Consider the following 71,841-nt stretch of genomic DNA (forward strand, 5'->3'; position numbering starts at 1 on the left):
GCCTGCCCTCGGAGTGAGTTCTCGGGTGGCCGAGATGCGGGCTCTTTATTTTCCGGCTGAAGGCGGGGTGGGGGGCAGGGGCGCGGGCTCGGAGGGAGAATGAGTGGATTAAAGAAAGGAAAACAACCCATCACTCGGGATCGGCCTCGCGCGGCGGCCGGCCTGAGGGACCGGCGGGGAAGGTCAGGGCCGCTTCTCGCGGCTGGCAGCCCCTGGCGGGCCCGGGGCAGAGACGCCACCTCCAGGGCCTGCGGACACGGCCCCGGGCCCACAGTGCCGGGGAGCCGGGAGTGGGTGAGGGATGGGTAGCTGGCAGGGCGAGGCCGGGCGGCCCCGCGGGAGCCGGACTCCGGGCCAGGCCCCATTGTTGTGGAGCCGCGGGAAGGGGAGCCGCACTGCCTTGGCCGCCCGTGCAGCCGCGCCTTGGAGTCCTTCCAGGCGGGTCCCCGGAGAGGCGGTAATGGCCGCGCCTCGGGATCGGGCAACCGGGGCTGCGGAGAGGCGCGCTGCATGGTGTGATGTTGTTTTCTTCCCAGCGCCTTCCATGCCAGCAGAGCCGGCGGAGCATCCCGCGCAGGTGATGAAGAGCCCCCCGCGCCCCGAGTGCAGGCCGCCGAGGCCGCTCGCCGCCTCCATTGTCTGACCACGACAAGGGCCGGAGTCCCCCCAGGTAAACGAGCTGGAACCGGGCCCCTCTCCGCCCCCACACCCAGAGGCGTCCTCTTCTCGCTCAGGACTTGAGTGCAGTGTTCTCACCGTCCCCGGCTTCTGCTTAACTCGCTGTCTGCACCCCCCGGGCATTACCCATCTAGATTCATCTTCCCCCATCGCTCTGCCAAAGCATCGCTCTTCCCGCAAAACTCAGCTCCTTTGTGAAACCTTTCTTGCCCAACTCTAACAACTACATCTCCCTAGGAGCCTGCTTTGCGCACTTCTAGGTGACTGTTCATTGATGTCTTGTTGCAACAAAGGAGACCAGATATTTAAAAAATATTTCCAAGTCTAGTCTTTTTGAAGGAACGCTTGTGATGTTGAGACAGTTTGTTGTTTTCGCAGGATGGCACTGTTTTTGTTTATGTATTTGGTCTCTTTTAGAAGGGTCCCTGCTTCCTTTATAGATGCCTAGCTTTCTAGAGCGCGAAAATGAGCTGCTTGTTCAACCCACAGGTGCATTTAAATTTTTAAAGTTAATTTTAAGTTAGTGAAGTAGCACATTTCCTTTGTAAGAATTAAAACATAAGAGAGATAGCTAAAGTCTTTGCCAGCCCCTCTCACAGTTCCCTCTCTCCTGTCTAGATCTTTTAAAACACTTTTACATACGTATTCACGTGCATATACTTGTATTTTACTGTTTTAACAAGTGTGAGTATACTCTCAATTTTAGCATATGATGCTCTAACTCATGTTTAAGAACTGCTGCATCATGTTCCGTAGTTTGGGTGTATCATAGTTTTATTTAGCCATTTCTGGATAGATGGCAATTTAACTTTAATTTTATGTTTAAAACAGCTTTTTGTTATTGTTCTCTGTCTGGTGAAATGAAATTTTAGTGAAAGGGGCACAAATCTACATTAATTAGAGATAAGGTGGTTATAAGGGAAGTTCTCTTTGCTTAACAAATTTACTTGCACCCCACCCCACCCACCCCCATTGTAGTTGTGACTCTCCCACTTAACAAGTGCTGTGACCTTGGAGAGGACACTTAATCACTCTATGCCTCAGTTTTTTCACTTCTAGAAATGGTTATAATACCTGCTCTGTCTTTACAGTTCAATGATACAGTGCGTGTGAAAGTGCCTTGTAAAATGTAAAGTGGTGCATAAATACTGGTTTTATTACGCCTTGTGATCCAAAAACGTTTGTTTGCTATATAATTTATATGTTTTTTGATCCAATGTGCATGCTACAGAATGCAAGAGATAGTCAGTTTTAAATGCTTTTAAATTCATGATTTTGTTAAAATTTTTGTCAAGTGCTGACAATACGGTAGACTTTTAAAAGAATACCTTACAAAGCATATTTTTCTTAGTGCTTCACATGCCTTAAAAAACAAGGCATATAAATTAGTTGACTGAAAAAACCCTGGCGGCGTAGTGGTTAAGAGCTATGGCTGCTAACCAAAAGGTTGGCAGTTTGAATCCACCAGCTGCTTCTCTGTCCTGTAGGGTCACTATGAGCTGGAATCAATTCCACGGCAGTTTTTGGTTTTATGAATAAATGTATCAGCAAATTGAACACCAGATAAAACTCTCATTGCAATATTTAAAGAAAACTTACGTCCTAGTGATATGAATGTGTATATGTATTTTCCTTGTGGCAGCAGCAGATTCAGGTTAGCTTTTATGTCCTTCAGGTAAAACAAATTCTCACTGAATTTGTAGGCAGTATCAGAAAGAGTTTTAGCAATTTAAATATTGATTGAATGATGTGATGGGTATCATTTCAAGGTTTTAGATACAATTCAGGGCTTTGTAGGTATTTTTCTTTCAGAAATATTTGAGTGTCTCTGGGGTGGCCAGCAAAATCAACAATGTCCCTGGTCTTTTGGAGTTTACAATCTGTGGGGAGAATGAAAAATTAAACAGTCATACAACTACATATATTATCACGAACTGTGATATATACCATGAAAGTTAAGTGTGGTATGCTGTGAGAGAGTACAAAAAGGGAACCAAAGTTTAGATTTTGGAGAGGGAGCCCAGGAAAGATTTCTTTGCGAAAATAAGATTTAGGCTGAGATCTGAAGGCTGAGTACGCGTTAGTATAGAGTGACTGGCGTTAGTATAGAGTGACTCGGAGGTGGTTTTGCAGGCGGAGGAACAGCATGTGGGGAAGCCTCAAAGGGGGAAAGCTTTGCCCACTCCAGGAACTGAAAGAATGACTTGTGGGTAGATTATAGTGAGTGAGGGGGAAGTGGGGCTAGGCAGGGGGCCAGATCATGTAGGGTCTTGTAGGGCATGTTAAGGATGTATTTTATCCTGAGTGAAAGGGGAAACCATTACAGGAGTTGGATTTTAAGGAGGGCAGTGAGATAATCAGATTTGCATTTAAACAACCACTTCAGCTGCTACATGCAGAATGGCAGCAGTGCAGAGTAGCAATGGGGAGACTAGTTAGCAGGTCATTTCAGAGGTGTGTCTAAAAGAGACGTTGTCTTTTCCTTGGGGTTCAGTTGAAGTCACTCTACCAACTAAGGTCAAAATAAGTGATTAAAAATTAAATATTCATTTCTTATTTTTAATAAGTGGGAATATAAAGATTTTTTTTTTAATGCAGAAAGTTCATGTACGTGTTAAACTAGCTGTCCACACTATACTTAAAAATATCAGAGAGTCAAGTTAAAGTTGGGATGTTATTTTACATGGTTTGTATAACTTTTGTCAAAGCAGCGATACATGAAGTACAAGTAAGGGAGGATCTAAAATGAAAAGAAGGGAAATATTTGTAGATGGTGTCACTAGGAAAACAAAAGAATAACCGATGGTCAGACCAGAAAAATGATGAAGTCATGGGGTACCCAGTGTATAGATAAAAGGAATAGTTTTCTGCCTACTGAAAATAACCTGGCAGAAGATATAAAAAGAAAAAAAAAATGCATGCTCTGATCACAGTGGAACAAAAAACGTGAAACACTTAGGCACAACCTTATTGAGACAAGTGTGTTCTACATTTTGAAGACTGTAAACATTTCCTGAAAGATATGAAAGAGTATCCTAAATGGAAAGACAGGCCATATCCCCAGATACGATGTTTGAATGCTATGGCGATGTCTATTTTGGGGTGAACTTGATGATTATTAGGAGTAATTGTGGGTGGGATAAGCCCTACTTCATATTTAAACATATAATAGAGCCATATTCATTAAAACAGTGTCCTACTAGCTTAAGAGTATCTGTACAGGTCACTGGAACCATTTTAGCACCCCAGAGATAAACTATGGTATGTAGGAATGTAATAAGTGATAAAGAAATCATCATGAGTGCACCAAAACTTGTAAAGAAAATGGAAGTAAATGTTTATTAAACGTGGCTGGCAAGAGGAGTTCTGCATGCTGAAATGGACAGCGCAGAGACTTTGTAGTCAGGTGTATGCGAACTGGAACCTTTTCTTTATGGTATTAACAGTATGCCCTTGAACAGACTTCTGAACTCTTCTGAGCCTCAGATTTTTTTTTTTTTTAAGTGAGGAACATAATACCCACTGTGCAGGTGTTGGAGGGGTAAGGGGTAAAGGCTCTGGTACATAAGGGACAGTTAAATGTATTATTAGTTGCTACTTTTAGAAACACTGCAGAAAATAATTACAACACCTTGTGTATTAGACTACGTGAGATTTAACTTCTTTAAGAAGAAAAGGAAAACAAAACCCTAGGATTGAAAGCCAAACCACAGAGTAGGAAAATATTTGTGACAAATGATAAGGAAAGAGTTAACATCTTCCATATGTAAAGAACTCATACAAATCAATGAATAAAATACTGAGAATCCACACACAAATGGTTGCAGGATGTGAATAGATAGTTCACTGGATAGACATAGCTGGATAAACATTTGAAAAGATGTTTAATCTCACTAGTAATAAGAATAATTAATCCTATAGAAAAGTAATGTTCCATTTTCAATGGCAACAAAAGTAGAAAACACTTAGGAATAAGATACAAGAAATGTACAAAAGCTCTATGAAGAACAGTAAAAATCTTTACCTAAAGGATTTAAAAGCCAGCCTAAATAATGGGCAGACATAACATGTTCCTGGATGGGAAGCCATCAATGTAAAGACCCTACTTCACTGTATTCACAATAACTTTTAGATGGATTAAAGAGCTAACAACAACAGAACACACACACACCCCACCTATAAAGGTATTGGAAGAAAATAAGAGAATATACTGCATAGGAAAATATATGGAAAATATGTGTTTTGGGTAGGACATTTAGGTAAGCCCAAGATCCAAAATCATAAAGGATAAAATTGACTATTATCAAAATTGATTTTTCTATATGGCAAAGGACATTAAAAAGTGACAGACGGGGAGAGAAAGTGTTTGCAGTGTGTATAAACAGAAAGGCTGACTAGAATTAACGCAAGTAAAAAATGAATCAAGGATTTGAGTAGTTCTTAGAGAAATGAAAGCGTCAAAGCAATGAAGAGGTTCAACCTCACTTGTGATTAGGGAAATGGAAATTAAAACAAGTAGATTTTGGTGTGAGGGAGAGGGTTATCAGGCAAAATTTTTTTTTTAATTAAAGGATGTAGAGAAAACAGTACATTGTTGGAAACGTACAATTGATTTAACCTTTTTGGGTAGCAGTTTGGCAGAAGCTATCAAAAAAAAAAAAAAAAAACCAGACTTACTGGTTTGACAGAGACTGGAGAAACACTGAGGGTATGGCCCCCAGAAACCTTTTTAGCTCAGTAATGAAGTCACTCCCGAGGTCCACCCTTCAGCCAAAGATTAGACAGGCCCATAAAACAAAACGATGCTAAAGGGGCACACCAGCCCAGGGGCAAGGACGAGAAGGCAGGAGGGGACAGGAAAGCTTGTAATAGGAAACCCAAGGTCGAGAAAGGAGAGTGTGAACATGTCATGGGGTTGTTAACCAATGTCATAAAACAATGTGTACTGTTTGATGAGAAGCTAGTTTGTTCTGTAAACCTTCATCTAAAGTACAATTAAAAAAAAAAAAAATGCACCTATGCTTTGGCCTAGCAGGTGCACTTCAAGGACTCTGTGATATTCTCATAGGTGTACACAAGTTAGTGTGAATGAAGTCTATTGCAGTATCATATATAATGAGGAAAAAGTGAAGATAACGATACATAAAGAAATTTTGGTACTTCTGTGGGATATTATGTAGCTTTTAAAAAGAGATGTAGGTTTGTGTTACTGACATAGACTGGATGCATGTCTGGAATGTATTATTGAGCCAGAAAAAAGTTTAATCCCATTTTTGGAAGTTACAAAACAAAATAGTGTGTGTGTGTGTGTGTGTGTGTTCTGAGTAAAAATAGAAAATTGTCTAGAAGGAGATCCAAGGCAGCCCCATTTAATTGTGGGTGCCTCTAGGGCAGGAGCTTAAGAGAGACTCTTGATTTTTTTATTTCACAGGCTTTTGCATTGTTCCGTTTACTTTTGTGATTAAGATGTTAAAATTTGTTACCTATCAATTTGGTAAAGATCTAAATGTAGACTCTCAAAAAGTATAGCACCTTGTAGTTATGAGGATGTGGTAAAAATGGCACACGCTTGCATTACATTGGTCGTATGTATCAAGAGCTTTACCAATATTCATGTTCCTTTTTTTAATGTAGCTATCTAGAGAACCATCTTAAAGAAATATTTTTCAATACAGAAAAAAAGCTTTGAATTATTTTTAAAGCTGCAGTTACAGAATGGTTAAGTTAGTTATACATTCACTGGATAGGATATTACATGGCCATTAAAAATGAATTGAAATGTATTAAAATGCTTTAGTATAAGAAAATCAGGATACAGAAGAGCATACTTGATGTGATTAAACTGTTAACAAAAATCCTAACCTGCCAATAAAGCCTATGAATGGAGAAATGTCTAAAAGAAATTAAGTGAAAAGAATTGTGGACTTTAGCTGGTGGTGTATTTGATGATTTAAAAAATCTGCTTTTTTATATTTTTCTGGATTATGTGTATTAAATTGATAATGAACATTTAACTCTACGAAGTACATTATATCTAGGACATATGTTAGCTGCGTGGCTAATAGGTGTGCACTTTTTTGAAATAGATTTGCTCTATGAAATATTAAAGCATATTCTGAAATGTATACTAAGATGTAAACATTTTTTGAGTGGTGCTTTTGGAATGCATTTGAATGTTTATTGTATTTGGGAATACAGTAGGAGGAGCTGGTTTTGGTGAGAAGATGGCATATTCTGTTTTGGCTGTGCTGAGTGTGAAGGCATGTAAGCCATGTGGATGCTTCTTGAAGAGGACTTGCAAAGGATAATGCAAATACATGTTGTTGTGTTAATGACCGTGTGCTGTGCACAGATCCATTATTAAAATCAAGGTTTCTACATGGTTCATCTTCCCTGGAATGTGATTGTACATGTCTACATTATTTCAGATTGGCATATCTGTCCAGCTTAGACTGGATTGTTGATGTCTTCCACGTGGAATTATTTAACACTCATTGACCCTGAGTTTGGGTAATATTGTCCTTGTCTTTGGGGCTCCCTGGACTAGGCTCTACCTCTGAGCAGGAGGTGGGGGTTTCGCTGAAGGTGATTGGTGGTCCTCTTGTCAGTCATCTTATTCTCAGAGTACTACTGACTAGTTGGCCATGAACTAGGCAGAGAGATGCGCTGGGCCTGCATCCACGTGACCCTGCCCACCGGCCTTTAGAAGGATAGTTGTAGATTTGAGGTTTTTGCCACATAGCTGGTAGTGGAAGCCTTGGGAGTGGGTGAGAACAAGTAGAGCAAAATGAGAAGAGGCTGAAAGCAGAACCTGGGGCTCATGAACATTGAAGGGAGGATAGGGAGGAACATGCCTGCAGAGGTGACGGAGGATTCATTAGAGAGGAGGGAGAATGTCTTAACCAGAGCACATTTGACTGCAAGAAAACCCATTTGAGATGGCGTACGTGAAGGGGGTTTCTGAGGACTGCACCACGTGCTGGGGCCACTGGCGTCTGGAAAGTGGGCAGGAGCGTGCCCTCTGCCATTGTCTCTCCTGCCTCTCCCTCTCACTGCTTGTCTGCCCTGTGTTTCTGCTCCTCTCTGTCGGCAGGATTTCTCTGCCATATGTAACACACGTGACCCCCAAGTAGCCACTACAACCGACAGCTCGCTTTATAGACCCCAGTCTTCCCAGTTCCCAGGGAAGAGAATCAGAAGACCCAGCTTAGACCCCACATTCTCCACTATTTGATTCACTGTTGCAGGGACCGTGGGAGCAGATCCATTTAAGAGTGTGCAGGAGTCGTGAGGTGGATGCAGAAGAAGGTGATTATGAGAGAGTGGTATCCTGGAAGCTAGAGGAAAGTTTCAAGACTAGGCAGGGACAGTAGTTTCAGATGGTTCAGAGATGTGAAAAAGGGATAAGGAACCAAACGAGATTTGGCAAATTGAAGCCCTTTAGCCTAGGTTTAGAGTATTAACCACACCTACTCCAAGTGGAAGATTCACAAGGTAGATTGTCAGTGGCTGCAGCAGATACTCATTTGTACAGAAAAGGAAGAAGAGAGATTTTAAAAAAAATGAATCTAGCTCAGGAGATCTATCAGAAGCATCCAAAGTTTTATTTTTAAAAAGCAGTAATTTATGTGACTTTCTAACAATAAAGCATTTCCACAACTTTATTCTAATGCTCTGGAATATTCAGTGACTCTTGTGTCACCTGATATGAGAAATTCAGTAAAGCTATTCTAGACCTCATTTATTTTTCATGCCCTTGCAAGTTCATAAAATAATCATAGGTCATTACCACATGTTACTTTGCAGCACATTTTATGGTATCATGACAAGATCTTGTGAGGGAGCCCTTGCTGTAGCCAGAGCAAACCTCTTTCCCAAAGTTTATAAATTTTGCCTCTTAGGTGAATGATACAATGATCCATAAAAATAATTGGAATACTGCTTTTCTTCTGCAGAGTAAATCCCTTATGTCCATCTAGATGTATAGCTCAAATATGTATAGGATGGAGCCTGAAGGATTTAAGACTGTTGCACTGATTTAAAGTATTCACCATCAACTAGAAAACTTGTCAGGTATTTCAGTTAACCAATATTCAGTAACTTATTACTGTTTCTCTGTATTATCATAGGATTAGCTAAGACTTTTTGCTAAGCCCCCAGATTCCAAGTTAGCATCAGGGAACCTGCACAAAGCAAGTTGTATGTTTTCATGATGCTTGGCAGCTAGTTAGAGGTGGTAATCAATCCACTGTGAAAGTCAAGTTCTAATACTTTGGTGTAGTATTCATGAAGGTTTCTGAGCAGGTATGTGAGTGCCTTCTGGAGGCATTGCAAGCAGCGAAAACCCAGATTCCTAGGAAAGACTTTCTTTAACAACCAGAGTTGAGATCCGGTAGACTAGATGGTGAAACTGGTGTGGGTGTAAATTGGGAACAGAGGAGAGCAAAGGAGGAACCCAGGGGAGTACCAGTATTTACAGAGGAACAGGACTTGCTGGGCCAACTGGGAATACAGGGTTCACATCCTGGAAAGTAGGGTCACAGAGGAGCCAGCGGAGTGTGGTCGGTATGACCAAGTCAGGTAGAAATCTTCAGTGGTGTGGTGGTGGGATGAGGAGTGAATGGGAGGTAAAGCAGTGAAGAGGGAAAACTAAGAAACCTGGATGAGGAAAAGGGGATCAGAAGAATATATGGCAGCTAGAGAAGGCATACAATTAAGTAGCGTTTTCCCTTAAGATAGGAGAGACTTGGATTGTGTTTAAATGCTGATGGGAAAAACACGTACAGAGAGAGAACAGAGTTGAAAGATGTGTGAGGGGATGAGGAGGGGGTGGGTGGGTGGAAGGGAAAGTTGGTTTTAAAATTCCTGGTCTGGGAGACTTGTTGAGGGAAGATGTTGCCTTTTACAGGAACTTTGAATAATGGCGAAATAGAAGTTTTCAGTTAACCCTGGAATGAGAGGGAAATACTCCTTTAGGCAGTTGGAAATACAGGCAAGGACACACGACTAGTTATGGGATGATGTGGCGTTATCATCATGGAGGCGACCCTTCAAGCCAAGGAGGTAGTTGAGCTAAACAGTGGAGTGTGGACGTAGCATATCAGAGGATACCTGTATTTAGGAAGTAGGAGCAAAGAAATGATAAGCGCACTCAGAAAGCTGAGAGGAGAACAGGGAAAGTGTGGTCAGCTGGGAGCCTGGGAGACCTGAAGAAACTAGGGTCTAAGAAGGCGTTAGTGGTTTCTGACTTAGGAGTAAGAGATGAGACCTGAAGAAAGGCCTTGGGATTTGACAAGGAGGAGATCCCATTAATGGGAACAGTTTTGTAGAAGTGCTGGGAGAGGGGGTAAGCAGAAAAGGGATGGGTGTGTAGGAGGTAGAACAGAAGGCATAGATGTGCAGAGGGGTTGGCAGTGAAGTGGGAGGAGCAAATTGATCAGAGCTCGGTGGATCAGAGATGGCGCCCGAGAACAAATGGAAGGTTGCTTATGCATGTGAAGTTAGACCTGTAATCAGCAAAGATGATAGAGAATTAATCAAATTCGCTTTTTTTTTTTTAACGTCATCATCTAAGGATGTAAGATTGAAGTTTTGTGTGCCACCTCCTATTTGTCTCACATACTGAGAGTCTGACCAAGTGGAAGTTTGGGTCTGTTCATGACACTCGCGGGGGATCTGGCACAAGGAATGAGATCATAGGTGTGACCAACATTTTATTATTCAGACAGATGCCAAAAACTAAATCCTATAAATGTATGGAACCATTTGTTGTCATGAATAACAATTTATTTTTTCCTTTTGATAAGACCAGTGGGGATGACTAGTAGAAGTTATTTGGCTTCACCTGTTTAAAATATTTCATTGAGAAAAGATACTAGAGTCCTAATGTCAGAAGTGCTAAGATAACGGTATGTTATTTTAGATTGGGGAGGTGGGGATTGATTTCTAACTCCTGATTGCTCATTAAAATGTAAATTGAGGCAAGGGGTGGGCAGGTCCCAGCTTAAGCCCAGACATGCCCACTGCTGCGGGACTGGTGTTAAGATCTTTGAAGGCTTTCAGCACTCCTACCTGTGGAGGCTTTTGCCATGTCCTATCAAACAGGTTAAAAATACACCCATGTCCACTCAGTGAAGTGAGCTTGTACAGAACCATATGAGTTAAGCTTCATTTGACTAGTAGTAGACAATACAACTAGTCAGTCAGCTTTGTAGTTTTCTTTCCATTTATTGCATCCAGTAATTTTTTTTTTTTCCCCCACATCGCAAATGTTTTCATAGGCCCTGGAGATGCTCAGAAGCCTCATGGACCATACCTCTAGTGCTGAAGGGATGAAGCTCCCCTGTCCTGCTGGAGTCGGGCGGTGGCTGAGCCGGGTGGGGCATGCCTGGCGGGGCATGCCTGGCCTGGGTGGACGTGCCAGGGATCTGTTTGTGTGAGGCACTGAGGCCCTCCTGGGAAAGATTGTCCTAAGGGAAGCTGAAGTAACTTTTAGTTAGGAGTGTTTTGTTGCAAGGTTCAGGAATCCATTCAGAGCATTTTGAAGAAAAGGGGTTTGTTACAAGGATGTGCACGGGCTGGGGAACTGTGGCAGGAGCACAGGCAGAGACAAGCCACCCAGTCTCCTCACAGGTAGCGGGGTCTCTCACGCCATCTCTGCTGATCTTTGTGTGCCTTTCTCCTCTTGCTGCCGTCTGGTTTATTCTCTCCTTACTCCTTAGAGCTTCTTTGTGCTTACAGCTTTTATTTCTTATGACCTCTCCAGGCTCCTTGTACATCATAACCTTTCAGCTTCGTCTCTCACGGCTAATCACCTCCTTCTCTCAGTGTTTGTTTAGATTTCTGAGGTGGAATTGAATTTTGTTGTTCTTTTATTATTGTTTCAAGCCACATAGGAGCCCTGGTGGCGTAGTGGTTAAGAGCTCAACTGCTAACCAAAAGGTCGGCAGTTAGAATCCACTAGCTGCTCCTTGGAAACCCTATGGGGCAATTCTTCTCTGTCCTGTAGGGTCGCTATGAGTTGGAATCAACTCAGCAGCAGTGGGTTTTTAAGTACACAGCATCGTAGATCACTGTGAAGCTCTTGGGTCAGATGTCTGCACTTGGCCTAATGTGCTGGTGGGTGGGACCGAGTGGTCATGTGGTCCATGGTGGCCTGGGCCCACCCTTGAAAGCACGCATCTTGATTGGCATGTGTAGTTCAGTAAGGAGGAGAAAACCTGGCCCATTACCAAAACCATTTGAAATTCCTCCAGATGTATTCCTGCCCTCTAAAATCTGTCCTGTGAACAGCCTCCATTCTAAGTCAACCCTTTGTTCCCATGGAGAAAGCATTTTTACTTTTCCATTTTCTTCCTATTGTGTTAAGCCCTTGAAAGTGCAGGGTTACTCAGGGTAATCTGTGGGATTCCACTTCTCATGTGAGTGATTTCTGCTGAAACTGATGTAATCAGCACCATCCCCAGATTCACAAACAACTCAATGTCCCATCCACATGTAAAGCTGGCAGCAGTTTGATAATTTAAGTCCCTTAATGTATCATAACACTTTCCAAGAAAAAGCAGTATTCCCCACACTTAAAATGGACTTTGAAGTCCATACCCAAACTACTATTAGCAATTGTAGGATGTAGCAGAGGGGGGAAGCAGTAGATGAATAATGATAGTTAATCTTTATTGAGCCCTTACCATTTGCCAGGTGCTATTTTGAGTACTTGTTGTACATTAATTCATTTGCTCTTTCAACTACCTTATAAGGTTGCCTTATAAGGTTAGATGCCTTTACTATCTCCATTATCTCATTCTTAACCTCTTAGGTTAAGGTTACACAGCTAGTATGTAGATAACGTGGGTATGAACTCATCCAGTCTGACTCCAGTCTGTGTTCTTCCGTCCCTCTGTCCCTCCTCATTACTGAAAAGTAAGAGAAAAAACATCATTGATTTTAGACTCTGTACTAGCATTCTAGCAAATCCGGCATCCACTACGTATAAACTTGATAAAGTTCCTGTCAAGAGGCCAATTATGATATTAGGGGTCCTCTATCTTGGAGGGAAGTTGTACAAACTGCCTAGGTTTTCCTTTCCAGGGTTTCTCAGATTGTCCCATCCCCTCTTTGTCCCTATATGTCTTGAATCCTAAAAAGGAAAAATGTAAGTGGGTCCACCCTGTCTTCTGAGCTATGACCCCACATTTATAGTAACCAGTTCTTCAGAAAACGTTTGTGATCCTAAAGTCTCCATGATACAAATCTTCTACTTTTCTCTCTGCATTTCTTCACCCCACTAGGATCCTAAGGCTTCTGTAGTCCTTCAGCCAGTGTGGGCCCTGCCTCTGCCTATTCTCCTGGAATGTCTTGGGGTTTTGACTTCTGTCACTGTGGTAAGTTTTCCCCTTGTTTGACCATTTGTCGTGGATGGAGAATCCCCCAACCTAAGCAGTCTCTAGAGGTTTTTCTCAGCATGTGCCCTTTGGGGCTCAGTGAGGAAGAAAAGCTTCCCTACTGTGTGTTCTCCCTTAAAATCTTGCCTTTATCTGGCTCTTGGATTCTGTAGACCTTGGACAACCTTCATCTCTGTTTTCCTATACCACCCTGAGTGCCTTACCTCAGTCCTGATCTCATGCCATTGATCCTGTCCACCCTGAGATAGCAACACTTTTATTTAGTTATTTTTAAAGCTGATTTTGATCATCAAGTTTCTGGTGTTTTTCTGAGGCCTGAACAACAGCTTTCTCCTTTAAATGAGTTCCTGGAAGTCTTCTCACCTGGGGATTATGGCTTCTCTTCAGTCTCTGGGTGGACTTGATTCTCAGAGCCATGGTGTTCCCAGCGCCAGCATTTTCCCCTTCATTTTCTTTTGAGCCTTTGGACCTGGAATCTTTTTTAATAATTTTTTTCTCCTCTTCAGCTCAACTCAAGAAGACAACATATACCTTATTAGGACAGGTATTTACTCATCTTTACTTGGTCGTTGCTGGAATCCAAAATGCTCTAGTTGCACGTGCAGTGTGGGTGCCTGTGATTCACGTACACGGGAAACTTTTACATCGTTTCCATGCATAGCTGGGAAGGCGGAGAAGGAACAGAACAACATTGTCTCATCTCTGTTGGCCTGCAGCGGGGGCACGCAGCTTCTCAGCGTTTCCCCACAGCCCTCGGTGACTTTTCAGGGCCCCCACATGTCGGGGAGAATTGTCTCTGAAGTTAAGGCCGTTTCCGTGGCCTCCATTGCAGTGTGTCTAGTTACTGTGCCCAGTTAAAAGGGTAGCCCCTGTGGGGGCGTGGTATCTTTCCTCTTTCCTGGCTTTAAATGGGCTGAATGGTGAGTCTGGGGCTGCTGAATGGAAAGCACCTGACCAGTTCTCCCCTTTCCGCCTTCCATGTGCTAGATTGGCTCCAGGCCAATGTCCTGTTTGGAGGCCTGGGGCAAGTATACCTTGGCACAGAGGCAAATGTTCTCTCTTCTCTTCCTCTTTCTGGCTCCATTCTCTTCTGTGCTGACTTGGCTGTCCTTGGCTGGCCCTCTTCATTAGACCTAAGACTCAGGTGCAGTGTTTTGTGAATTCCTATTCAAGCCAGTACTTCCTTTGGTCTCAAGCTCAAGGCTGCCACTGAGATGTGGAAGGGAGTTCTCTGTGTGCTGTAGCCTGGCTTCTGGAGTCACAGCCTGCTGTAACAGAGTGTCTGTGTGGTCTGCATTTCTAGTTCCGTCCTGTGCACATTTCCCTCTGGGGTACCTGGAAGACGGGAGTGTTTGCCGAGACCGCTGGCCCATTTTGATATCAGCCATTAATAGCACGTGTTTCCAGAAACAACTGTATCAGCCACTAGTGCCAGTACCACCAAGTCAAAAGCCTGCTCACCGGAGTTCTGCATAGTTTGTTGTAGCCTTTCCCCGGCCCTTTTTGAGAGTGGGTGGGATGAATTTCGAGCTCTGTTAATACTGGACTCTAATTACCAGATCCTATCCAATTTTAAGGTGCCCTAGGGACACAGTGCTTAAGCGCTCAGCTGCTAACCAAAAGGTTGACGTTTCAAACCTACCAGCTGCTGTGCGGGAGAAAGATGTAGCAGTCTGCTTCTGTAAAGATTTACAGCCTTGGAAACCCTATGGGGGGCAGTTTTTCTCTGTCCTGTAGGGTTGCTATGAGTCTGAATCGACTCGACGGCAATGGGTTTGGTTTTGGTTTTTATTCAAGTTTAGGATTCTCGTCATATCCGTATGATTCTTTGGCTGCAAGAAGGCAGTTGCTGTTGGACTTTGAGCTTCCTGTCTCTCCTGTGAAGACTCTCTTTTCCCAAACAGTACAAGTTGTGGGTTGTGACCCAGGTATAAAATAGCCAGCATCCCAAATCCGTAACATTTTGACCTGCCAACTGCTGTGACTCCTCCCATCCCAACATCATTGAGGACAGCTCTGCTAAAACCCACTTTTTTCTTTCTGTGTAGGTCTTCAGACCCAGTCTGCCTTCTTCCTTTAGTTAGCTAGGCTGGGCCACATGGGACTTTAAGTGTTTCTTTTGAGGGTGGTGTGAGCTTTCCAGACTCTGCTCCTTTTTCTCCTAGGCCCAGACCTGGCTTCTGTCCCTTTGGCTCTTCCTGCTGCAGCAGCAGGAGGAAGCAGGTTTAGTAAATGAGAACAAACCTCACTAAGCATCAGAGCTCATCCGACCCAAGGCTCCTGTGCTTGTTGCACGTACCTTCCCCACCCAGTTCCTGCTTGACCACAGGGTGGGAGGAGTCCCCGGCCCAGTGATGAAAGACTGGCCATTTGAGGAAGACAGATCCAGTAGAGTCTGCCAAAGGGAGGAAATAGAAAGGCAGATTATGCAGAAAAGAGTACGTAAATCTTACCTCTTGCATTTATAGTGCCTTTCCCCTCTCTCTAAGAACCTGTGTCCTGAAAAGACTCCACTTTCTTCAGTCACTCATGTCATGCTCTCCTTCCAGAGGATGGAATGAGCATGGAGGCACTGAGCTCCCCCTGATCTGGGGGTGAGAGTGTGCATCTGTGTGACTAAGAGCATGTGTTGCTGTCCCCATTTTATATATGAGTGAATTGAGGCTGATGAGAATGAACTACGTGTGGTCACATCGCTGGTTAGTATCAGAGCAAGAATTTGAACTTGGGCCTTTTGCCTGCAAGTCCAGTGTTGAACCTACCAAACTATCATGATTCTTAATGTGATTGTGCATATATATGTTTACACATTTACTAGGCAGATAAGATAAACTTATGCCTTGTGTGTAGTATTCGTGCAGGAGTCATCACTGAAGCAGATCCTGTTCTGTCCCATAATTACTCGGGTGTTTGCATCTGCTGTCTAAGAGCAGGAAGAATAGTAGGGGAGTCCAAACTGTGAGTACGTCTCACCAAGGTCAGGTTTATTTTAAAACAATCCTGTGGATGAACGGTCAAGAGGGAATCACTGATGGGGTAGGAGCAGGAAGGGGCAGGAGACATATGGAGGTATAAAAGCAGTGCTTGACTTTGAACAGAGGAGGAGTCCTAATTACAGGGAGATTAGATCATCAGGTCTCTGGAAGCATCTGCCTGTGAAATGACATTCTTGGCAAATAATTAATGTGTCATCTACTCATTAAAATAAAGGAAATAAGGAAACTAATATTTATTTAGCCTCAACTATGTTGTGGGCACTCTTGATAGGTACTTTCACATTTATTATGTTCTTTAATTATCACAGCACAATGTTGTAGACATCATTACCCATATTTTTACAGATCAGTCTGAGATCAGCCACAATCCTGTAGCAAGTTGTGGAGCCAAGACATACCGAGCCATGACAGAGTCCGTAGGTGGTTTTTGTGGGAAGACTTGGCCGAAGGAAAGCTGAGGAGTATCTATCTGTGCCATCCTTTATTTCTTTAATAACACATGCAATTACCCTTCTCAGAGTTGGAAGAAAACTTGACGTCATTCCCTTGATAATTTTTGTTGCCCTTCGTGGTCATTGTGGTAATTTCTGGTCAAAGGAAAATCAGACACAGCTTCTTTTGTCTTCTATTTTTTCTCCATTAGAAGTCATTAGGCCAGGTCACACAAAGAGCAGTTTTCCCCAGGACCAAATGAAAACGTCTCTCTTCCCTGTAGCTCATTGAAACCCAAAGCCCAAATCATTAGCCACTGAACCTTTTCTGTTGTGAGAGAAAGTAGGAGGTCTAGGACTTTTGGTGAGGCAGATGTAAGGAAGTAGGGACAGGAAGAGGAGGCGAGAAGGAGGGCAGGAGCCCAAAGACCTGGGGCCCAAGTCCGGAAAGTGGTCCAAAGGTAGGGATGAAGCTGCCCTCCGAGAAGAGACCAGATGAGTGACTGAAAGGACTGTTGTCAGGGGTTCTTTTCCAAGGCTCAGGAGCATCCTGGAAGAGAGCTTTTCTTGCCAACTGGTGCCAGGGATGCAGAGAGGAAGGCTTCAAAAGTGATAAAAATCCATTCCTGTCAGTAAAGCTTTCTTTGAAAAAGTTAGACCTCATTCCAGAAAGGAAAAGTGTAGACCCTGGCTGACATCATAAATGTAGTTGGACAGCCCTGCTCTGAGTTCAGAGCCTCCTTTGATCACCCTGAAAAGTAGATGTCGATACCCTTGGGGAGATTACTGTCATTACTGAGGCAGTGCTGCTTGCTGCTCAAGCACCAGCTGAGGGAGTATCTGAGCACTGGGTAGGGCACATTGCCAAGATGCTGCCAGAATGGCAGCCAGTGGCCAGACGGATGGATGATTTTGGGAGGTCTCCTCTGTGGGCATCCAGTTTCCAGAAGTACATGGTACTCCAGTGGACTGGGCCCATGGAGCTTGAGTATCTAGGTTTTCTATACCTTGTTATGTGTAGTTTAGACCAGAATTTTCTGAAAGTGGAGTGGAGATGAGCGAGGAGGTGGATACTGCCCGTGTTGCAGGCCTGGATCCCTGAGGCACGCAGGGAATCGTGGCCTTGAGCAGAACAGATCACTGCTCAGCCCTGTTCTTAGGTAGCGTGCAGGTACCGGTACCTCAGCAGCCCTTCCAGTTACTTTGTGGACCAAGGCCTGTAGAAAAGATGAAACACTTCCTTGGAGTTGTACTGCTGCTGAGACCTGCCAAATTAAAATCTGATGGCTTAGATTTCTGGGACTTTCTAATTATTTGTAAGGAGGAGTTCCTAGCCGAGGTGGAACATGTTCTTTCCCCATGGCTGGGGACAGCCATTATGTTCAGAGGGGACAATATAAAATAGAATTGCATGGCCTCGGACCCTGAAATCTAGGTCTTGCAAGAACACCTTAGCGAGTTGCTGCCTAGTGGGATAATTTGTACATCCTTTATGTGTCTCTCTGGGTCAAGAGTTACTTCTTGTAGTGTTCAGCTTTTAGTCCTCTTGTGTACAGAGCTTGACTTTGGAATTATTTTGGAGAACTTTGGGGGATATTTTTGTTAAATCTAGAAGAATAGTGGCTCATGATGGAAATGACTAAATACAAGTAAGTGTTCATCTTATAGCTTGTTTGCACACTTTCCAGCTTCAGAAAAGGGGATTTGAGATGGATTCTCAACCTTCTTTGGTCTCTAGACCCTTTTACATTTTAAAAAAAGTTATTGAGGACCTCAAAGAGCTTTCTGTTGATGTGGGTTACAGGTATCAGTATTTACCATAGTAGAAATGAAAACTAAATGTCTATAAAAATATTTATTAGCTAGTTTATTTAAAAGTAATAATAAAGCCATTATATGTTAGCATAAATAATGTATTTTTATGAAAGATAGCTTTTTTCCCAAAACAGAAAACTTTTAGTAAGAAGAGTGACAGTATGTACATTTTGGCAGAGCTCTTTAAATGTGTGGGGCTTAATAAAAGATGTCTGCTTCTGTAGTGTCTCTCTTGCAAGATGCTGTCTGGGTGGAAGTAGATGAAGAAATCTGACCTTGCCCAGAGAGGTGGTCGGAAAGGGATTTTAATAGTGTTTCCAGGTGATTGTGGATTCTTCTTTGCTGCAGCACCCAAACTTGACAAGTGGTGGTTTCTTACAGGCGAGTTGCAATGTGAAGTCTGAAACGACATCAGTGAGCTTTTCATCCTCTGCTCTGTCAGACCATTGGTTGCTCTTGCACTTTGAACTGATCATCTACCATGAATGATTTTATACCCTCACACATTGGTCATTTGGAAAATACTGGTTCACTGAGTTACACAGCTCTTCCAAGTGTTGACATGTCTCATTATATATAATGTTAAAAAAAGAAGTCCCATTTTTTAATATCACCACCAGTCTTATCTGAAAAGTTTTCAAGTGCTGGAGAGCTGTAGAACTCACACTGGAAGACACAAGCTTTCCAGAAATCCTAATTTTCTCTTGAAACCTAGGATTTTATCTTAGGCAGTAAATCCCATCAGTTGTTTTCCTTGATGTGGCAGGCTCACTTCTTCACTTTTGAAAAGATGTCTGCCCAGTACCCAAGTCTGCATAACCAGTTTGTCAGTCATTCTTTCTGGTAAAAGTGGTGTTTTGTGAGAAAGGCTGGTGGAGCCTGCCGTGCACAGTTGCACAAGGGCTTTTCCCTGAGGCAGCCGGCACACCTGGGCATGCCACACCGCATACTTCCCATTTCAGCACACAGACTATCAGAAAGACGTGCGCAGAAGGGCCTAGGGTTAATAAAATTAGTCATTTTTACTGCTTCAAGAATATTTTTAAGTGAAACTGACTTTTTCTTAACTGAATTCATGGAGGTGAAGAACACCGTGGACTGCTCGCACTGTTCGGGGCCGCTGTCTGAGGCTGTCGTGTGAAGCACCTGAGGAACCTGCGGTTGTACCCACCGTTGCTTTTGCATCATCAGTGCACATGTCGCCACGGTGGAAAACGCAAATAACATCTTAGTATTATTTTGAAAGTAGTTTTGACACTTCTGTAAGGGGTTAGAACCCCCAAGAGTCCACGGAGCACATTTTGCAAACTGCCTGTGTAGGACCATGACTTTAAAAGAACTGAAGTGGCTTACTCTGAGAGGTCAGACAATTTCTTACTGTACCATGCTCACAAGTTAGGTTTTTGCTCTTTGTTTTTGCAAGGGACTCAACTTGTGGCTATTGGGCTGATTTCAGCCTGCTGTCATGTTATTTCTAGGAATTTGAATGCACCAACTCCTTGCTTGTCGAGACAGTTAGATTCCAAAGACCAGGTCATTGTGTGAACATCAGTGTTAATGCGAAAATGGAGGGTTGTTTTTTTTTTTTTTTTTTTCTGTTTTCAGACCATCTATTCTTCCAGTTTTTTTAAACTAGAAAATATGATCACAGAAGTAATCACAGCTAAGATTTACTGATGTGCTCATTACTGTGACGAGTCTAGTTATGCATTATTCCTTTGTGGAGAAGGATGCTTGGTGGAGACAAAGCTGGATGAAGCTGGGCTTTGTGACTGGGGGCCCATGGCTTAACCAGTTCACCTTCCTCCTGTGTTGGGTCAGAGCTTCCCTCACGGAGCCGCCTCCAGGGCTCCACTCCCACCCCTGCAAGCCCGGCATTCACGATCCCAGAACCTGCTCTGCCTTCCAGGCCTGCTGAGTCACCTAGAGGCTCGGGCCCAGTTCAGCTCACTTTGGGATGGCGTTAAACTCGCACGCATTTCTTCCAAACACCCTCTCGGATGCCTCTTTCTTTCCTTCCTTCCCATCCCACAGCGGTTTTGAGCCACAGAGCCTCAGGCTGCATAGGAGCTGGGAACTCAGAACAGGTATCTGCCGTCTGGGTGCCGCCTGCACATCCGTCCAGAGGCCGTGACCATGGAGGAGGCCAGCCTGCGGGAGCTTGGCACGACACAAGGCAGTTTGGCTCAGCTTCCGGCGGCTGCCTGAAGAACCCCCCTCAAGGGAGGGGATACTCCACGGCCGTCGTCGTCATGCCCGCCACTTCGTTAACGTGCACAATAGTTGAGAGCAGATTTTTTACTATCGTCAGATAATGTCAGATAATGAGATAGTCGGTAAGTGAGGAGTAGGTGTACTGTGAGAGGGAGAGGTCTGCAGGGGAGAGGACAGGACGGGCTCTACTAGTAAACTAGACAACTGCACACCTTTATATTACCTACCTGGCCCCTGAAGGCATTTGAGCTCATGACCTGTGCTCAGCTGGAGACAGGAGAACAGTTGTATGTAGGACAACCCAGCTGGGTGTTGTGCTTGCTCTTGGCTGAGGATATTGTGTGAGGAGCCTTGAACTTTGGGGTGAATGAGGAAGGCAGAATGTGAAGGACAAGTGTGGGTGATCATATTTTAGAGCATACCTTTGAAATATCTGTGGGTGGGAAGACACATAAAAGGGATAAAAGAAAAGAGGGACAGATAGCACAGAACACCCAGCTTATTCTGAGCTAGGAAATTAGGTAAAGGAGGAGTCTACAGGGAGAAGAATTTCTGTCTTTCTATAGCTAACATTAATACTTACATTTTCCCATCTCGGGAAAGGGTCTAAATACAGCCTGAAGCCACTTAATAGGCCACCCACATGGATCATTTATTCTTCAGCAAATATCTGGATGCTTCCTGTGTGACAGGTGTGGGTCTGTGCTGTGACGCGATGGTGGGCAAAAAGGACCCGGTTGCTGCCCTCCAGGAGTTCCTGTTTTGTGAGAAGCATGTTGAGAGCGAAGATCGAGCTCAGAGGTGCTCTGCTCATTTTTTCAGGAACTGGTTCGCCTAGGGCATAACTGGGGAGATGAGGAACACTTGTCCTGGTGGAGGCAATGATGAACATGTACTGCTTCACACACAGTAATCCCCTCGAGAAGGGTAGGTGTCCCAGGCCCCTCTTACGGGTGAGAAGCTGGTGCTCAGACGATTCAGCAAGTGGTCTGAGGTCACACTGTGAGTGATAGAAACAGGGTTTGAGTGTAGTCTGTGGCCCCACCCGTGCTTAACCACAATGTTACACTGCCAAACCTGTCTTCTAGTGGAGAGTTATAAGTCAAATGTATTATGTTTTCCTTTTGATAGTTTACAAACAGTTTTCCCACATTAAGTGTGCAGCGTTGATCAGGTGCCTGCGGGAACCTCATTTACCCTCTAGATCAGTGCTTCACAAACTTTAATGTGCCTTAGATTCTGTTAGAGTCACCTGGGGATATTAAAATACAGTTTCTGACTAAGCAGGTTTGGGGTGGGGCCTGAGATTTTGCATTCCTAACAAGCTCCACATGAGGCTGATGGTGTTGGTGTGTGGAGCGCTTTTGAGATCAAGTTTCCGGAACCAATTTTTCTTTTCCACATGCATCCAATACTCGATGTGAATGTCAATCCCAGTCTGTTCACTCTTTGGAGAGGGAGAATGGAGGTTGGTGAAGATGGTAGTAGGTATTTAAAATTATCTTTCATGTAGGGTTGCTTGGCAGTCAGCAGCAGAAACTGGCTAATGTGAAGGACAAAGGAATCGCAGATTGAAGGGAAAGTGGGGAGCCTGGCAGCCCTTTAGGGTCATAGTAGTGGACTGCTGGAAAGTCTGTCCTGGGGCCTCACAGCACTGTGTGGACCAACGCTTAACTTCTTTGTCATCTTTGACTCCCTCTCCAAGGGTCCCAACACAAGGAGAGAAGGTCTGCTTGGCTGAGCCTAGATCTGTCTCACCTCTTGACTGTCCCAGGTGGAGAGGCGAGCTCTGGGAAGCTTGGCTGTCTTGTGGGAGGAGAAAGCGCTGGGTTTACTGGTCTGTTGGTGCTGCCTGGAGGGGAGGGGTGAACTCTAAAAAGGAGATCAGTGCTGGTGGGAAAGGGAATGGAAGCTGGGAGGCATAAAGTGTGACTGCTGTTCCCTGGATGCGCATGAGGCCATCCTCCTGTTAACAGCATCTGTTGCCAGGTTTAGCAGGCAAGCAAATCGGGGAGAGGGAAGAGATGGTGTTTATTGAGCCTAAGCGCTGTAATGACTGCTTGTGCCTTGTCTTATTTCATTTTCATAGCAACCCCAAGAGATACAGGTACAGGTATTATTTCTCTTTTACATTTGGGGAAATTTGAGTTTCAAGGTTAAGGAGCTTGCTTAAAGTTGCACTGGCAGTAAGTGGAAGAGCTGGTGCCTGGGTTCCAAAGTGCATGCTGTGGCATCGTTCGTGTACCCAAGAGTTCACACCAAATGGTGCCCTCTATTTGTAGTCGCTCTGGAGCGTCTGGAGCTGTACCTTGCTAGTCTCACTTAGGTTAACATTGTAATGCTGGGAAGGGGTATTCGTGATCAGGAACTACAAAAAACAAATAGGGATAGCAAGAAAATAAACAAGCCACTCATTTCCTAGGCCATTCAAGAGAAGTTTTACAAAACAAAATGAATATCTGCTAACTTAGAGTGTTACCTTGAGTCCTTAGGTTTGTCTTTCTCATGCATAAAGAGAAATAAATGTGTCTTGACGGTAATTGTTCAGGGAGCAGATTGTGTCATGAGGAGATTCCCTGAAGGGCATCTCCTGGGTTGTGGAGTTACAGTAAACCCAGCAGGATCACTGGGACACAGGGATTTTCTAAGTGTCTTGGGGGCAAGACAGGGCTATTAGAGACCATTTAATTTGGCTTCTTGAAGCAGGGTAAGCAAGGGAGAATCCACGTTTTTCATCGAGAGGGGAAACCAAGGTTTTCTCAGAGAAATCGGCACCAACTCCCATGACATGGGTGAGATGAAAGGAAAGGGAAGTAGTCAGGATGCTGTAGCTGAGGAGGGTTGTGGTGATGTTAATAAGCAATGTGAGCGCAGAGACCAGCATACTGCCTGACAGAGGTGCTGTGCCGTCGAGTCATTCTGACTCACAGCAACCCCATGTGACAGAGTAGAACTGCCCCATAGGGCTTTCTAGGCTGTGATCTTTATGGGAGCAGATCAGATTGCCAGGTCTTTTCTCCCATGGAGCCACTGTTGGTTTGAAACGCCCACCTTTTGGTTAGCAGCCCAGCACTTAACCATTGCACCACCAGGGCTCCTTTGCCTGACAGATACTGAGTACTAAATTACATGTCTGTAGAACACATGCCTGTGTGCATGCATGCTCTGATCCTGTGTCTGAGTTCACCTTCCAGGGTGTTGCATCAATGACACCTCTCCTCTAGCCATACTTCTGGGTGGACTGATTTCTCTGAGTATAAGTGTAACAAGCACTTAGGTATCAACATGGCATGAATCAGCATGGATTAGGGGAACTGGGAACACTTCCTAATAGTTAAGGGACCAAGCAGTTGATTTGGATTCTTTGTGCTTCATGGCTGCTAGCCTAGTGCATCACACCTGAGCTCAGGCACTTTGATTGTCATGGTTTGAGACTCCTATCCAGCCCCATGACACCATTGCCTGCTCTGCACGGGTTGGGGAAAGAAATCACACAGCCATTTAATCATGTGGCCATTTCAACCCATGGCAGTTGGTTATTATTTTTGGTAGGGAGTGGGGGCAGAGACATACCTTCTTTGCTATTCCTTTTTATTTTTATCTTTCCCAGAAAGTGTACCCTTATCCCTTTTAGGGACAAAATTATATACCACACGCTCTGACAGATCCGATTGTGGATCGGAAATTAGTTTCCATCTCTGTCAAAGTAGAGTTAACTAAAAAAAAAGAAATAGTGTTAACTAACAGAACATCAGCTACTGTAGAGTGGGATTACTTACATTTAATCCTCTGTAGGAAGACCTGCAGCCATAACACTGCAGAAGGACCTCTGATACTTTATAGGTTTCTTACAATCAGAACAGTTGTATTTTCTCAAAAATGAGGAAACGGTAATGGCTCACACAATTCTATTTTACGACCTGACTTCTCTGAGTGCCAGTTCGTTTTATCCAGCCACCGTCCTTGACATCTGCTCTTGGAGATCACAAACATGTCTGAAATTAAACTCATTACCGTAATCCCCAAACCTTACTCTTTTCTAGAGTTCCCTATCTTAATTAACAGGAGGAAGGGACAAGGGAGTTAGCTGAATGCAAGAGAGAAATGATGATGGTGGACTAAAGGAGAGAGCGCGGTGCTGGCTGGAAAGCAGGTGGAAAGGCCAGTGGGTTGTGGGCGGAGAGTGAGTAGAGTCAGCTGGAAGCCGATTTTATTGATGAGGACGAGGCCAGGGTATGACCCCAGGAATGGTGATGGGAGAGGAGAGTGGTTTGGAGAAGGAGTGAAGGGTGGGGCTGCTGATCTGGAGCCCGAAAGAGAAACGGGAGTGAGGACAGAGATGAAGAGAGGACTGCAGGCCATGGGACTAAGGGAGCCAGGAAGCTGGAAGAATAGGTGTTGGGTCAACAGATAGACTTTCTCCCAGGGTAGACAAATGACTGACACATTTGTAACTTCACATCTTTGTCGTTTCCTGTGTGATGATGTGCCGTGGTTTGCGTGGCTGACTTGTGTTAATGGAGGCAAAGTTTATTTAGCTCCAGTTTAGAAGCTGTTGTATATCTTTCCTTTTGCTGAATATCTTCATTATAGGAATCTTGTAAGCAAGGAGTTGCTGCTTTTCTTTTTATTATGGAAAATTTCAAACAGACTCAAACGTAGAAAAAAAATCCACAATGTACCTTTGTGTACCCATCACCCAGGTTCAAAAACTATCAGTTTTTTATTTTTAATTTTATTGTGGTAAAATATATATAACCAAAAAAATGGATATTTTAACCATTTTTAAGGGTACAATTCAGTGGCATTCATTGTATTTACCATGTTGTCCAACCTTCCCCGTATATACTTTCAGAAGTTTTTCATCACTCAGACATTCAGTACCCCTTCAGTAATTCCTTCCCACTCTCCCCTCGCCCCAGCCCCTGGTAGCCACGAATGCACTTTTGTCACTATGCATCTGCCTGTTGTAGACAGCTCATGTCGGTAGAAGCACGCAATATTCGTCTTTTTGTGTCTGGCTTCTTTCACTCTGCATCGTGTTATCCAGGTTCATCCATGTCACAGCATGTGTCAGAGCTTCAGAAAGCTTCTCTTTATGGCTGAATAATGATCCGTGGAATGTATATGTCAGCCGTCAGCTTTTTGTTGTTTTCCTTTCATCTACCTCCATCTGCTTTTCTTCCTCCCTTGAGAAGCCAGTTTATTGCTGTAGTTTGGTTTTGTGGGCGCCTCCAGGCCACACATTGGGTGATCACAGTGTCAGCTGTAATGTGAGCCCATGTGCAGTCAACATTTTCTAAAGGGAAATAAATATGTCATACAGATACACTGTCCAGCCTTTCATTTCCAGAGCGCGCTCCTTCCCGTTCTGACAGCGTTCTCCTGTGATAGGCCGGAACAGCTCCATCATCCCATGATACCAGAAGAAGACAGATGCAAACTAGGTGACTAACCTGCCTGAAGTTATAAGATCAAGTGGGAATATATTTTTAGATCCGTTTCTTCCTATTCGACTATTTTGGTTGAACTTCATTCATGCAACATCTGCTCTTCTTCTTCCCTGCCCCTCTCTTGTGGAAGGCATCGCTGTCCCATCACCCAAGCCAGACCCCTGGCCCTCATGGCTCCACCGCTAGTCTGTCAGCACTGCCGAGTCTCTCTGGAACCGCTGTCTTCTCCCTGGAGTCCCCTTTGTGAGCCTATGTCTTCACAGGTCTGGCCTGGGAGGTTTTACCGCTCTGTGTTTGCCTTCATGGTTCTTGCGTTGTGGTCATCGTCTCGTTAAGTATGGCGCACACGAGGCTCGCAGCCTCTGCTCAGCAGCGTGGCTTACTGTCTGCATGCCAGGTCTGCTGTTGAGACATTGTCACTGACAACCCCTTTAGGAGTGTAACTGGATTTCTGTCTCCTACCAAGTCAGGATGGTTAGTCCTGAGTTCATAGCCAGCCTGTATTGAGTACAGTCCAGATCAGAGTCAGCTTTCAGGAACACCGGCTCCAGTTTATCCACTCCGCCTCCATATTGAATATTTGACATTCCTCATTTCCCTGTGGTGCTGATGGTCTCCTTTATGTGTACAGAAGCAGTTGGACAGGTGCCATTTCAGGGTACATCTACAGTGGTGATCCTTTGTTGTTGTTTATCCTTCTGTTCTTTGGTTGATCACATGGAGTTTTTTGGCTTTTTTTTTTTTTTCCTTCTTCCTGCAGAATGTAGCCTACCCCCAGCCTCGCCATGGCAGTGAGATTTCTGGATGTGTCAGCATTTTCCCTGCAGAGAATGCAGTGCCTGATTCCTCCTCAAGGGAAGCTGTTGGGAGGCCATGTGGGAAAGATGATCCAAAACTTAATTTAAATGATTAGCTGCAGAGGAGGATGAAGACAAGGATGAAATAATAAGACTTGTCCGAAGGAATCTAACGCACTGAGTTTTCCGTTGAGTTTACCCCCTTTCTGAGCAGAGTTGGCTTCTTCTGAGGCCAGCCTGGGGAGTGTCCTGGCCCTTCCTGCTTGATTTTCAGATGATGTTGGTGGGAGAACTACAGAGTGTGTCTTACCCTAACTTACGAGGGAAGCAGGAGCAGACGTGGGGTGTTGCTCCCTTGACCCTCAGCTGCTCACCACCCCTCAAGCCACAGCCTTCTCTGTGACCTCCAGCAGTATCTGTGGGTGCATGTCTTGGGTGCTCAGGATGGACTGGGGAAGTGACTGCCGTTGGGGGGGTGGGGGTATGTTTGTTTAGGTCACAGTTTCACCTCTCATGTGCCTGGTTCAGGGATTGTTTGTCATTACAAGAGGAGTAGGAAAAGAATGTCCTTTCAGCTGTAAAAATATTTTTTATCATGAAAATTTCAAAAGTACGTGAAGCTAGAGAGCTGTTTTATCCATTTATCCATCACCTACATCCAGCAGTTATCACAGTTGTGCCACATTTATTTTACCCACCCTTTTTTACTTTCCTTTTGCCCCCCTGAATTATTTTAAAGCACTTCTCAGGCATGTCATGTCATTCCTACATACTTCATTCAGTATACATCTCTAAAAAGTATAGACGTTTGTTTACATAACCACAATGCCATTATTACACTTAATACAGTTAACAGTTCTCCTTGATTTAATCTGATACCTAATCAGGTGCCCTCAGTCATCTCCTTGTAGTGGCTGGTTTAGTTGAATCAGATTCCAAAGAAGGTCCTCAGGTTACATTTGATTGTTACATTTACAGTCTCTTTCATCTAGAGCAGCCCCCCCCCACCCCGTGCCATTTACTTGCTGCAAAAATGCCTCAATTGTCCTGTAGACTGGTTCCCATTGTGATATTTCCTGCTTGTTTCCTGGGAGTTCTTCCATCCCCCCAGTTCCTGTAAATGAAAATTAGCTCTGGAGACTTGAATAGTTTCTGGTTGGGTCTTTGGGCAAGACTTCGAGGTGGAGCTGTACATGTCATATCGCATCATGTGAGGAGGTACACGGGGTCTGCCTGCACCTCTGCTAGTTGTGCTAAGACTGGTCAGTGGGCCAGTGGTGACAGCCAGGCCTTGCCTTGTCACGTTCCTGACCGACCTTTTGTCTCCTGCTTTCACCCATTTCTTACTGTGGTCTGAATCCGGTGTTTCAGTGGGGTTACACGTGATTGCTGTTAGCAGTGTTGTTTGATTACTGTGAAGGATAGTTCATAGAGGAAAGGTAGGATAAATGCCTGATTCTTTCCTTCTAATTGCCAGTTTTCAGGGGAAAAAGTCAGTGCTCTAGTTACTTCCAATTTTGTCAGATGAGTTGAGTCTCTTTGTCTCTCCCTGCCTGCCTGTATCTCTTCCTGTCTCTCTCCCTCAATTCCCTCCCTTATAATCGTTATGAACTTATGGGGTTTTGTATACTTCATGTGTCTCCATCAACTGTGTTCACTATTCCTTTTTGATGTGCAGTTGTCCCTTTTTTGGCCAATGGGAGTTCCCTCCTGCATGTTTACAAAGTCATAACTCGTTATAAGGTATATTCTGACAAGTCTTATTATTTCATCCTCCTCTGCAGCTAATCATTTAAATTAAGTTTTGGATCATCTTTCTCCATGTGTATTTTTATACATATAAATAAATATATAAGTGTCTTTATAGCCCTTCCCTTTTTTACACACAAGGTAGCATACTATATTGTACGTTGATTTTTTTCTACTTCACTGTCTTACCTGGATTCACTTCATATCGTCCTCATTCTTTTTTTAATGGCTGACCGCATTTCACTGTGAGGAAGTACCATCGTTTTAGTCAGCCAGTCCCCAAAGGATGGACAGCTGGGTTGCCTGTGCTTTTGCTAGGGCAAACATGGCCTCCATGAATACTCCCCCAGGTGCATATGTCATTTCCTGTTAAGAAGATCGGTTGATCCCAATTCGTTAATTAATTCAAGCATCACTTCCTGAGTATGGAATACAAGAGATGAAAAGGTTGCTAAGACGTGGTCCTAAACATCAAGGAGATTCCAGATTTTTTATTTTGGGATCTAGTTTCTTGTTTTATCTCCTTGCCATTGTATTTCTTGTACATTTTGTCCCAGGTAGGTTATTCAGAGACTGGTGATAAGGCAGTGGGAGATGTGCCTTCATCTGCTACACCAGAATGAGGCAGGATATTTCTGTGGGATGAGGGGGGGTCATAAATTACTCTGTAGAGTCACTCAACAAATACAAATGGAACATCTCCCCTTTATCAAAATATCACAGTGAGCAGCACCCAACGTTCCCTCCCTCGTGGCCCTGACATTCTAGTGCAGGACGCAGATCAAAAACCAAGGAACACATAACATAATCGCAAGTTTCATGTGCTTTGAAGGAATAAACGAAGTTAAAATAGAGACTAGCTAGAGGCTTCCTTTGTAGGGCAGGAGACACTGACACTGACGCTGTACACAGAGCAAGGAAGAGAGCATCTCCAGTGCTGGGAACAGCGTGGACAAAGGCCCCAAGGCAGGAAACAGCGTAGAGCATTTGAGAAAGGAGTCAGCGGCAGGAGCGCAGTGAGCAAGGCCAGGAGAGTGCGGGCACGCTCCTGCAGCCCTTGTTTTTCAGGGTAAGGATTTTGGGTTTATTTTAAGTACATCAGGAAACCATGAGGACAGTTAAGCAGAAGAATAACATTTGATAGGCTATATCACATGCTTGTTCTTATTATGGATGTGATATATCATTATATCACATACTTACTCTTTAATATAGAGTAGAAGGCAACTCAGAGGTGATGTTTTATGTCCAAAAGCAGCAACATGATACTTTTGTGAAGTTCCTGTGGGTTTTCCTTGTTGTTCCTTGATGCAGGACAGCGGATTTCTTCCCCACATGTAGATCTTCTGAGGATTTCCTTTTTAATAATATTCTCCTTGACATTGTTCAAATAATTACAATAAGTGCTTGTGATTGGATAATGTACTCGGGTTATTAACAGGAGCATGATATCTACAAATTCTCTTCTTCAGACCTGCAAATCCACGTGACACATCTCTCTGGAAGATAAGAGAGCTTCTTTTTCAAGATCAAAACAGGTTCGTGCTACTGCTGTCCTTTTATACAAGATTAATTATGGCTCAACAGCCATTTCTAGACAAAAAGACATTTTTAATTAATTAATTAACTTTTCTGTCATAGGGGACTGGAGTGGTACCCACGTAAAGAAGCTTCAGAAAGAAGGATTGGCGACGCACCAGGCCCCTGAGGAGCTTGCTTCCTGGAGAGGCTCCTGTCTGATGAGTAGGGAGCAGAATGTCAGACTGACTCTTCTAGGGGAGCCTGCAGGGGACCAAGGCCAGCCAGCAGCACCTCACTCTCGACCGCAGGGGACACTGTGCAGCCCTTTTTCTGGGAGTGAGAAGCACGAGATTGCTGTACAAGAGGAAGAGTCCAGGGGCTTAAAAACACAAAGGTTTGCACCTTGGGAGCCCCTTGGAATGTTGACAACTCAGGATCTAACAGGAAGTTCTATGTTAATGAGTTATAGGATTTGTGTGGAACTAAATGTCACTTTATAATTCGTAATAGTACTGAGTGAGAAACACTATGCAGCAAGAAGCCTTCCATAGAAAGACAGGCAGGGAAAAGCTTAGGCTGACCTTAAACTTACTGACTGGAGCAAGCCTGAGATAAACTGCCAAGATGGCCAAATAAGAGACTTTATGAACTAGCAACCTGTAACCCTGTAACTAGAGTAGTTGTAAGGAAATTTTCTCCTCTCAATCACGATACCAAATAGGAAACATGATCTACAAGTGCCCCATGTGTAGGGAATTCTTCTCTGAGCGAGCAGATCTTTTTATGCATCAGAAAATTCACACAGCTGAGAAGCCCCATAAATGTGACAAGTGTGATAAGGGTTTCTTCCATATATCAGAACTTCATATCCATTGGCGAGACCACACGGGAGAGAAGGTCTATAAATGTGATGATTGCGGTAAAGATTTTAGTACTGTAACCAAACTAAATAGACACAAGAAAATCCACACGGTGGAGAAGCCCTATAAATGTTACGAGTGTGGCAAAGCCTTCAATTGGAGCTCACATCTCCAAATCCACATGAGAGTTCACACAGGGGAGAAGCCCTACGTCTGCAGTGAGTGTGGACGGGGCTTTAGTAATAGCTCAAACCTCTGCATGCACCAGAGAGTACACACAGGAGAGAAGCCCTTTAAATGTGAAGAGTGTGGCAAGGCCTTCAGGCACACTTCCAGCCTGTGCATGCATCAAAGAGTGCACACCGGAGAGAAGCCCTATAAGTGCTATGAGTGTGGCAAGGCCTTCAGTCAGAGCTCGAGCCTCTGCATCCACCAGAGGGTGCACACGGGCGAGAAACCCTATAGGTGTTGTGGGTGTGGGAAGGCCTTCAGCCAGAGCTCCAGCCTCTGCATCCACCAGAGAGTGCACACCGGAGAGAAGCCGTTTAAATGTGACGAGTGTGGCAAGGCCTTCAGCCAGAGCACCAGCCTTTGCATCCACCAGAGAGTCCACACAAAGGAGAGGAACCACCTCAAAATATCAGTTATATAAAAAGGTTTGCTAAGAGTGAAAGATCTTAAAACCCGTAAGTGCCACTAGGAAGGAAACCCTGTAAATACCCACATTGACCTAAGAAATATTTGCAGCAATCTCTAGCAGAACATTCTTTGTGAAAAGGCATACGTGGGGTTGATTTTTTGATTGATGCCAGGTGTGTTCCATCTACAGCTTGGCTTTGAACATAAAATCCCTCTCAGTTATCGGCCAGGTTCCTGTCGTGGACATGCACTTCCCGGGATTCCGGTGCTATGCCTTGATAGTTGAAATAACCTCGTTGTGTCGAGTCGATTGTGACTCATAGCAACCCTATAGGATAAAGTAGAACTGCTCCATAGGGTTTCCGAGGAGCAACTGGTGGATTCAAACTGCCGACCTTTTGGTTAGCAGCTAACCTCTTAACCACTGCACCACCAGGGCTCCAACAGTTGAAATAGTACCTAAAAAATCATGATCACTGCCCAACCTCCTGAGTCACCTTCTGTCTACTCTTAAAAGTTATCCCTAATACTTCCCCCTTTAGGGGCTCTTGCCCTCCCTTCCTCTTGATTCAAGCATACTGGTGAATGCAATTGAAAATGGACAACTCTCACTAAGATAGTGTGCTGGCATTTCTGAGGTTACCACTCAGTTCAGCCCCTGTATATCTTCCACATATCCCATTATTTCTGAACCTACTTTATGTCGTCAAAGTACCCATAAATATCTACCCCTTCCTAGATGGCATTAAATTTCACTTTAGGTTTTAGGTGACTCATAATATCCATCCACTTGGCCTGTCAGAGAAATCATTGGCAGACATACATGCCCTTGGACTTAAAAGCTTCTGTGGATCCTGCGAATCACTGTGTCTCTATGTTAGTCAGACTGACTTTCTAGTGTCATCACATGCTTTCAACTTGAGTTATTTGGAAATAGCTGAATGTAAATAGCAGGGAGGAAGAAGCAAGCAAAGTTATAACTTGTCTCCATCCAGAATTGCCCTCTCAGGCTCCTTTTGTGACACACGAGCTCCTGACGTAGCTGGAGGAGACCTTGGGAAAAGTGGGTGGTAGGAGGAGTCACCGGGAGAACTTGGTCCCTGTTTCTGTGATCTTGGGCAATAATGCATAGGCGTCCTCTGTACCCCTTCATCGGGGACTGTGCACCAGTTCCTTTTTGGGCGTGATTGTCTGTTGTTAATCATCGTTCTTTTCTTTCGTCATTCATTCATTCAACAAATATTTACTGAACGCCTCCTGTGTGCCAGGCACTGTGCGGGGTGCTGGGAATACCGCTGAGTAAGACAGACAAGGTCCCTGCTCTCATGGAGTCTACTTCTGGTGGAGGAGACAGATGATAAGTAAACAGATAACTAATGTAGTTGAGATAGTGATTAAGTGCTATGAAGAAAATAAAATAGGGTGATGATTTAGAGTGTTGGGGGGCGGGGGTGGGGGCAACCTTAGATAGCGGTCAGGGAAGGCCTTTCCAAGGGGTGAAGCTGAGACCGGAGGGATGAGCGGCCCCGCTGGCCGTGCCGAGGCCTGGGGTAGGGCAGGTGGAAGGCCAGCGGCAGCTGGAGGAGGGTAGCAAGCAGTGGGAGGGGTGGGTGCTGAGTTGCTCAGTATCCTGACTTTTATAGGCCTGGGGTTTTTTTTTGTTTGTTTCATTTTGGGTTTTTTTTTTTGCTAGATTGATATTAAAAACTCATGTGGAGGAACTCAAGGAATGTTTAGAAGACCAAAAGTCCCCAATGACAAGAACAAAAAGCAACCAGTTTTTACCTTTGTTTTTCTTCTCATTCCTGTTTTCACTGATTTCCCTCACGTAGTCCTTTTGCTCAGGAAGTCTTTGGGGAAATTAAGGATCTTTGACACTCTGAAATGGGTGATCAGGTTAGTGATGTCTGTCAGCTGTCTAAGAGGTTGGAAAATGAACTACTCACAATATCATGGAAATACTGAAACAGAGTTTGATTTTTCTCTCCATATTTGAATTAATTTCTTCTGTTTGACTGGAAGGGGCTTTTGTATAACTAAAACCTCAGCGCATAAAGGAGGCCCAGAAGGAGCACAGCTTTAGTGGGTGAAATATGCACCTCGAGATGGGGTTTTGGGGTAAATTTGTTGATGCCTGGGTTCTAATCCAGACATCTCTGCTAACAGCTTTTGGTACGTCACTTTGCAAACATCTCCTCCTTTTCAAAAAGAGAGGGCTGGCGTAGTTATTTAGTAAAGCCCCTTCCAGGCCTGAATTCTGAGACTTTGATTTCCTGTAGTGTCTGTCACTCTTTCATGTCACAACAGTGTGGAGCATTAGAGAAAAGCCTAGATCTTAGTTGATAGAGAGCCAGTTGAAATATCATTGATAGAATTTTAGTTTTAGGAAAAATTGGTTTGATTTCTAGCTTTATTACTATTAGGTATGTGAGCTTGGGCAATTCGCTTAATCTTCGAGTCTAGTTTTCTCACTTACACAATGAGGATATTAGGCTAAATGATCTCCGAGTTTCCAGCTAGTCCTAGAGTTCTATATTTCTACATAGTTGAATTATTTTATCATGCTGTTGCTGGGGAATATGACTAACACTTTTGAAGCTACTAATTTTATGTCGAGCTTTAAAGTCCATAATTGTTATCTTCGGGAAATATTATTTGACCTACAATATGTCCAAATCAATTTAATAAAATCACTTTATAACAGGGTTCTGTGCTTGACATGTGGTTGTGTGGATTCGGTGGCCATTTTGTGTGTGTATGAGAGAGTGTTGAGTGTGTGTATGTGTGCGAGTGAGTGTGGGGGGATTGGCTTGTGCAGTATGCCTAGCGTGACCGTAGTTCATTGTCCAAACTGGGCACTTGAGAGTAAAGGGTGTGTTACCAGTATTTACATCAAGACAACAGGCCTGAACTGGGACTGTCCCCGGCAGACCAAGGTGTGAGAATACCCCAGCCCAGCGGTCACAAACCAAGCAGGGAAACATGACTAAATGAGGTCAGGAATAAAGAGGACAGCGAGATTATGGCACGCTGGGGAAGGTCTGTCCTGCTGCAAGGACAGCCACCTCAGCTGTAGCTGTGTTTCCGTGACGGAACACAGCCTAAGGGCCCCACATACTCTTTCAAGAGAAAACTAACAATCTAGATTTTTACATATAAAAATTGTGGCAACTAATTCACGTTCCCAGTCTGACTCGCTTTGGTCATGTTTGTTGTCTGCCTGGTGCCTGTAGACATTTGACACTGCAAGCCTGCTCTCGTCCCTTGTGACTAACCCATTCATGTTAAGGCGTGATGTGCTCTTAGCTGAGGTTGTGACCTGTGTTCCATGCAAGGTCTCTGACAGTGGCTTGGCATCTACCAGCTCTGAGGGGCAGGTCTGTTCCAAGCCCACCCCTGAGGTGAGAGCAGCCCAAGCTGGCCCTGTGATGGAAGAGGAGTGGGAGGGGCTGGGAAAGAGAGGGCACACGTGGGCTCACATGTCGCCCATGGACCACTCCTGGTGCCTGCTAGGATTTAGGGGTGTGAGAGGAGTCGGGTGCCTTCACACTTTCCAACCTGGGAGTAAGTGACAACTTTTTTCTGTAAGATAGGAAGAACTCCATCAAGTCAAGAGTGCCCACCAGTGTGAGGTCGTGAGCACCCAGGCATGCCCATCGCCGGCCGTCCCAAGGGAGTTGTAGAGAGATCCTCTGTGTTGCCTTCCAAGGGACCTTCCAACTCTTGGTTCTGTTATTTAAATTTTTAAAATTATCATGCAGTTTTCCTGTACAATTCATGAATTTGAAAAAGTAAGTAGATGGAAAGTATCAGGAGCAGATGGGAAAAATACTCGGTGGTAAAAATCAAACCTCTAGGGAAGAGATGAGGAAGAAGTTGATAGCACTACAGGGCCAGAGCCGCAATAGCGCAGGTAACAATGCTTAGTTAAGAGCTGTGGGATAGAGATAAGAGGAGATGGGAAAAATGAAGGTGACACAGCACCCTGTGACCTTCTGCAGCTTCTTTACTTCTCTGAACCCTGGATCTCTCACCTGTAAAATGATTTTGAAAATGCCTAACTCTTGAGATAGTCGCAGGAGCTAAATAAACATGTACAAGGTACCTAGCATTTAGTAATATAACAATAACAAAAACCCCAAAACATTAGTCCTGGTTGGCTATTAAGGAAGATGAGTCGTGTTATTTGGAGTTCTCTGTTCCGCTGAGCACGGGGCCGGGTTTGGACATCAGATGGGGTAGAACCAGGAACGAGCTGAGTTGCTCCACCTAATAAGAGAATGAAGAATGTGAATCTCCCAGGGCAGTCTGGGACAGGGACAGAAAGAAGAATTGAAAAGGGAGTTGAGAGGGAGCCAGCGGGGTAGGGTAGTACTAAGGCACCCACACAGCCACAAAATCTCCCCCTGAAGTCACGTGGTGCTGGATGTGAGTAGATTTCTTAAGGAAACTGATGAAAGAACTGGGTGCTGTGTCCAAACCGAAATGGGGCCCACGTAAGTAGCGCATGTAAATAAATGGGGCGGGGGAGGGTGGCCACTAGAGCATAAACCCCAAGGACCGTGCAGATTCTTTGAAAGAGTGTCCAGCTTTCACAGTCACGGGGCTAATGTGGTCTTGAGCCACGTTTACCCAGGTCCCCAGGGCAGGGAGGGCTCCGGGCAGCTTTGTTACACTCCAGTGCACATAAGGTGGAATAATTTTACGATCATATAGAAATGCAACCTTAGGAGTTGTTTTTCTTAAATCACCCCCTATTATATTTTAAAGTGTTAACAGGCAGTGAGGGGATCCAAGGACCCAGGGCCTTGTCATTGTACATGTCAGCAAGAACTGGCATAACTTTCCGTGGAAGATGACTATCATACCAATGCTGTTTTATAGTTCAGATCGCAGGTGTATGCAAAGGAGATAGATTTTTAGAGTGAAATGACAGCATCTATAGATTCCTCTTACTGCATTTTAGATGAATGTGTATATTTTATAGGCTAGGTGTTTTGTGTGTGCACTGCCAGTTACACTTCTTAAATTCTGTTTCTGGAAGAAATTCAAGACACTTGGTTTCCTTCCTCCTCTCAGTTCTTTTCTGGCTGTGGTCTAGGTCTTCTCTGCATCATGAATTAGGGTGGGAGTGTTTAGAGGGAGCCCTGGTGGCGCAGTGGTTAACAGCTCGGCTGCTAACCAAAAGGTCAGCAGTTTGAATCCACCAGCTGCTTCTTGGAAACCCTATGGCACAGTTCTACTCTGTCCTTTAGGATTGCTATGAGTTGGAATCGGCTTGATGGCATTGAGTTTGGTTTGGTTGGTTGGTGGTATAGAGTTTTTAAACCTAGGATCTGTAGGTGAGCTTCAGGGTGGTCTAAACCTTATTCATTTGTATGCAAAACTTTGTGTATATGTGGGTTTATGCGTTTTTCTAAAGGGGGGGCTTTCATTAAGCTCGTGACTACTAGATAAAAGAACACTGATTGAGGGGAACCAGCTAATCTGGCCACACAGGTACTCACTGTGCAGAGAGACCTGAGGCAGAGGGGGGCGCCTGGAGGTCAGAAGAGTGGGGGGTCATTGGAGCGAAATGCATGGAAGAAATAATAATGCCGTGCTGTGCTGTGTGGTGAAGAAAGAGGGAAAAGCTTTGGCATAACATGAAAGACACATGCGTGCGTTGTTGACCCGGGTTTTATGGATAGGCTGGGCCTGGATGGAACATAATGTGCTGAAGAGGAACGTTTCCTGGCCAATGTACTAAAGCTGTGTAGGTGGTGATAGCTGGGTGTTTCAGAGGGACTGGCTGGAAGTGGAAAGAACCGGTTCTGTGAACGGAGAACACTAAATCTATACCTGCCTCTGTCTCCCGGCCACAGAGGGGGCAGTTCTCACTGTAAAGTCGGGGCGAGGTCCCCAGTGCTGGTGTGGGCTGGACTGAGGCTGTCCAAGAAGCCTGTTCCCATCGCTTGGTATCCTGTTCTCCCGTATGTTATTTCTATGTCTCGCTTGTCTGGAGAACAGAATGAGGATAACACCTCTTATTACTGTTTATATCAGTCATCTGGAGGCTTCATCTTGTCTGACCCCGAAATGTCCTTTTTACTGCAGCACTCTTCCGTCTCTACCTGCCCCCCTCCTCCTTTTCTGAGATAAGGTGAAGATCCACAGGGACTTAGTCCAAAGGGCAAGTTGTGCTTCTAAGGGCCTGCGGATAAGGAACTGGAGGGCATCACTGGTACACCCGCAGGCCCTATTTCTCCTTTCGCCAGGCAGCGTTACCACTGGAAACAGATGGTGTCTGGAGAGCACTGTGAACCCTGTGTATGTCGCATACCAGGACAGCTCCATCAAATCCAACAAGCAGCAGGAAGAGAAAGAAAAACAATAAAGCATAAAATAAGATGGCAGGAGTAAATTCACACTGTTAATCACAATAAGTGTGAATGGGCCAAATTCTGCAGTTTATGGATAGTCTCAAGTTCAATTAAAAAATACATGACAAACATGCATATTCAGATTATAAGAGACCACTTAAAGTGACACAAAAACTTGAAAACATAAGGGTAGAAAAACATATCAGGGAAATAGTAGCCAAAAAAAAAAAAAAAGCTAGTGGTATTATTATTGTCAATCACAATAGAACTCAAGGTAAAAAAAAAAAAAAGATCAATCAAATGGATAAAAGCATTTTTTATATTTATGGAAGGAATAATTCAGCAAGAAGATAAAATGTACCTTTACTGGGCGAACAGCATAGCTCTGAAAGATAGCAAGTTTACATTTTTGGAAATGCAATGAGACATTAAGTAATTCCCAGTCACAGCAGGATAAGTCAATGCTCATCTCCCAGAAATTTGCAAATCAACTAGATGAAGAAAGGAGGACGTAGCTACTTCATCTATTAGCTACATATGAACTTGGTGCCAGCACATCTTGGGACAGCCCCAAAAACTGACCAGGTTTTATGGCAGAACAAAAACCTCACCAAATTCCAAAACGAAGAAAATTCCCACAGGCCACATTCTCTGATTATCATGCAATAAAAATCAAAGTTACTGAGAAACGTAGAGCCAAAAGCCTGGTCTGGTTGGAAATTAAAAACAACAAAAACAAAACACCCCCTCAAAGTTACAGCTCAAGAGGAAATCCCAGCAAGTGCAAAGTGTTTAGAGATGAGAGCACCGTAGCATCACATACCACATCTTGTTGGATGGGCCCAAAGTGAGTGAACATTTCATAGCCTTAAATTCATTTATGAGATTAAAAAAATATTAACAGTGAACCAAGCATTCAAGCTGTAACCCCAAAAACCAAACCCATTGCTGTCGAGTCTGTTCCAACTCATAGTGACCCTATAGGACAGGGTAGAACAGCCCCATAGGGTTTCCAAGGCTGTAATCTTTACGGAAAGCAGACTACCACATTTTCCTCTGGTAGAGCGGCTCGTGGGTTTGAACTGCCGACCCTTCGGTTAGCAGCCAAGTGCATAATCACTTGGCCACCAGGGCTCTTTCATTCAAGCTGTAGGATGTAGGATTTTGAATTTTAGCAAGTGGCTTTGGACCTTTATTAAGAGCACCATGGGCTCTATTTCTTTCATCTGTTAATGTACCGAGGCATTTTGCAAAGTAAAGTTAAAACCTTTATCGATCATCAAGTATTCCCTCTTCCCTTTTTTTTGGAAAATGTTTGAGAATTTATGCATGTATAATCTTAAGAGAGATTGTGCAGTTAAATCCTCTCATTTAAACATGGATTTAGACGCTTTCTATCGTCTTTATTTCAGAAGAGAGAAAATAGCACAGAAAACGCAACAGAACCCATCCATGTTACCACAGATCCTTGGTGATGGAGCTTAGTAAACTTTGACAACATTTAAAATTTTTCCGGGACTGTTACGTCTACTCAGATCCGCCCCCACCCCCCAGCCCAATTTATAGTTTTCTAGAAAAATCCATTTTTTGGGATCTTCACATATATTTTAGAGATGTACATAAATCTCCAAATTCTTAAATCTCATTGGCATTTTGACTGCTAACCGTTTCTCATGCCTCACACTGTGTGTTTATAGTTTCCCTTGTTAGACTTGCCATGTTTCCCAAGCTCCTCACCTCCACTTCCCCAAAGAATCATCTTGGATTTAATTATCAATTCTGCTGGTATTTCATCAATCTGTTTACTTATTCTTTATTATTTGCTTTTGGTTGAATACTAAGCTAACTAATTTTCTCATTTAATAATATATTAAGGCTATAAATTTCCTTCAGAAAAAGATGCGTGTTTATACATGATCCTAAAACCAGAAGCTGGGCTGCTATGAGCATCAGCTCCTACCCAGTGTTCTTGGGCTTCATCCTGTTGGCTCTGAAATGAAACACTGTCGTGGCCACTGTCTTCTAAACAGTCTATTTGCAGTTCCTTTTGCCTCTTGGACCCAAGAATTACTTAGAAAGGTCGGTGGTTCAAACCCACCAGCCACTCTGTGTGAGAAAGATGTGGCAGTCTGCTTCCGAAAAGATTACAGCCTTGGAAGCCCTCTGAGGCAGTTCTACTCTGCCCTTTACAGTCCCTATGAATCGGAGTCAACTCAGCATCAATGGGTTTGGCTTTTTGTTTTTAGTATGCAATTTCTACTTTCAAGAAACAGCACAGCAAAAGAAACAAGGAGTCTTTTCCTGGGGAAAGTTGGGGAAGGGACCCCATAATGACCAGATTATGTTTCTGTCATGTGGGCAGGGCCTCATAATAGAAATTATTTAGACTTCTAAATTAGGATAGAAAAATAAAGTTATCTTGTCTGCACACCTCAGTTTGTATGCTGAAATTCACACTGGCCACACAACCTTATGTTAGCATGAGTTCAGGAGACATTATCTGGTATCTTTTCTTTCTTTTTTTTTTTTTTTTTTGCCACTGTGGACAAATTGATTACAGAAAAAAAAGAAAAGGCAGGTCTAGCAAACAGCATTTAACTTTAGCAATCTCCCTCCTTTGACAAAGGAAGAGCCACCAAACCTTGTGTGTCTGAGGTCTGGGATGCTTCGCCCTTAGAGGGGGTAGCAGCTGTTTTTGTTCCGGGTCATAAAAACTAAACTTTGCCAAGTCCCAAGAGAGGACCCAAATAGGCTTTATTTCCAGTGATCTGCCTCAGGGGTCAGCAAGCAGATCTAGCCTGCCTCCTGTTTCCTGCTACGGCTCACAAGCTAAGAAGGCTTTGGAAGTTTTTAAATGGTTTAAAAAAAAATCACAGTATCTTGTGACTGTGAGAATGTTATGGAATTGAAATGCCAGCGTCTGTAAGTAAAGTTTTATTGGAACATCACATTCATTCCTTTGCGTATTCTCTGTGGCTCCTTTCATGATCCAAGAGCAGAGCTGAGTAGTTGTGACAGACAAGAGACCATAATGGCCCGCAAAGCCTAAAGTATCTGAACTGTCACTAAAAAAGTTTGCAGCGGCAGCAGTCAGGCTGGAATATCCCAAAGAAGGAGAGTAGGGAGACTGGCGCTTTGGAAGAAAGATAGGAGTGGAGGGGTGATTCACTGAGATTAGGAAGAAGGCTGAGAGCAGGCTTTCACGCGTGGGTCGGCCCCCGTTGTACGCAGTGATTCATAAGCGGGAGGGCCCGGGTTGGGGTGGCAGCAGCAAGCAGTCTTTGCTGCCAAGGACTAAACGCTGCCCTCTTGGGAACAGAGACAAAGGTCCATGTGTGAGCTTAACCAGATGAAGGAGGGGCTTCCAGGCCAACCCTGGCGTGTGAATGGACCGCACAAGCTTCAACAGAGCTGCTCAGAGCGACTGGAACACAACACAGAGCCGAGACCTCGCCCAAAACCAGCCCTGGTCACCTAGGAAGCCAGCCCTGGTGAAAGGGGACGTGAGCGGGATTTGATTGCGTTTGGACAAATAAAGACGTGGGACATTTCTTACACATTCAAGATTATAAAGCAATTGATGCCTTTAAACATTGTATTATTCAAATCCTCTGCTACTTGTTTCTATTGGATCAAGCAAGTGTCTGAGAGAATTATCTTCCACTGTGATTCTGATCTGGCTAATTTCTAGATTTCTGATTCTTTGCTGTCCATTGTATAACTGTTCATGATTTAATCTTTGTACCTGTTACGTATGTAAAATACCAGCCTTTCTCCTGTTAAATGGTATTTGTTTGTGTTCTATTTTGTTACAAGTGTTTTCACTCATATATTTGTTGTTATGTTTACCTAAGATGTGTTTACCCCTTAAAAGTATATTTTTAAATATAATTTTGTATTTTTGGAAAGGTATTACATGCGAATGTCAAAAAAATCCCAACAGCAGAAAAGAGTACAGCCTGAAGGTCACTCTTGACCTTTAAAGCAACCACTTTCTTGTGTGTCTTTCCAGAGATGGTTCACATATACACTAACGTGTATGTGCCTGCATGGGGTCCCTGGATGGTGCAAATGGTTAATGTGCTCAGGTGCTAACCAAAAGGTTGGCCATTTAAGTGTACCCAGAGGTACCTCAGAAGAAGGGCCTAGCGATCTGCTTCCAAAAAATCAGCCACTGAAAACCCTGTGGAGCACCATTGTACTCTGACACACACAGGGTTGTCATGAGTGGGAGTTGACTCGTTGGCAACTGGTTATGTGCCTATGTGCATATTCTAGCTTTTCCCCCACATCAGTGATCATATTCTGTACATGTGCTATCGGTTGGTTACTTGTCAACTAGCAGTGCATCTCCATGACTTAGCTCTATCAGCGAATTCCCATCAGCATCTTTGTTTTGATGGCTCCATCATCTGCTGTGTGGAAGACCTCAACATATGTCACCCCTCCTCTGTCGGTGGGCATTTCCCCTGTGTTTTCTTCTACTATTTCTATGCTTTCTTCTTTTTCTTTATGTTTAAATCTTCGATCCATCTAATTTTTTTTGGTAAGGAATGTGGCAAAGACTCAGTTAAAAAAACTTTTTTTCCAGACAGCTAACCAGTTATCCTGTTACTTATTGAATCTTTTCTTCACTGATTTGAAATGCCACATTCCCACGTATATTTGAATCTGTTTCCTATTTCATTCAAATACCAACTTTAAATTACTATATCTTTATTAAATGCTTTAATATGTATTTGCAAGGTCAAAAAAAAAAAAAAAACCCCACTGCCATCGAGTCGATTCCAACTCACAGCAACCATGTAGGACAGAGTGGAACTGCCCCATATGGTTTCCAAGGAGTACCTGGTGCATTTGAACTGCTAACCTTTTGGTTAGTAGCTGTAGCTCTTAACCATTGCGCCACCAGGGTTTCCTTTGCAAGGTCAGCCCCCCTTTATTACTCTTCTAGATTTTCGCCATTTATTCTGGTATGCCGGGTCCTTTACCTTTAAACTTCAACGTCATCTCGTCTTAGCCATATGTCTCATAACCAACATAGGACAGATGTTTGGACTGGGTGCTTATTCCCTGTAATAAGGACACTCAACACATTTTCTTTTTTTGTTGAATGAGTGATGCTGTTGCCAATTGAAAAGAAAATGTAAAAAAGTGTGGTTGCAATTTTACCCTTTGGAGGGGTCACAACCCTTTCCGCTAACATTTAAGTAACATAGGCTTGCACCCGCATTCCTCATGTGATGGAAGTCCCATTGTCTTTGAGGCTGGGACAGTGCGTCTACATCTCTGAGAGTCCCTGGTGGCCCCGCAGACCTATTTTTTGGAGTTTTCTCTGTCCGCACTCTGTGCTCTGACTGTCAGACTTCACTGCCCTGCTGACCCTTCCCCAGTCGTGTTCCCTGGACACCAGGACACACACTGGTGTGGAGTACCCGTTACTGGTTGTTTGTGCAGCTGTTTCACATTGAACAGTAGCATTGCTGCTTCCAAGACCCCTGCCCATGCTCGTCACAGGGACCTGCCACCAGGTGCCCTCCTCCCAGGCTCCGCCCTCCCATCACACAGGCGGCCTTCTTTCTCTTCCTCCTGCAACCTCTCTCCTTCCTAACTCGGTGGCTTACTTCCAAGCCTCCCAGTTCCTATTTAGGTCTTACAGAGGGCAATTGTGCTATGTCCCTTCCTTCCTGCCACCCATGCCACACCCAGGTTGGCCCAACGTTCATAACTATACACCTTGCCTACCACACACCTTCTCAACAAAGACGGAACCTAAGCAAACTCTGTGGCTCGTCATAGAAGTTTAACTTCATGCTGTTCAGTTGCATCTACACAAATAATAGGTTTCACCGCTGAAGGTTAATTAACTCGTGATTTATCTTTTCTTTCTGTTCACCCAGGGAGCTGTGTGGTCGTCCTTGGGATAAAGCACTGTCAGGCCTGCAGGAGCTGGGGGAGGGCAGAAGGGTGGTGCGAGCCAGGACCCCATAGGTAAGGTCACCCTTAAGCGGGGTCACCAGATAAAATACAGGATCTCAGTTAAATGTGAACTTCAGATACTTAGCATACTTGTGCTTAAAAATGATTCATCATTTATTCGTTGTTTATCTGAAATTCACATGCCCTGTATTTTTGTTTGCTGAGTCTGGCAACCCTACCCTTAGGACTACACGGGGGTAGCAGGAAAGGGGTGTAGTATGAGAGCATCGGCCCCTGGAGAGCGCAGGGTTATGTCCTCAGCAGGGGGCATTGATGAACCCCTCTTGGGCTGGAAAGGGTCTGCAGAGAGACCTTTCCTTTTTCCAGGTTAGAGAAGCTGTGCTCCTCAGGGAGGGGAGAGGGAAAGAAGGTTCTAGATCCACGAGAGTGAATCAGATCCAGAGCTTCTGGGCCCTGGGACCTCGAGGAGTGGCTGTGTGGGACCTGGGACTGAAGCTGGGTCACCTGGGCCAAGTGCTCACCTCCCTCAGGGCATCAGCACCGGGAACCCACTCCACACCCCCAGGGGGCCAGGATGTGGATTCTGTTGTCAACAGCGACACCTTGTGGCATGGAGAGGCAGCGACAGTAGTGGACTGATAGACACCAGGAACCCTGTGCGGGATTTTCTGTCTTGGGGTTTTGGAATAATTCAAAGGAGAAAAGGAGGAAATCCTAATAGGGCGATACTGATTTATCCGGCCTGTGCGTTCAGACCGCCCTAAGGAAAGACAAGTGCCTGCTCACACCGCTAGCAGTTCCTCCTGGGTTTACTGATTCATCCAACAAAATCTTGACCATCTGTGATGCGGCGAAAACGGTGGAACCTGCTGGGCTACGTTAATGAGAACCACAACCACGGCTTTGCCTGCACGGGGGGGTTTACACTTCTCAGGGCAGAGACATCCACCACGCATGGATGGAAGATTCCAACGGTGACGTGCTACGTGTGAGGGGCAGCCCGCACTAGGATTGTGCCCCTAACACAGACCCCAGAAGGTGTCCATGAGATGGGCAGGTGGCATCTTGATTTCAGACTTCTGGCTTCCAGAGCTGAGGCAGTTCATTCTGTTGTTTAAAGCCACTGTTGTGGTCTTTGTTTCGGTAGCTATGGGAAACACCTATGCCCAGGGGTAGACTTGCGACCCACATCTGGCCAATCCCAGCAGGCATCCCCTTGGCCGCAGTGGCTGGTTCAGGGACCCCCTTTGAGCCGACAAGTGTCTTACTCAGGGCCTTGCTGGACTCGCTAGGAGAAAGCTGCTGGTGGCCGTCTTGCTATCACATGGGGAGCAGCTCCTGAGAACAAAGACAACTCTCAGGAACCCAGAGCCCAGAGATGAAGCCAGGCGGAGCCCTGATGACAGCATTGGGCCCCTGGATCCAGCCGCGCCTGAAAATGACACCTGCCGTTGAATTGTTCAGCTTCACGAGTCAGTAAATTTTGTGTGTGGCTTAATCTGGTTTGCATTAGTCCAGATTGGTGCAGCCTGGTCTTGAGCCGTGAGGATGTCCCGATTTTGTGGCCTGGGTCTCTGGCTCCATGAGCCTGGGGCCCCAGGAGAATTCTGGCTGTGAGTGCAAACAGAGCTGTTTTCATGGAAAACCCTGTTAAGATACTGGCTTGTGAGGCAGTGGGTTAGAACAGCAGCAGCTGGGCTTAGCTGGTCTGGCAGGGTGGCCACAGTGGCTGGGAAGGTGAAGCCAGCAGCACGGCCGTGTGAGGATGATTGCAGGAAGAACAGCATCCTTACTCAGCAGAACGGCTGGAGCTGATAGAAGCCAGGGTGCCGTAATAATGACCGTAGGGCTTGGCTTTGTTGTTGGCATTACTCCATCCCCTGTAGATAAATAGCTAATCAGGAGAGAATATTCTGTGCCCAGAACAATGCTGTAACTCACCTAAACCTCCAGGGCCCATGTGGCTCAGTCTCTGCTTGCTGTGGCCGTTAAGGACTCCCAGCCCCGCAGCCCAAAGTAACTGAAAAGGAATTCCAGCCTCAGCCTGCACCCCTTGAAGAACATGCAGAGGGATTAGATTCGTCACCCCACAGCCGTTTTTCTGAGCCCGTGCCCTCTCCTGGTCCGTTCCGACCCCTGGCAGCCTCTCTGCATTCTCGCTGCCGAGGCCTCAGCTTCTCCTTTATCTCTTCCCCATCTCCCAGATGTGAGCCTTTCTGCCTCAGTCCTGTGCCAGCTGTCTCTCTCTGCCCATCACTCCTCCTCTCTGTGGATCTATCTCTCTCGTTCTCTGTCTCTGTCATTCTCTCTGTGTCTCTCATTCATTTTCTCTCTGTGTTTTCTTTCTCATTCTCTCTGTCTCTCTTTTACTCTCTCCATCTCTCTACCTCCCTTGCTCCCTCTGTCATTCTCTCTGTTTCTGTTCTTTCTCACTTTCTGTCTGTCTGTCTGCCTCTCCTCCTCTCCTCCCAATAGAAGACCTGGGGTTGGGACACGGTGTCAGAATTCTCCTTAGAGGGTGGTGGCAGCCGAGGTCCAAGGGTGGAGAAGACAGGTACTGTGTACACGTGCACACGTCACCTCCTGCACACATATCCTCAGGGACAGGGGGCCAAGAAGATGCAGGGTCCTCATGCTGCAGGCCGAAGCACTGCTCTTAGTGCTGGCAGTTGAGCCACAGGGGAGGCGGAGCCAGGAGGAGTGGGGCTATGCTGACGGTGGGCGGTGCCCACATATGACAGAGGCGCTAGACAGAGAGGCCCTGGTTTTCAGAGTCTACTCCACGTCTAGCTGTGTGACCTTGAGCAAGTTTCTTTACCTCTCTGAGCCTCAGCTTCTTCATCTGTAAAATAGGCCGACTGATAGCGTTTACCTTGTAGGATGGTCGTGAGGCTGAAATGAGCTTAAGCACGCACTTGCAGCCCTCAGCTCATTGCCTGGGGCAGAGTACCTGCTCCATTTGTATTGTCTGTTACCAACGGGGCAGTGGTGGTTCAAGGGTAGAGTCCTTGCCTTCCACATGATAGACCCGGGTTCTGTTCCCAGCCAATGGACCTCATGCACAGCCACCACCCGTCTGTCAGTGGAGGCTTGCGTGTTGCTATGATGCTGAACAGGTTTCAGCAGAGCTTCCAGGCCAAGATGGACTACGAAGAACAGCCTGGCGATCTACTTCTGAAAATCAGCCAGTGAAAACCCTGTGGGTCATAACAATCAGATCCACAGTCTGTCTGGGGCGACGCTGGATGGGGCAGTGTTTACTTCTGTTGTACATGGAGTCGCCCTGAGTCGGGGGCCTACTCAGTAGCAGCTAACAACAACAATATCACTAGCCCAGCAGAAGTGGTAGGGGGCAGCGGTCCCTGGTGTGGCCAGCAGTAGTGTTCCCATCGTGTGGAAAGAATGGCAGTGCCCACTGGAGCTGGCTGCTCCCAGAGCCGGGCACAGGCAGCAGGGCCTGGCAGACGTGGCTGTAGCTGGAAGTAACCGTGGTGGTGGTGGGGCTGGGCAGAAGGAAATAAGCTCAGGGGCCACAGCAGGATGCCCAGGGGACCCTCATGTACAGGCTGTTGGGAGGTGCCCCTGGTGCCCCTCAGATATGCTCAGGTGGGTCTCACAGGGTGCCAGAGTCCTGTAGGTAGGGGAAAGGATTCATCAATCTCTTGCTCTGAAATCACGAGACAAGGATTTGACAGGTGCAGCTGAGGGGTTCGGCTGTGAGGGTCGCTGACTTCTTTGCACACCAGTGAGTTCTTGACAGTTGGATGGATAGAGAGAGTAATCCACCTGCCCAGGGGTCACCCTTGTGTCTGGCCAGATGCCCAGCTAGCATCTTGGTGCCTGTGCACATTTGGAGACGTCAGTATTTCTTCCCAAATGCCTCCTGCCTGCCACATGCATTCAGCTTTGCTTTCAGGCCTTGGAGTTTGGCACCACTTAGTTGAAAGCAGTAACCTGCTGAGTGCCCAAGTTCCTAATGCTCCTTCAGTCTCTTTGTAGGTTTCTTTGAAATTTCATCTTCAAGAGTAGGTAACCAGAGAGAAGTATTCATTTTTAATTATTATTTTATCATTATTTTTATGTATTGTTACAATTTAATACTTATTAAATATTACATTATTTTATTTATATTTTATGTGGGGTGGGAGACTCATCTGAAGGTTAGATCTTAAAACATACCCATAGAGGCTTACAGCTAATGACTCCACTGTGAGGTGTGGATCTCTGGCCTGCCCCTAGCGTTTGTGGGGTCAGGGCAAGAATACAAATGGAGACCCACATATCGCATGTCTGCAGCTTTAAAAGTTATGGATGGTACAAACGGTTCATGTGCTTGGCTACTAACTGAAAGGTTGGTGGTTTGAATCCACCCACGCAGCTCAGAAGAAAGGCCTGGCGATCTTCCAAAAAATCAGCCACTGAAAACCCTATAGAGCACAGTTCTACTCAGACACACATGGGGTTGCCATGGGTCAGAGTTGACTGGATGGCAACTGGTTTTTTAAAAATGAACAAACCATTAGATAAAATATGTTCCATTCTCCTACCATGACAGTATTTTCAGGATGACCCAGAAGGCTGGGCTCCACACCGGGTCAAGGTGGTGCGGGGGGCTGATGTGACTGCCGTCTGCTCTGCGCCTCTTACTGCCCTGCTGAGTCCAGGTGCCTGTACTCATGTGGATCCCAGCCCACGTCCAGCTCTGTCACTCCCCAGCCCCCGAGGCTGCCCTCTGCCAGCCCTCAGCCTGGGCTGCGTATACCAGTGCCTGCTCTTAGGAGAATGAACTTGAAAAAAAGGTTCACACCGGCCCTGAAAGCAGGTCTGGCCTGTGTGGGATGAAGACTCAAGGATCGGGTGTTCAGAGCATGGTGTGGGGCAGGGTCCCCAGCTGGCCCGTCCCCTTGGCCCTCAGACTCCTCAGCCCCAGAGGACCTGAGCAGGGGCCCCTCTTGTCCAGGTCCAAGGGCAGTGCAGGCTGACCAAGCACCTTTAAAGATTTAGTTTAGCAAAGGTATCAGACAAGACGGCCCAGTTGGCATCTCTGCTCCTTGTGAATAAATACAAATTATATTTTTTTGTACCGTATTTTTGAGGAGTAGGTGCCCTAGTGGCTTGGCCGCTAACCAAAAGGTCGATGGTTCAAACTCACCAGCCACTCTATGGGAGAAAGATGGAGCAGTCTGCTTCCATAAAGATTGCAGCCTTGGGAACCCTATGGGGCAGTTCTACCTGTCCTACAGGGTTGCTATGAGTCAGAATTGACTCAACGGCTATGGGTTTGGTTTGTTTTAGTTTTAATTTTGAGGAAATAAACCAAAACCAGAGCCCATGAAATCCAATTTTAGATCACAGAATCTTAGATATTAGGTAGCCTGATCTTCCCATTTCACAAAAGTCAATGTCCTGGCTGAATAATATCCTCTCACAATTCATCTCTGTCTGGGGCCTTACTTGGAAACAGGGTCTTTGCAGGTGTGATTAGTTAAGGATCTTGAGATGAGGGGATCATCCTGGATTTAGAGTGGGCTCTAAATCCAGTGACAGGTGTCCTTATAAGAAGAAAACCAAAAACCAAATCAGTTGCTGTTGAGTCAATTCTGACTCCTGGTGACCCCATGTGTTGCAGAGTAGAACTGCGCTCCACAGGGTTTTCAGTGGCTCTGACCTTTCCGAGGCAGATTGCCAGGGCTTTCTATTGAGGTGCCTGTGGGTAGACTCAAACCTCCAACCTTTCTGTTAGTAGTGGAGCATTTAACTGTTCGTGCTGCCCGGGGACTCCCCTTGTAAGAAGAGGAGAGGGAGATTTAACACACAAAGACGCAGAGACATACAGAGAAGAAGACCACATGAAGACGAAGGCAGCGATTAGAGTGATGCTGCCACAAGCCAATGATTGCTGGCAACCCCCAGAAACTGGACAAAGCAAGGAAGGATCCTCCACTCGAAAGAGCACGGCCCTCTGACACTTGATTTCGGACTTGTGGACTCTACAACAGTGAGAGAATAGGTGTCTCTTGTTTGAAGCCCCCTGGTTTATGGTACTTTGTTGTGGTAGCCAGAGGAATCCCACACACCTGGCTTTGCATTGGCGGGGTTGCTAGACTTCCCTCAGTTTAAGTGGCAGGAAGATGTGTGACTACCTCTCTTTTCAGTGTGTTTCTGCCTCAACAAATCAAGATCCCTGGAAGTTCCTTGGACTGCAAGGTGACTGGGAGATAGAGAAGGTTGTCACCTTCATGTGCTCAACACCAGAAACTCGAGGCCACATCCTCAAGGACCACTGCCGTGAGGTGACCATGTTCCCCGTCTCGGGAGGTGACCATGCTTTTTATCTTGTGAGGTGACTGTGCTCTCTATTTCTGGAGGTGACTGTTCTGTGAGGTAAAAGTTCTCCTCGTCTCTTGAGGTGACTGTGCTCCCCATCTCAGGAGGTGAAGGTGAGCCTTGTCTCGTGAGGTGACCGTGGTTTTATCTCGTGAGGTGACTGTGCTCCCTATTTCTGGAGGTGACTGTTCTGTGAGGTAAAAGTTCTCCTCATCTCTTGAGGTGACTGTGCTCCCCATCTCGGGAGGTGTCTCGTGAGGTGACCGTGCTCCTTGTCTCGGGAGATGACTGTGCTCCTCGTCTCGGGAGGTAACTGTGCTCCCCGTCTTGGGAAGTGACTTGTCCTTTGAGGTGAAGGTGCTCCTCATCTTGGCGGTAACTGTGCTCCTTGGCTTGGGAGGTGACTGTGCTGCCTGTCTTGGGAGGTGACTCTGCTCCCTGTCTCATGAGGTGAAGGTGCTCTTCATCTCTTGAGGTGACCGTGCTCCCTGTCTTGTGAGGTGAAGGTGCTCCTCGTCAGTGACTATGCTCCCCGTCTTGGGAGGTGACTGTGCTCCTCGTCTTGTGAGGTGATCATGCTCCCCATCTCAGGAGGTGACCACGCTCCCCATCTTAGAAGGTAAAGATGCACCCCATCCCATGAGGTGAAGGTGCTCCTTGTGTTGGGAGATGACTGTGCTCCTTGTCAGCACATTAGCATCAATTAGCATCTCTTTTCTTTCTTGGGCACTCACAGAGAAAATGCACAGAATACTTTACAAACCCCCAAAGGCCTCCGGTCCCCCTAGTAATTGTCTCCAAGTATTGACACAATTTTAATACACAATTTTAATATGAGGCTGCCAGAGGGAAGCAGTGATTTGATTAATCCCCACTAGGAGGGGATGACAGAATAGATATGTTACTTTAGAATTAATTATCTCTTATTTGCCTTCACGATTTAGTTTTGCGTAATATAATTAAGTTAGCTTACATTCCTTCAGCAAATGCAAGTTATGTAGGTTGTAGTTGGGGAAGAGCCAGTAATAGAGAAAAGCCAACCTGAGGTCCATGTTTTTCTTTCCCCATGTGTGGGAGAGTGGAACTGTGCTCCACAGGGTTTTCAATGGCTGATTTTTCGGAAGCAGATCACCAGACCTTTCTTCTAAGGTTCCTCTGGGTGGACTTGAACTCCCAATCTTTTGGTGAGTGGCCGAGCGTTCAGCATTTGCACCACCCAGGGACTCCTTTTATTAGTATGTTGTTGTTGCGTGCCGTCGAGTTGATTCCAACTCATAGCGACCCCATAGGACAGAGTAGGACTGTCCCATAGAGTTTCCTAGGCTGTAATCTTTCTGGGGGCAGATCGCCAGGTCTTTTCTCCTGAGGAGTGGCTGATGGGTTTTAACTGCCAGCCTTTCAGTTAGCAGCCAAGGGCTTAACCACTGCACCACCAAGGCTCCTTTTTCCTTAGTATAAAACGAGAAAACCAAACCCGATGCCGTCAAGTTGATTCCGACTCCTAGCGACCCTATAGGACAGAGTAGAACTGCACCATAGGGTTTCCAAGGAGCAGGTAGTGGATTCCAACCTTTTGGTTAGCAGCCAAGCTCTTTACCACTGCGCCACCAGGGCTCCAAATACGCACCAGCCTCCTCATCAGGGAAAGAACGCTGGTTTCCTATATGACAGGCGGGGATACTCACTACTATCCTAAGGAGGATGTACAGCAGAGTTAAATATGCATTTTATGAAGGGAATTAAGAGGATTAAAGAATTAAGAAACCTGACAGTTCACTATTACATGACTGAAGAAGCCAAATATTAAGTCCTTTCAGATCCAGCCAAGTTGGAATCAAGTCATTTAGCTTTGGAAAATGAAGCAGGGGTGTGGCTTCAAATGAATGAGAATGCCCCCTCTAGTGGTTAAAAGAGGCGGGGTCAGGGTTGTCTTCCTGGTTCTTAGTAATTACGCCCCATCTATAGGGTCGCTATGAGTTGGAATGGACTTGACAGCAACGAGTTTGGTTTTTTTTTTTTACTCACTTTGGAAACTCTGGTGGCGTCGTGGTTAAGAGCTACAACTGCTTAACCAAAAGGTCAGCAGCTTGAATCCACCAGGCACTCCTTGGAAACCCTATGGGGCAGTTCTGCTTTGTCCTGTAGGGTTGCTCTGAGTCGGAATCAACTGATTTGGGTTTTTTTTACTCACTATGAAGGGCCCTGGTGGTGCAGCGGTTAAGAGCTCAGATGTTAACCAAAAGATTGGCAGTTTGAAGCCACCAGCTGCTCCTTGGAAACCCTATGGGGCAGTTTTACTTTATCTGTAGGAACTGACTCAACAGCAATGACTTGGTTTTAGGATTTCATGGGAAAGGGACCCCTGATGGTGCAGTGATTAAGTGCTTGGCTGCTAACTGAAAGATCGTTGGGCCTTGGAAACCCTATAAGGCAGTTCTACCCTGTCTTATAGGGTCACTATGAGTTGGAATCCACTCAGTGATAGGAGGTACTCTACGGGGCAGTTCTACTGTGTCATACTCTGTCATTCCACTAGGAGCTGGAATGACTGGATGGCACCCAACAACAATCCCTACACAGTAACCTCCATACATCTTTTTAAACTTAAAAAAAATTTGGGGGGAGTAAAAACTTTCACCCTCCAGTTGTTCTCTGAATGACTTTTAAAAGGTCAGTATTTTCCCGTAAAACATTTTTCTGGTCTAATACTAGTCCTGTGAAAGCAACCAGTGTGAATGTCATAAAACTTGATGGCTTGTTGTCGTTTACCTTCCTAGGTTTTAACCCATTTTCTCTCTGCTTTGTGCTTTTCCTGTCTAGCTCAAACATTGACCATGGTGGACAAATTTCAGTTACTTCACTTCATACGTTTAATTTCTTTGGAAAGTCTTTCCAAGTTCTATTAACTATACGTAGGCCATTTCTTTCTTTATCACCCATTTAAAAGTAAAAACAAAGGTATAGTGAGTAATGCTAATAAAACTTTTCTTTTGCAAGCGGTAGTGTGGTAATAGGAAGAGACTTGTAATGTGATTTCACCAGGCAATTTCTTTGTGATGATGTAAAATGAAAATGGATTGTCTAGAATATACATCATTAAGTTACAAACCATTACTGTCACTTGTGTTGTAGATTTAAAATATAGCTTCCCTTCCAAGGGCTCAGACAATTGCATATAAATTAAACCAAAAATGACAAATTTTTTTAAAAAAAACCCTAAACAACCGTTGGGTGAAGCATACTGAGAATAATCTCTAATAAGACAGGCTATTGATAAAGTGATTCTTTTGGCACAAAATCCCACAAATGCATCCACAGATTAACATTTTCCTCCATTCTCTTTATCCTGTGGGGCTCATCAATGACCATTATCCAACCAAGGAAAGTTCTACTAAGAATGTCAGAAGACTGCAGAGATGTTTGCATGACACAGCAGTGTGGGAGAGCAGGTTTTAGCTTAAAGATCAGTTTAAAAAAATTCCCCTTCAAGGACAAATATTGTCTGATCTCATTAATATGAACTATCTGCAATAGGCAAATGTACAGAGCTCAGAGTTTGATTGTGGCTACCAGAGCTAGGAGAAAAGGGGAAGGAGGAGTCCATGTTTAGGAAGCACTGGGTTTCTGTTTATGGTGGTGGAAAATTTTGCAACAGGTTGTCTTAGTCATCTAGTGCTGCTGTAACAGAAATACCACAAGTGGAAGGCTTTAACAAACAGAAATGTATTCCGTTACATTCTAGGAGACTAGTAGTCCAAATTCAGGGCACCAGCTCTAGGGGAAGGCTCTCTCTGTCGGCTGCAGAGGAAGGTCCTTGTCATCAGTCTTCCCTTGGGTCTAGGAGCTTCTCACGCAGGGACCCTAGATCCAAAGGATGCACTCTGCTCCCAGCTCTTCTTTATTGGTGGTGGGAGGTCCTTCTCTTCTCTGCTCGATTCTGTCTTTTATATCTCAGGAGATTGACTCAAGATGCAACCTAATCCTGTAGAGTTGTGCCTCATTAACATAACTGCCTCTAATGCTGCCTTATTAACATCATAGAAGGTAAGATTTACAACACATAGGACAATCACATCAGATGACAAAATGGAGGACAGTCACACAATACTGGGAATCATCGCCTAGCCAAGTTGACACACATTTTTGGGTACACAATTCAATCCATAACACGGGGATTGGTAATGGTTGCACATGATTGATGTGATTGGTCTCACTGAATTAAATGAATTGTACACGTGAAAAATGTTGACTTGGCAAATACTGTGTTACCTATATTTTGACAATTTAAAAAAAAAGCCAAAAAAAAAAAAAAACAACCTTTCTCTGCCCTGCCCCCTCCCCTTGAGGCAACAGTATGTGGAGCCTAGAAACCATGTTTATATTTTAGAAGTTGGCATTATTGTTTTAATTGACATATATTTTTGTATGGCTATAGCTGTATAAAGGGAAAAAGATAGTCCATCTTTATTTTATGCATGGGACACTGGAAGGCGTGTTCAGTGACTTATAAAAGTGAGGGGAAGGCAAAGCTACCTCAAAAAACAAGTATCCTGACTCCTAACCCCCAGCTCTACCAATCAGAGAATTCTGTCCTTCATCTTAACAGCCAGTGGAGCCAAACTTAGTTCAAGTGGTCAGCTCAAGTAGGTGAACTTCTGTGGAGTCTCTCCTTAAGTGGAAGCCACCTCGCTATGCTGAAAACACAGAGAAAAATAACAAACAAGCATACTCCTTGATGCATATGTTTACCTGGCAGGGGAGAAACACTTCCAAAGAAATAACTATAACACATCTGTCATAAGAGCAACCTTAGAAAAGATGACCCAGGTGCAGCATTAGTGCAGAGGTGTGCACGATTAACTATCTAGGACCATGGGAGCCAGGAGAGGCGTCCCACAGGAGGGCTTTAACGGATGCATAGGAGTTCGATTGGCAGATACAGTGAAAAAGCACAACCCCCTGCAGAGGAGATGGTATACACCAGTGGTTCTCACACTTGAGCGAGCATCAGTACCACTCAGAGAGCTTGGGGAAACACAGATGGCTGGGCCCCATCCCCAAGTTTCTGACTCAGTGGGTCTGGACAGGGGCTGAGAATGTGCATTTCTATCAAGTTCCCAGGTAATGCTGGCGTCGATGCTGTTGCTCTAGGGATTGCACTTTGAGAACAGGTGATTTGCACAGAGAGCTGAAGCATAAAGTTACAACGTGTACTTGGGGAACTGTGAGTAACTCAGTGTTGCTGCCATTTCAAGTGTCGGAATGATATGGTCAATGGGCTAGGGAGGGGCCTTGAGTGCCGAGGAGCTGTGGGCTAGGAAAGTAAAGACCCACGCACTCACGTGCTCTAGCAGCAACAGGCACTGTGCAGCTATGCTCTTCAATTATAACAACAAATTTAGGAGGTATGTCTTCTCGTCCCCACTTTACAAATGAGGAAATTGAGGCGCAGACTTACAATATTAGCTTCATCTTTTTTTCTGAAGCATTTTAAAATGTATTTCAGACGTTATGACACTTCCCCACTAAAGACGTTATCATGAGTCACTAAAAATTAGAACATATTCCCATTAACCACAGCACTATCATCATACACAAGATTATCAAAATTCATTCAAGCAGTCTATATTCAAATATCCCCAGTTATCCCCCAAATGTCTTTTTCCCCAAGATTTTATCATAAAATTTTTTTTCAAGCATACAGATAAGGTGAAAGACTTTTACAGTGAACATCCATATACCCACCACTTAGTTCTGCAGCTAACGTTTTGCTTTGTTTGCTTATCACATATCTATCCATCCATCCATGCTCCTATCCATCCATTAATCCATCTTAGTTTTTCAATGAGGAGCCTTGGTGGCCCAACAGTTAAACGCTTAGATGCCAACTGAAAGGTTGGCAGTTAGAATCCACCCAGCTGCTCCATGGGAGAAAGACTTGGTGATCTGCTTCGGTAAAGATCACCGCCTAGAAAACCCTATGGGGCAATTCTACTCTGTCACATTGGGTCGCTATGAGTCAAAAGTCAACTTGACTAGATATATCCATACAATTCGTGGGATTGGTTTACTGGGTCAGAAGGCTTGGGACCATTGTCTTGGGGGACAACTTAGTCAATTGGCATAATACAGTTCACAAAGATAATGTTTTATATCCTCTTTTGGTGAGCAGCACCTGGGGTCTTAAACGCTTGCAAGTGGCCATCTAAGATACAGCTATCAGTCTCTACACATATGAAGCAAAAGAGAATGAAGAAAATCAAAGGTTCAAAGAAGAAACTAGTTCAGGGGACTAATAGCCCACAAAAATCACAGCCTCTTCTAACCTGAGAGCAGAAAAACTAGATGGTGCCCAGCTACCACTACCAAGTGTTCTGACCAAGGACACAATGGAAGATAGAATGGGAGAAAAATGTAGGACAAAACTCAAACTCCTCAAAAAAGCCAGACCTACTGGACCAATAGAAACTAGAGGAACCCTCAAGACTATCGTCCTAAGATACCCTTTGAACCTGGAATTGAAGTTATTTCTGTAGGTCATCTTTCAGCCAAATAATAGATTGGCTTATAAAATAAACTATCATCTATGAGTAATGTGCACCCTTAAAAAATTAACTGTATGAGACCAATTGGTTAACAGTTACCCAAAAGCAAAGATGAGAAGGCAAGAAGGGGAAGGGAAGCTAGATCAATGGAAAGGGAACAAACAGAATGCAAATAATGAGAATGCTGACACACTGTGAAAATTGTAACCAATGGCACGGAACAATCTGTATAAAAATTGTTAAAGGGGAACCGAATTTGCTGTGTAAACTTTCAACTAAAACACAATAATATTATATATATATATATAAAATTTAGACTCCACAGCTCCTAACAACACGTTCTTCAATGCGCTTGAAAGCATGATGCAGATACCTTCCCCAAGCCCTTCAGCAGGCAGATCGTTAACAAGAGTTCAGTATTTGTCATATTTTTTTCTTTTCGGGTAGAATTTATATACAACAAAATACACAAATTTTAAACGTAACATCTGATGTAGAACAACAAATGCGCACCTCTGTGTAACCCAAACCCCGTAACAAGATACAGACTACCACATCCCTCCAGGAAGTTCCCTCCTGCCCCTTCCCAGTCCAGCCCCACCTCAGAGACAACCTCTGTTCTGAAGTTTTCCGTCATTGCCTCGTCTAGAACTTCATATAAGGAGAATCATACAGTTTTGTGTAAAGCTTCTTTCACACAGTATGTTTTTATTATTCACCCATGTTGTGTGTGTCTCATTCCTTTTTTATTGTTGTGTAGTATCCCATTATATGAATATATTATTGTTGTTGGGTGCCGTTGAGTTGATTCCTACTCATAGTGACCCCATGTGACAGAGTAGAATTGCCCCATAGGGTTTCCTAGGTATTACTGGAGCAGATCACCAGGTCTTTTTTCCTCAGAGTCACTGGGTGGGTTCAAACCATCAACCTTCTGGTTAGCTGCCGAGTGCTTAATCACTGTGCCACCAGGTTTCCTTTATTTATCCATTCACCTGTTGATGGATACAGACTATTTGCTATTTTTGGTTATTATGAATAAAGTTACTGTGAACATTCCTGTACAGGGTGGTGTGTGTGTGTGTTGTGTGTGTGCGCACATGGTTGTTGTTGTCAGGTGCTGTCGAGTCAGTTCTGACTCATAGCAACCCTAGGTACTGCAGAAGGAAACGCTGCCTGGTCCTGCGCCATCCTCACAACTGTTGTTATGGTCGAGCCCATTGTTGCAGCCACTGTGTCAGTCCATCTCACTGAGGGTCTTCCTCTTTTTCGCTGACCCTTTACTTTTCCAAGCATGATGTCCTTCTCCAGGGACTGATCCCTCCTGATAACATGTCCAAAGTATGTCAGACATAGTCTTGCCATCATTGCTTCTAAGGAGCATTCTGGTTGTACTTCTTCCAAGACAGATATGTTCGTTCTTTTGGCAGCCCGTGGTATATTCAATATTCTTCGCCAACACCACAATTCAAAGGTGTCAGTTCTTCTTCGGTCTTCCTTATTCATTGTCCAGCGTTTGCATGCATATGATGCGATTGAAAATACCATGGCTTGGGTCAGGCACACCTTAGTCTTCAAAGTGACATCCTTGCTTTTCAACACTTCAAAGAGGTCTTTTGCAGCCGATTTTCCCAGTGCGATGAGTCTTTTGATTTCTTGACTGCTGCTTCCATGAGTATTGATTGTGGATCCAAGTAAAATGAAATCCTTGACAACTTCAATATTTTCTCCGTTGATCCGTGATGTTGCTTACTGGTCCAGTTGTGAGGATTTTTGTTTTCTTTATGTTGAGGTGTAATCCGTAGTGAAGGCTGTGGTCTTTGATCTTCAACAGTTAGTGCTTCAAGTCCTCTTCAATTTCAGCAAGCAAGATTGTGTCATCTGCACAACGCAGGTTGTTAATGAGTCTTCCTCCAATCCTGATGCCCCATTCTTCTTCCTATAGCCCAGCTTCTCGGATTATTTGCTCAGCATACAGATTGGATAGGTATGGTGAAAGGATACAACCCTGACACACACCTTTCCTGACTTTAAACCATGCAGCATCCCCTTGTTCTGTCTGAGCAACTGCCTCCTGATCTATGTACAGGTTCCTATGAGCACAATGAAGTGTTCTGGAATTCCCATTCTTCGCAGTGTTATCCATAATTTGTTATGATCCATACAGTCAAATGCCTTTGCATAGTCAATAAAACACAGGTAAACATCTTTCTGGTAGTCTCTGCTTTCATCCAGAATCCATCTGACATCAGCAATGATATCCCTGGTTCCATGTCCCTTTCTGAATTTAGCCTGAATTTCTGGCAGTTCCCTGTTGATGTACTGCTGCAGCCACTTTTGAATGATCTTCAGCAAAATTTTACTTGTGTGTGTTATTAATGATATTGTTTGATAATTTCCACATTGGGTTGGATCACCTTTCTTAGGAATAAGCATAAATATGGATCTCTTCTAGTCCATATACCCTCTGGAATACCTTTTATGGCTGGTGTATTTTAACCATGATCCAGTCCAGGTTCCCACATTGCAGTCGGCTGTCATGCTTCCTGAGTGTCCTGTAATCTAAAGGGGAAGGGATCTGGTCAGATTCCCTGTTGTGTCCATAGCTCCTGTCCGTGTAGGCAAGAAGAAGAGCTAAGTTCTCAGAGTGATAGCTACTGAGCCACTTGTGTAGATTTTAAGTTTATGATTAGAATGGTTTAATTGTGGCGCCTGTCTGTGGTTATGGGAAAAAAAACCTCCCTGGCTCATCAACCCCAGAGTCAGCCATTTTTGTTGGTCACGATGTACTGCTAGTTTTCAGCCACAAGGGGGCACTTGCTTGCTTTGTATGATTTAGATTTTTTAGGCCAGGCAATGAATGGTAAAATGTTCTTCCGGGGGCGAGGTACGGGGGAGGAATTCTTTCAAGATTTTCCCCTCAGTGTTTTCAGTTCTATTGAATTCGTTTGTGACCTTGGTTTGTTTGTTCATATATATTTACTCAATGCCCATCATGCCTAACGCATTGTACTAGGCCCCATGGGTGGTGAAGAAACGCCATGTTTCCTGCCCCTGTGACTCCTGACCTAGCAGGAGAGGGAAGGTAACCACAGTACAGATCAGCATGTGCTGTGAGCCAGAAGAATGATTATTAGAAGAATGGTTCAAGTTGTAGACACGCAAGTGGGGAGCTAGCTTTCCAGGTGGACATTCCAGGTGGTGGTGATGCCAGAAACAAAGGTGAAGAAGCTGGAAGGTACTAGAACATAGAATATGTTGGGGGAGGCTGAAAGGGATTAGGTGGTCCAGAGCTAGGAAGTCTGGAACTTACTCACTATTTTGAATGCCATGAGGAGTTTCTAGTGGGGAAGTGACAGGTGAGGTGCATTAGAGAGGAGAGAGAAGTAGGGAGGTTGGTTGGGCTGGAGTATTTGTACAGCTGGGAAAGGATGGGGCCACTTCTGGGGTGACATTGGACATAGAAAAAAGGGGCAGCAACTGGAGAAGCTGAGTTCTGGTTCCTAGGTGCCATTGAGTTGATTCCGACTCATAGCAACCCCATGTGACAGAGTAGAACTGATCTGTAGGGTTTTCTAGGCTGGAGACCTGGTGGCACAGTGGTTAAGAGCTCAGCTGCTAACCAAAAGGTTGGCAGTTCGAATGCACCAGCCACTTCTTGGAAACCATATGGGGCAGTTCTGCTCTGTCCTGTAGAGTCGCTACGAGTCAGAATTGACTGGACGGTTTTTTTTTTTTTTTTAAATTTCTTTACAGAAGGAGCCCTGGCAGTGCAGTGGTTAAGAGCTTGGCTGCTAACTGAAAAGCCGGCAGTTTGAACCCACTAGCTGCTCCACTTGAAAAAGACCTGGCCATCTGCTTCAGTAAAGATTACAGCCTTGGAAACCCTATGGGGCTGTTCTACTCTGTCATATAGGGTTGCTATGAGTCGGAATTGACTCAACAGCAACAGGTTTTAATTTTTATGGGAGAAGATTGCCAGGTCTTTCTCCTGCGGAGCAGCTGAATGGGTTTGAACTGCCAACCTTTTGATTAACAGTCAAGCACTTAACCACTGTACCACCAGGGCTGCTTGGTGATATTGTTGGTCACCACTAAATCCCCAGTTAACAGGATGATTTACATAAACATACACTAATTTACATACACACCCACCTTCCCACCACACTTTGTTAAACTTTGATGCAATAGTTGCCCTGAAAATGTGTTTCCTTTTTCCCCTTCCGCTTTAATTTAATCTGCCCTTTTCAGCACCGAGGGGCAGTTAAGCACACAGGCTGTGGGTCAGAGGGACCTGGATTTGGGTCTAGCACCATTACATATGAGCTTTGTGACTTTAGTTTTCTGTTGTGTTAAATGGGTGTAATCATAGTGCTACCTCCCAGGACTTACTCAGCAAACACATGTCAAGGGCTGGGTACACACAGGCATGGTCAATGCTGCTGGTTGACTCTGTCTTTGCCCCAACTTTGCTTATATAAGACGGGAGTCCAGCCAAATCCCTCTGCCTTATAAATTAAAAGAGAAATCTTCATTTTTCCAAATTGCCTATACGTTTTGGTCTATCCATAAACTTTTTCTTGTCTACATGGCTAAAGATGTGTTAGCTGCACTTTCTTAGTCCAACAATCCAAAAGACCCTGTGAGGCTTCTTTTTATGGGATCGTCCGACTTTTAAAATCACTTCTCACTTTTAAACCCATGGTTGTCGGAAACAGAATGAAGATGTAGAAACCTTGGAAAAACATTCCATCTTCAACACAACACCTGCAGAGATGAAATGAACTCAGAAGAGGCTGGACAAGTGGGCCGTGGAGCCTGCAGTCGGAAGTGATCAGCCCCGGTTGGTTTCTCCACAGTGCCAGGTCAGCAGCTCTGTGATTTGGCACTGGGTGAGTTTACAGCAGGCTAGAACGACCTTATCCTCTGTTTGCAAAACATTCCTCCCCGCCTCCCCCCATAGTTATGCTGGACGGTTGGATATCAGAAAGAATGAAAGAGGAAAAGGAATGACACCCACCAGATTTTGGTTACTCCTGGTGGGGCAGGAAAAGGAAATAAGAACCAAAAGTTTAGGATCATTTCACCTGAGAGGTTTGTTTCTTTTCAGCTTGTGAGAGAATAGGATTTCTTGGTTTGAGTCAAGTCGCAGGAGTGATCTTTCACAAACTAATGTTGTTGTTGTCGTTGTTAGGTGCTGTCAAGTCAGTTCCGACTCATAGCGGGCCTGTGTACAATAGAACAAAACGCTGCCCAGTCCTGTGCCATCCTCACAATCATTGCTATGTTTGAGCCCATTGTTGCAGCCACTGTCAATCCATCTCGTTGAGGGTCCTCCTCCTTCTGCTGACTCTCTACTTTACCAAGCATGATGTCCTTCTCCAGGGACTGGTCCCTCCTGATAACCTGTACAAAGTGCATGAAACGCAGTCACTCCATTCTCGCTTTTAAGGAGCACTCTGGCTGTACTTCTTCCAAGACAGATTTGTTCATTCTTCTGGCAGTCCATGGTATATTCAATATTCTTCACCAACACCATAATTCAAAGGCGTCAATTCTTCTCCGGTCTTCCTGATTCGTTGTCCAGCTTTCGAATGCATATTAGGTGATTGAAAATACCATGGCTTGGGTCAGGCACATCTTAGCCCTCTAAGTGACATCTTTAGTTTTCGACACTTTAAAGAGGTCTTTTGCAGCTGATTTGCCCAATGCAAGGTGTCGTTTGATATTTCTTGACTGCTGCTTCCATGGGCATTGATTGTGGATCCAAGTAAAATGAAATCCTTGACAACCTCAATCTTTTCTCCATTTATCATGATGTTGCTTATTGGTCCTGTTGTGAGGATTTTTGTTTTCTTTGTGTTGAGGTGTAGTCCATACTGAAGGCTGTCGTCTTTGGTCTTCAGCAGTAAGTGCTTCAAGTCTTCTTTACTTTCAGCAAGCAAGGTTGTGTCATCTGCAAATCACAGGTTATTAATGAGTCTTCCTCCAATCCTGATGGCCTCATTCTTCTTCATATAGTCCAGCTTCTCGGATTATGTGCTCAGCAGACAGATTGAATAGGTATGGTGAAAGGTACAGCCCTGATGCACACCTTCCTGATTTGAAACCATGTGGTATCCCCTTCTTCTGTTCAAACAACTGCCTCTTGGTCTACGTACAGGTTCCACATGAGTATGATTAAATATATTAGAACTCCCATTCTTCACAAAGTTATCCGTAATTTGTTATGATCCACACAGTCAAATGCCTTTGCGTAGTCAGTAAAACACAGGTAACATCTTTCTTGTATTCTCTGCTTTTAGCCAAGATCCATCTGACATCAGCAGTGATATCCCATATTCCATGTCCTTTTCTGAAGATGGCTTGAATTTCTGGCAGTTCCCTGTCAGTGTACTGCTGCAGCTGCTGTTGAATGATCTTCAGCAAAATTTTACTTGTGTGTGGTATTAATGATATTGTATGATAATTCCCGCATTCTGTTGGATCACCTTTCTTTGGAATGGGCACATATATGGATTTCTTCTAGTCGATTGACCTGGTAGCTATCTTCCAAATTCCTTGGCATAGACAAGTGAGCGCTTCCAGGGCTGCATCCATTTATTGAAGTATCTCAATTGGTATATCTTCAGTACCATCAGTTCTTGATCATATACTGCCTCCTGAAATGGCTGAACGTCGACCAATTCTTTTTGGTACAGTGGCTCTGCGTATTCCTTCCATTTTCTTTTGATGCTTCCTGCGTCATTCAATATTTTCTGCAGAGTTCTTCAACATTGTAACTTGAGGCTTGAATTTTCTCTTTAGTTCTTTCAGCTTCAGAGCTGTTCTTCCCTTTAGATTTTCTAACTCCAGACCTTTACACATTTCATGATAATAGTTTACTTTTTCTTCTCGAGGCACCCTTTGAAATCTTCTGTTCAGCTCTTTTACTTCATCATTTCTTCTATTTACTTTAGCTACTCTGTGTTCAAGAGTGAGTTTCAGAGTCTCTTCTGACATTCATTTTGGTCTTTTCTTTCTTTCTTGTCTTTTTAATGACGTCTTGCTTTCTTCATGTGTGATGTTCTTGATGTCATTCCACAACTTGTCTAATCTTCGGTTATTAGTGTTCAGCTCATCAAATCTATTCTTGAGATGGTCTCTAAATTCAGGTAGGAGATACTCAAGGTTGTACTTTGGCTCTTATGGACTTGTTCCAATTTTCTTCAGCTTCAACTTTAAATAGTGTCTTAGTCATTTAGTGCTGCTATAACAGAAATACCACAAGTGGACGGCTTAACAAAGAGAAATTTATTCTCTCACAGTCCATTAGGCTACAAGTCCAAATTCAGGGCATCAGCTTCAGGAGAAGGCTTTCTCTTTCTGTCAGCTCTGGAGGAAGGTCCTTGTGATGCATCAGTCTTCCCTTGGTCTGGGAGCATCTCAGCACAGGAACCTGAGGTCCAAAGGACATGCTTTGCTCCCGGCACTGCTTTCTTGGTGGTATGAGGTTCCTATGTGTCTCTGCTTGCTTCTCTCTTTTATATCTCAGAAGAGATTGGCTTAAGACACTATCCAATCTTGTGTACTTCATCAGTATAACTGCTGCCAATCCATCTTATTACATCATAGTGATTGAATTTACAATGCCTAAGGAAATCACATCAAATTACAGAATGGTACACAATCATATAATACTGGGAATTGTGACCTAGCTAAGTTGACAGACATTTCTGGGGGACACAATTCAATCCATGACAACTTGCATAGGAATAATTCATGGTTTATTCCACAATTGGCCCCTGGCCTTGTTCTGACTGATGATATTGGACTTCTCCAACATTTCTTTCCACATATGTAGTTGATTTGATTCCTGTGTATTCCACCTGGCCAGGTCCATGTGTATAGTCACTGTTTATGTAGTTGAAAAAGGTATTTGCAATGAAGTCTTTGGTCTTGCAAAATTCTATCCTGCGATCTCTGGCGTTATCGACAAGGCCGTATTTTCCAACTACTGATCTTTCTTGGTTTCCAGCTTTCACATTCCTAACACCAGTAATTATCAATGCATCTTGATTGCATATGTGATCAATTTCAGACCCCAGAAGTTGGTAAAAATCTTCAGTTTCTTCGTTTTTGACATTAGTGGTTGGTGCATAAATGTGAACATTGGTCGTATTAACTGGTTTTCCTTGTAAGCATGCGGATATTATGCTATCACTGACAGCACTGTACTTCAGGATAGATCTTGAAATGCACACAAAGTAATAGATACTTATCTTTAGGAGTGTTTGCCCAACCAGCCATGTCCAGTGTAATATAAACCTTTATAGTAGATTGTTGTTGGTATTAGCTGCTATTGAGTCACCCCCGAAATGCACACAGAAAGAAACGCCGCCTGGTCCTACATCATCCCCATGAGTGGTTGTGGATCAGTCTGTTGTAATTCATAGGGTTTTCATTGGCTGATTTTCAGAAGTAGATTGCCAGGCCTTTCTTCCTACTCTATCTTAGTCTGGAAGTTCTGCTGAAACCTCTTCAGCATTGTAGCAACACACGAGACCCCACTGACACACGGGGGGTGGCTGTGCATGAAGTGCATGGCAGATGAGAAATATTAATAAAGTTAATAAAATATTAACACTTTTCAAAGTCACATATTTCTTTATGAGCACACTTAGGCTTGTTGAGTTCAAACACAAGCGTTGCTGATTGAATTCTTGGGGGAGCAACATCACTGGACATGACCACGTGTGGGTTTTGGAAGATAACAGCTGATTTGGCCACAAGTCCTTCTATCCATTCCTGGTGATGAGCAGAAAGGTGAAATGCAGAGGAAATGCCTTCTGTCGACTAGGCAGGGCATGTCTGTATCAGATGGCCTGGAGGGACACGCAGTGCAGAAAACCATCTCCAAGTTCACTGCAGCACTCACGGCTGGGGCACGTGGTTCCTGTGCTGGGCCCCTCCTTGCTGCATGCTCCTAACTCCCTCAATTAGTCTCGTGGCACGCTGCTCTCCTCATTCTGTCAGTAACACTGAAGAGTTTCAGTTCAGTCTGCGTGTTTTCGCTTTCCTTTCATTAGCAGTTTTAAAATTTTGTTTTGTTGTTGCTGTTGAGAGTATACACAGCAAAACATACAGTGGTTCAGCGGTTTCTACATGGACTGTTTAGTGACACCGAGTACTTTCTTTGAGTTGTGCAGCCATTCTCACTCTCCTTTTCTGAGTTGTTCCTCCCCCATTAACATAAACTCACTGGCCCCCTAAGGTTCCTGTCTAGCCTTTGCAGTTGATGTTGTCTGTTTGATCCCTTATAGATAGATCTTAAAAAGAGCACAATGCTCAAGGCAGACATTCTTTACTAGTTAAGCTAAACTGTTGTTTGGTTTTAAGAAGACTTCAGGGGATATTTTTGGTTTAAGGTTTAAAGATCATCTCAGGGCAGTAGTTTCAGGGGTTCACCCAGCCTTCATGGCTCCCGAAAGTCTAGATTCCATGACAATTTGAAAGTTTGTTCTACATTTTTCCCCTTTAGATCAGGATTCTTCTAGAATCTTTGATCAAAATGTTTAGTAATGGTAGCCGAGCGCCATCCAGTTGTTCTGGTCTCATGGCAAAGGAGGCAGTTGTTCATGGAGGCAATCAGCCACGTGTTCCATTTCCCCCTCCTATTCCAAGCATTTTTGTTTTTTTTTTAAAGTTTTTCTTGAAATTTTTCATCTTTTAAGTAAATAAATGTTTAAAGACATAAACTAAAAACCAAACCCGTTGCTGTCGAGTCGATTCTGAGTCATAGCCACCTAATAGGACAGAGTAGAACTTCCAATTCCTAAAAACACTTTAATGTATAGTATTAGAGTCAAAATAGATGACACATGCTGTAAATTACATGTTGTAGAGATTCTAAGATTAACTTTTAAAAGTCAACTTTATGTTTTGGAGCAGTTTTAAAGTTTACAAACATTATGCAGGAAGTACAAAAAGCTTCAATATGCCCCGTCTCTCTCCCAACCCGGAACACGGTGTCCCCTGTTATTAACTTACTGCATTCCTGCATTCCTGTGGTACCTTTGCTACAACTGATGAACTAATATTGATACATTATTATTCACTGAAGTCCATAGTGGATGCCCGGGTTCACTCGTTGTGTGACATGTACAGCTCTGTGTGTTTTGACACAAATGCATAATGTCATGTGTTCGCTGTTACAGTATCATACGGAAAACCAACTAAAAACCGAACCAGAAGCTGTTGAGTAGATTCCAACTCATAGAGACCCTACAGGACAGAGTAGAACTGCCCCATAGCGTTTTCAAGGACCGGCTGGTGGATTCAAACTGCTGTCCTTTGGGTTAACAGCTGAACTCTTAACTACTGTGCCCCCAGGGCTCTGTATCATACAGACAGAGAGTAGAAAGAAAACATGAAAACTCCTATTTGTATTTTTGGTATCACATCTGTATTAGTTTCCTTGGGCTGCTATACAAAATACCACAAAGTGGGTGGCTGAAAAGAACAGAAAAGTATTTTCTCAAACTTCTGCAGGCTGGAAGTCCAAATCAGGGTCTCGACGGTGTCAGTTTCTTCTGAGGGCTTTGAGACAGGAGCTGCTGGACGCCTCTGTCCAAGTTCTGGCGGCTCCCGGCAACCCTTGGCGTTCCTTTGCTGTTTGTAGGAAAAGCTGCCTCGTCAGGTGGTATTTTCTTTCCCTGTGTGTGACTCTCTTTTTGTTAGACATCACTCAGAAGGGGTCAGGACCCACTCTACTCCTGTATGAAGTGGTTAACTGATAACATCGGCAAAGAACTCTTTCATCTCCCCAAACAGTGGTGGTGATTCCCTTAATGAGATTCACAGGTACAGGGGTTAGGACTTCAACAGTCTTTTGTGGGGGCACAATTCAACCAGTAACAACATCCTTAGGAAAATTTAATTTTTTGTATGTTTTCAGGCTCATGGTATATAGTGTACCAGCCCGTGTATTCCACACACGTGGTAGCTGTGGAGGTACAATGCTGAGAGCCCCCTTCTAGAAAGAACTTGTTCAGCTACAAGGAGAGCAGTGACTGGACAGCCTCCAGATGTTTGTGCCTCCAGGCTCCGCCCCGGTGAGCAAGCCTGGTGGGTGTCTTAGTTATCTAGTGCTGCTATAACAAAAATACCACACGTGGATGGCTTTTGCAAACAGAAATTTATTCTCTTACAGATAGGAGGCTAGAAGTCTGAATTCAAGGCTCCGGCTCTAGGAAAGGCTTTCTCTCTCTTTTGGCTCTGGGGGAAGACCCTTGTCTCTTTTTAGCTTCTATTCCTTGGTTCCTTGGAGATCTCATTGGAGATCTTCGCCTGTCTGTGCTTTCTTCTCTGTGCCTAATCTGCTCTTTTTATAGCTCAAAGGTGATTGGCATAAAAGACACCCTACACTGATATAGCCTCACTAGCATAAAACCCTGGTGGTGTAGTGGTTAAGAGCTATGGCTGGTAACCAAAAGGTCAGCAGTTCAAATCCACCAGGTGCTCCTTGGAAACTGTATGGGGCGAACTGTCCTGTAGGGTCACTATGAGTCGGAATTGACTTGTTGGCAACACGTTTGGCTTGGTTTTTAGCAAAACAAAGAAAACCCTATTCCCAAATGGGATAATAACCGCCGGTATAGAGGTTAGGATTTACAACATATATTTTGGGGGGACACAATTCAATCCATAACAGCAGGTAACTGGGGCCATTTCTGCCCACCGCGAGACCCCTCTAAGGGGCAGTCCTTGTTGCAGAGACCCCTGTTGTTGGGTTGGCTGAGACGGTGGGCATGTCGTCTGGGTTCGCTCTGCCTAGTCCTGCTTCCTCTCTGCTTGATCTTTCTCCAGCGTCACCCCCAATAAACCTACTGCCCTCTAACCTCCATCTCAGCATCTGTGTTCTCACACATGCTGAACAGTTTTCTCCTGATGGGGATGCAGGGTTAGAAATATTTGAGAAGAACTAGGTGGTGTCTAAGGAGCCCTGGTGGCTCAGTGGTTAAGTATTCCACTGTTAACTGGAAGGTCGACAGTTCGAACCCACTGGCTGCTCCACAAAAGAAAGATGTGGCACTCTTCTTCCGTAAAGATTACAGCAGTTCTACTCTGTCCTGTAGGGTTGCTATGAGCCAGAATCGACTTGATGGCAATGGGTAATGGGAATGGTGCCTGGCCAGCATTACTGAACCTTCTGATCAAAGAATCAGTAGATGAATCCTGATCAAACGGGGGAAGATTGGAACAGAATTTCAAATTCTTAGACTTACTTGATCTGTTTAGACTGGAGGAAGCACCGTATCTAGGAAAATCTTCAAACCATGAAATGGAGTTACCCCCTGAAGTCATCTTTAAACAAAACAACTATTTAGCTAAATTGGTAAAGAATGTTCTGCGTGAGTGTTGCACTCTTGTAAAGAATTATGTGCATAAGATCAAATTGTCAACAGTAACAAATTGTCAAAAGCACAGATGACACCTTTAGGGGGCAGTGAGTCTAAGCCAATGGTGGTGAAATAATACAAGTAGAGACAGCGAGAACGGGGACGCGGCATGAGGACTGTAACCAGTGCTGTTGAATTATACATGTAGAAACTGATGAATGGGGGGTGTATGTTCTGCTCTGTATATTTTCCTCAAAATTAAAAAGGAAAGAAAGGTCTGGGGGCCTTGTTGTAGAGGGCGCTTAGTGTGGTGGGGTTTGGGAGGGAAGGGAGGATGTTGAGAAGAACTCCTGGCTCCAGTGCTGCCTCTTTAACACCCCCTCACATAGCAGTAAATTGGGGGAGGGGGTGCACAGACTCCTGCTTCTAGAAGGAAAACCTGAGAACCCAGACGTGGTGACTTGGCGTTTTCTGGACTGGGAGGCAGTGGCTGCCTCAGGATCCAGGCTTGGGGAGTTGAGTGAACACAGGAGGAGGCTGGCTGGCTTCCAGAATGGAAATGAGTGTTTTGCACACCAGGGCCCCACAGGGATGTCAGCAGGCAGAGGAAAAGGCCTCCCTTTGTCTTTCCATTTCCCACTGGCAGTGCCTCGTGCCCTCTTTCCGTGAGGGACTGTGGGAACGAGAACTGCAGCTGCGCAGACACCGTCTGTTCCCGACAGACCCGTCTTGGGTGCCGCTGCCCTAGAGAAGAGCTTTGTGAAATGTGTCCTCCCCAGCCCAGCCCCAGAACTTCCCCTTTCAGAACTCTCCGCTCTTCCGTCTTGTTGTTTAAGAAGTTCACAGGAAGCTGTTGGAGGGTCAGTAGAGTTGTTTTCATCCTCTTCTTTCAAGTATTTCTCCAGGCTGGCTAAGACAGGCCTTTCATGTTCTTTCTGAACCTCTGTGCTTCTGCGCCCTTGCCCTCATCCCTCTCCTCCAGGACGGCGGCTGGCCTCCTCCTTCTGTGACCCTGGACGCGGGTCTGTCCCTCTCTCCCCAGAAAACCATGTGAACGCTAACCCCTGCCATCATGCCGTCGTCATGCTAAGCACCCTTCTCCCTTCTTCTTTGCCCCGCAATCCTGATTGTGTTTGGGTGGCCAGGTGCCGGAAAACCTTACCTTATGTGTGTTTATGTTTAACTGACACCTTATTTAGTATATGTTGTTACTCATTAACATTGAACTCACGGCCAACAGCACTATAACTCATGCCATTTTAAACATCGAGTAACAAAAAAGAACACTGCTGTCAAGTTGATTCCAATTCCTGTCGACCCCATGTGTCTCAAAGTAGAACTGCACGCCAGAGGATTTTCAACAGCTTTGATCTTTGGAAGTACATCACCAGGCCTTTCTTCTGAGGTACCTGTGGGTAGATTCTGTCTGCCAACCTTCTGGTTAGTGACCAAGCACTTAACTGTTTGTGCCACCTAGGGACTCCTTTTAAATAGTGATGTCACCAACAAAAGGCACAAAAAAATGTGAAAAACGTGGCATTACATAAACCACGAAAAGAACACTTGTTTACATCCTGGGAGCTGAGACAAGCAGGCAGAAGGTCACCTTGTTTGACCTCAGCAGGGACCGGGCCATCAGGTGGCTCACATCACTCACCGGCCTGCACGTGTCTCTGAATGACCAGGGAAGTGCCATGGGTATTGATGTTGGCAAGTAGGCAAACTCACAAATATTGAACCTGTGGATAGTGAGGATTGATTGTATTTTGAAAGTAGAACTTTCCATTCACAGATACCTTGCATACTAATATTCTCAAGTCATCAAGAGCACGTTTGCTTTTGTTTCTCAAGGAGAATGGAGGTTCCTCAAAAACAGACGTTCTCTGTCTGTTAGTCTCTGCCGCGATATAAAACTCTGCCATCAGAGGCCATGTTCGTTCACCGAATGAGTAGGGAAAAACAATTGCAAGGTTTACTTGGAGAGTTGAGAAAGTTATCTGGTTTTGAATTGACTTGAATTCTGGAAGATTCCTGGACAAAACAGCTTTTCCTTGTGTTACCATAAAATTGAACATGTGTATCGAACACCAACATTAAAAGCATTTCTTTTTGTCTTATGGCTTGTAGTTGTTGTTGGGTGCCGACAAGTGGCTTCCAACTCATAGCGACATCCCGTGACAGACTAGAACTGCCCCATAGGGTTTCCTAGGCTGAAATCTTTATTTTTTTTTTTTTACATTTTATTCTTTTTTTATTTTAAAAAATATTTTATTGTGTTTTAGGTGAAAGTTTACACAGCAGATTAGGCTAATATTTAACCATTTTTATACAAATTGTTCCATGAAATTGGTTACATTTTTCACAGTGTGTCAGCGTTCTCATTAGTTCCATTCTGTTTGTTCTGTTTCTGTTAGTCTAGCTTCCCTGCCCCTCCTTACCTTCTCATCTTTGTTTTTGGGTAAGTGTTGACCATTTGGTCTCATACAGTTGATTGTTTAAGGGAGCACAGACTTATGCCAGCATTACACGCACACACACACACACACACGCACACGCACGCACACACACACACCATTGCCCTTATAGTTCTCATTTTATCACAGAATAACATGACTTTCACTTTGGACAGGTCCCTAGGCTGGAATCTTTATGAGAGCAGACTACCAGGTCTTTTCTCTGGTAGAGCAGCTGGTGGGTTCTAACTGCTGACCTTTCGGTTAGCAGCCTAGCACT

At 44.5% G+C, this 71,841-nt stretch overlaps 1 protein-coding gene across 4 annotated transcripts; it reads left to right on the plus strand.

The window, feature by feature from the left end:
• Nucleotides 1–542: 542 nt before the first annotated feature.
• Nucleotides 543–34,260, plus strand: ZNF664 (zinc finger protein 664). Of its 4 annotated transcripts, none has more exons than XM_023739264.1 (4): nt 548–670; nt 12,966–13,058; nt 30,007–30,072; nt 30,176–34,260. In XM_023739264.1, the coding sequence occupies exon 4, from the start codon at nt 30,782–30,784 to the stop codon at nt 31,565–31,567; it is 786 nt and encodes a 261-aa protein (XP_023595032.1). In that variant the 5' UTR covers nt 548–670; nt 12,966–13,058; nt 30,007–30,072; nt 30,176–30,781; the 3' UTR covers nt 31,568–34,260. The 4 variants fall into 4 exon arrangements, with proteins under 4 accessions (XP_023595034.1, XP_023595032.1, XP_023595033.1 ...); XM_023739265.1 differs by lacking the exon at nt 548–670 and adding an exon at nt 9,530–11,310; XM_023739266.1 differs by lacking the exon at nt 12,966–13,058 and having other exon boundaries at nt 543–670.
• Nucleotides 34,261–71,841: the final 37,581 nt, after the last annotated feature.

The sequence above is a fragment of the Trichechus manatus genome, unplaced genomic scaffold (assembly GCF_000243295.1).
Source record: "Trichechus manatus latirostris isolate Lorelei unplaced genomic scaffold, TriManLat1.0 scaffold00131, whole genome shotgun sequence".
In the NCBI taxonomy this organism is placed as follows: Eukaryota; Metazoa; Chordata; class Mammalia; order Sirenia; family Trichechidae; genus Trichechus; species Trichechus manatus.

Coding starts and splice junctions, on each gene's coding strand:
- ZNF664 (XM_023739266.1), top strand. CDS start 30,782: ATGATCTACAAGTGCCCCATGTGTAGGGAATTCTTCTCTGAGCGAGCA.